Here is a 68,659-nt window from a genome sequence, read left to right on the forward strand (position 1 = left end):
CATCTCAGAGTCGGGAAGGCTACTCCCAGAATGGATGAGTCAGAATGAGTGGCAGGCATTTGTGGGAATTTCCAGCAGGAAGGGAAAGGAACTTGCAGTGGTGCACCTTTCTTCTTATTCATGATTTTACAGTTAGAGAATGATTTCTTCACTCAAACAAATCGGGGCTCTGTGTTGTGGTGTAAAGAACATAAGCTGTGAAGTCAGGTCAGCCTAGATCTGAATCCCACATCTTTCCCTTTCAGTTTGTAAGATCTCGGGCAAATGACTTAACCTTTCTGAGCCTCCGTTTTCTCACGTGTAAAGTGGGACAGAATTGTCTACCTCACAGGGTTTTATGAGGACCAAAGTGAGATAAAGTATGCATAATGCCAAGCACACGGTAGGTCCAGAATAAATAAATGGTAGCTGTTGTTAATTATTAACAAACCCTTTTCTGCCTCATGTCCTGCTTCCTTGTGCCGGGATCTCAGGACTCTCTCTCAACCAAAAATTTGGAGGTTTTGCTATGAAAGATTGAATGATTCCCCCTCAGCCCTTTTAGTCAGCAGAGGTAGTGACCTTCAGGGAGTTGGGGGCCCAGGATTTATAGCATCAGCAGGAGGCATCTGGAGCCATTGTCTGGTGCCAGGGTCCCAGGAGGGCACCACCAGCATCTTTGCCAGCTGCATCCAGACCTACCCTGGGGAGAGGTTGCCAGCTGTACCACCTCTGCCCAGTCACCCACCCCGATCTCTCTGCAGTTCCCGTGCAACGACCCCAAGGTGAAGACTCAAGGGAAATGCATGCCTTTCTTCCGGGCCGGGTTTGTCTGCCCCACTCCACCTTACCAGTCATTGGCCCGAGAGCAGATCAATGCTCTGACCTCCTTCCTGGACGCCAGTTTAGTGTACAGCCCTGAGCCGAGCCTGGCCAGCCGCCTCCGGGATCTCAGCAGCCCACTGGGCCTCATGGCCATCAACCAGGAGGCCCAGGACCACGGGCTGGCCTACCCGCCCTTTGACAACAAGAAGCCGAGCCCCTGTGAGTTCATCAACGCCACTGCCCGCGTGCCCTGCTTCCTGGCAGGTGAGTCTAGGCTGGCAACAGAGGGGCCAAAGGACAAGGGGATTATCCTGGGGCCTGAGAGCAGAGGAAGGCCAGAAGAGCTTCTCGAGGCCACTGGGCGGCTTCCAGGGAGGCTTTACCATTGCTTCTTCTCATTGTCTCCTGGAAAAACACACACCAAGACACCATTGCCGTGGGCAGTGGTCCAGGACTGGCAGAAGGGCGCAGATGAAGACAGAATCTAAGAACATGTGTTCACTGTATAAAAAAAAAAAAAAATTAAGGGAGTCCAGTAAAGCACAAAGAAAATAAGAAAATGCACAAAATCCCACCACTCACAGACAATCGTTAGCATTTTAGTGCCTATGTTTCCAGTTTTTTTCTGTCATACATCTAGTTCTACCTTGTTTTACACAATTGGGGTCATACTAGAAGTAATTCTCTGTCTTCTCATTGTCTGATGTCTTCTCTTAATGTATCACATCTTTAAATATTCTTCTACGTCATGATCTTTAATGGCTGCCTGGTATTCCATGACATATATGTATCATACGGTATTTTATCAGCCTTACTTGGAGACATTGGTGTCATTTCTAGTTTTTCTGTGATTTTTGTTTGTGCGTTTTTGTTAAGGTCCTGAGCATCCTTGTTGATGAATTATTGTGCTCATTTTTTTTTTTTTTTTTTTTTTTGCTGTACGCAGGCCTCTCACTGCTGTGGCCTCTCCCGTTGCGGAGCACAGGCTCCGGACGCGCAGGCTCAGCGGCCATGGCTCACGGGCCCAGCCGCTCCACATGTGGGATCCTCCCAGACCGGGGCACGAACCCATGTCCCCTGCATCGGCAGGTGGACTCTCAACCACTGCGCCACCAGGGAAGCCCTTGTGCTCATTTTTAATAAGTTACTAAGATAACTTCCTAGAGGAGGACGTTCTAGATTAAGAGGAATGTGTATTTTTAAGGCTTTCTATAAACCTCTATAAACACAAAGTCCCCACTCCATGTATCCTGTACGCAGACAAAGCCTTCCGGTTCTCTTCATTCCGGGGGCTTATGCCCTCCTGGTGTTCTCTGCCTGTGGCTTCTGGAGGCCTTCTCTCTTCCAAAAACCCACTCTCCCAGGACAAACCCCCAGCCCACCCAGACATGGCAGAAGACCCAGATCTCTTGGTAGAGCTCTTGGATTCTGTGTCCATACACAACTCGCATCAGTCCAGACACAAAACTAAGCCCTTCCTGTTTTCCATTAAAATATCTAGTAAGACCAAGCATTCATGAATTTAATAGACTTTCCTGAAGATTAGAGGACACAAGGAGAAGTCCCCTTATGAAACAGCTGGTCTGTTACCACCTATACGACCCTCTCTTCCCAATAGCCCCCATCTCTAGATTCTTCTCCCTTATTACACAGAGGAATTCAACCCTACCCAATCTCTTACCCTCAAACTTGCATTCCTAAAACCATCCAAATTGCTCCGCACAATAAAAAGCCCCTCGTTTATTTGTAGGTCCTGTCTTAGAAGGCAGTTGGGATTTAATTAGCAAAATTTTACTTTTTAATGTCACCTGTATGTAGTCTTTCTTTACCACAGTCTTGTGGGTTCGACCTTATTATCCCCATTTTCACAGACATGAAGACTGAGGCTTAGAAATGTTAAGTAACTTGTCCAAAGTCACAGAACTAAAGAGTGTGTGTGGAGAGCTGGGATTCAAATCTATGAATCGCAACCCCGATCTCTTTCCACCTTAAACTAACTGGAAGGAGGGGCTTAGGAGAGCTTCCCTCTGGGACACCACATTTATTCTTTGTGCAGGTTACTGGGTTCTGGGGCTACTCAGGGGGGACCCACCCTTCTGCCTTCTGGGCTTTCAGGAGATCCCCGAGCCTCGGAGCAGATCCTGCTGGCCGTTTCCCACACCCTCCTTCTCCGAGAGCACAACCGGCTGGCCAGAGAACTAAAGAGACTCAACCCTCACTGGGATGGAGAGAAGCTCTACCAGGAAGCCCGGAAAATCCTAGGAGCCTTCATACAGGTAAGAGGCTCAGGAGAACTGCCTCACGTGCCAGCCTCGCTTCTGCTCCTGGCTCTGCCCTCTGCCCGTGGCCACGCGTCCAGTGACCTCCTCGGCTTTCCCCCTTCCTCTCCTCTGCTGCTTCTTTCCCACTGTCTCATTCTTTTAAACCCTCCCTTTTGTTTCTTCAGCTTCTCGGCCCCAAAATGAATCCCTGGATTCAGGGTGTTGGAGAGTCATTCATATGTCAGTCACTCAGTATGCCTGCCCAGGGGCCATCACTGGGACCACAGGCTCCATCACTTCTGGGACTGTTACATCACAGTTATTTTGATTGTTTTGATTGGATTATCTTCTAAAATCTTCCACACCGAAGCCACATGTCACAGGCATAGTCAATTGCTATTGTTGATTGACTGATTGACTAACTAGAAGAGACTTAGAAAAATTGATATGTTGATATTAACCATACACATATTTTTTAAACATTTTATTTAAAAATAATTGTAGATGCTCAGGAAGTTGTATCAAAAAGAAAAAAAAGCACATGCACCTAGTCTCCCCCAGTGCTAACAGTTTGCATAACTATGGTACAATATCAAAAGCCAGAAGTTAACATAGATACGAACCATAAAGTTTATTCAGATTTCACCAGTTATAAGTGCAGTCAATTCATGTGGGAGGTGTGTGTGTGTGTGTGTGTGTGTGTGTGTGTGTGTAGCTCCACGTAAGTGTATCACATATGTAGTTTCATGTAACCACCACCACAATAATGACACTTACCTCTACCATCACCACAGACTCCCTTGTGCTACCTTTTTATAGCCACATCCACCCTCCCCCTTCCCACATCCCTAACCCCCGGCAACCACTAATCTGTTCTCCATCTGTACAGTTATGTTATTTCATGAGTATTATATAAATGAAATCATGCAGTATGTATTCTTTTGAGACTGGCTTTTTAGTTTCAGCATAATTTCCTTGAGGTTCATCCAACTTGTTACATACATCAATTGTTCATTTCTTTTTGTTGTTGAGTAGTATTCCATGTTTTGTTTAACCGTTCACCTACTGAATGACATTTGCATAGCTTCCAATTTAGGGCTATCATGAATAAAACTGCTATGAACATTCGTGGATAAGTTTCTGCATGAAAATAGGTTTTTATTTCTCTGGGATATATGCCCGAGAGTGCAATTGCTGGGTTATACGCTAAGTCCATTTTTAGTTTTAAAAGGAACTGCCAAAGTATTTTTCAGAGTGGCTGTACTGTTTTTTACATTCCCACCAACAATGTATGAATGATCCAGTTTCTCTGCATTCTGATCATTATTTGGTGTCATCACTCATTTTTTTTTTTACCCTTTCTGATAGGTATGTAGTGATATTGCATTGTGGTTTTACTTTGCATTTATCTGATGGCTGATCATACTGAACTTCTTTTCATGTGCTTTTTTGCCATCTGGACATCCTCTTCAATCAAACATCTGTTCATATATTTTGCCCATTTTCAAAATGGATTTTGTCTTTTTGTTGAGTTTTGAGAGTTCTTTATATATTCTAGATATGACTCCTTTGTCAGATATGTGACTGTAAATATTTTCTCCCAGTCTGTACTTTGTCTTTTCATTTTCTTAATAGGGTCTTTTGCAGAGTAAGAGTTTTTAATTTTGATGAGGCCAAATTTATCAGTTTTTTCCTTTCATAGATTGTGTTTTGGTGTCAAGTTTCAATTCTTTCCCTAGTCTTAGGTCCCAGAGATTTTTCTCCTGGTTTTATTTTTCTAGACATTTTATAGTTTTATCTTTTACATTTAAGCCCATGATCCATTTGAGGTTAATTTTTGTATAAAGCATAAGGTTTAGGTCAGGGTTCATTTGGGGTGGGGGGTATGGTTGTCTAATTGCTCCAGCACCACTTACTGAAAGGCTGTCTTTCTCCTTTTGAACTGCTTTTGCTCCATTGTCAAAAATTATTTGGGCATTATGTGGCAGCCTGGATGGGAGAGAAGTCTGGGGAAGAATGGATACATGTATATGTATGGCTGAGTCGCTTTGCTGTGCATCTGAAACTATCACAACATTGTTAATCGGCTATACTCCAATATAAAATAAAAAGTGTAAAAAAAACTTATTTGGGCATATTTATGTCAATCTATTTCTAGGTTGTCCATTATATTCCACTAATCTATGTGTCTATTCCTACACCAGTACCACAGTGTTTAATAACTGTAGCTATACAATAAGACAACATTAAGAAGAATGACTCCTCACTTTATTCTTTTTCAAAATTGTTTTGGCTATTGTAGGGTCTTTACCTTTCCATATATATTTTAAAACATGCTGATCTATGTCTACAAAGAAATCTTGCTGAGATTTTGATAAGAATTGTATTAAAACTATAAATCAATTTAGGGACAATTGACATCTTCACAATGTTGAGTTTTCCACTATATAAACATAGTATGTCTCTCCAAGTATTTAGATTTTCTTTGATTTATTTCATCAGCATTTTATAATTTTAATCAGACAGATCCTATACATGCTTATTACATTTATACCTGAGTATTTCATTTTCTTTGGAGGAATTGTAAGTGGTATTACATCTCTTATTTCAATTTCCACTTATTCATGATCAGTGTATAAAAATATAATTGATTTTTATGTGTTGATTCTGTATCCTATGACCTTGTTGAATGCAATTAGTTCCAGGAGTTCTGTAGATTCCTTGGGATTTTCTACATAGATAGTCATGTCACCTACAAATAATGACAGTTATATTCCTTCTTTTCTAATTTGTATGTTTTTCATTTCCTTTTCTTGCCTTGTTACAGTGGCTACAACTTCCAGTACTATAGTGAATAAGAGTGATGAGAGCAGACATTCTTGTCTTCCCAATAGTAAAAGAAAAGCATTCAAGGTTACACCATTAAGTATAGTTAGTTGTGATTTTTTTTGGTAAATGCTCTATATGAAGTTGAGGACGTTCTGCTCTATTCCTAGCGTACTGAGAGTTTTTATCATGAATAGATGTGGAATTTTGTCAAATGGTTTTTCTGCATTGTTTTAGATAATCATATGACTTTTCTTCTTTAGTTTATTCTGCTTGCTTTAGGTTTACTTTGCTCTTCCTGCTAGTTTATTGAGGTAGTAGCTTAGATTATTGATTTGAGAGCTTTCTTCTTTTCTAACATAAGTATTACAAGTGATATAAATTTCCCTCTTAGCACTGTTAGTTGTATCCCACAAATATTGATATGTTATATTTTCATTTTAATTCACTGTGTATGTTTTGTTGTTGTTGTTTCTTCGTTTCAGACTTTCTCTTTGACCTGTGGGTTATTGAGAAGTATATTGTTTTATTTCTAAGTGTTTAGAGATTTTTCTGCTGCCTTTCTGTTACTGATTTCTAATTTGATTCCATCATGGTCAGAGAATATACTCTTATGATCTCAATTCTTCCAAATTTGTTAAGGTTTATTTTATAACCCTGGTATGGTTATCTTGTTGAATGTTCCATAGGTCCTTAGAAAGTATTTGTATTCTGCTGTTGATGGGTGTAGCGTTACCCAGTACATCATTCTTCTTTCCTTTCTGGAGGTCACACATCTTACCCCTGTGCGTGTGTCTCTCTCATCTTATCAGGACACTAGTCTTTTTGGATTAGGGCTCCACCCTTATGACATCATTTAACCTTAATTACCTCTTTACAGGCCCTATCTTCAAATACAGTCAGATGAGAGGGTTAGAGCTTCAACATATGCATTTGCATCCATAATAAGGCTTCTTGGACTACAAGAAAAAGAAACCCATGCAAGCTAGTTCAGATGTTCAGTACAGGTTCACCCTATACATGTATCAACTGGAAGCTAGTAAGGGTTTCTCCTGGAACCCCCAGGCAGGGAGTGTAGTTGGGCCTCAACTAGGATGAGAGCCAGAGACTGAAAACCATCTGGAATTAGGGCAGCTACTCTCACTCTGTCTCTCCCTCCTCTCTGCTCCTCTCTTCACTTCTCCACTCGCCTTCTCTGCAGATGGGTTTTCTCTGCTTTTCTGCACATGATAGAAGATGACAACCCATATCACCCCATCTGTCCCCTCAGATAGAGCACCGCCAAAAATAGCTTGAATAGCTATTTCTATTCAAGCTATAATTTCTTGAAGAGCTGCATTTGAAATCTAAGTTCCTGAGAGAGAGAATCTGACTAACCAGCTTAGTCTGGTGCCACAGCTGGGCCCATCCACTGTGGCCAGAGGTAGGGCTTCTCACACTCTTTTCTCATGACTTGTTTCTCCTTCCAGATTATCACCTTTAGGGACTACCTACCTATTGTGCTAGGTGATGAGATGCAAAAGTGGATCCCTCCATACCAAGGCTATAACGAATCTGTGGATCCCCGAATTTCCAATGTCTTCACCTTCGCCTTCCGCTTTGGCCACTTAGAGGTCCCCTCCACTGTGTTCCGCCTGGATGAGAATTATCAGCCATGGGGTCTGGAAGCAGAGCTCCCCCTGCATACCCTCTTCTTCAACACCTGGAGGATAGTCAAAGATGGTATGTGCTTTCAGGGAAGCACTGTCACTAGGCTGTCTCACTCTGTAACCTGCTTCTAGGGAAACCTGGCTTGGAAGTCAGACTCCAGGCACTTCCTGTGTGACCCTAGGCAAGTGAATTCACCTCACAGAGCCTCAGTTTCTTCATTTGTAAAATGGGGACAGTAATAATACCTATCTCATAGGATATTAAAAAAATAGAAATATATGTATAAAGTGCCCTACAATGGTTCCTGACACACAGGATGTGGTTATTATTCTTTCTTTCTTCCGCTGGCCTTTAAGATGCCGAGTTTTCCCTGTTCCCTTTCCCTGCCTCAGGTTTCTCTGATCCCTGCAGAAATAATTCCTAGGTCTGGTTAAAAAAAAAAAAAAAATTGCTCTTTTCTGCTCTCCTCTACAGCTTTCCACCTACATTAAGTGCCAAAGGTTGAAGCCAGCTCCCCTTTATCCTGAGGTGGGCTGTGTTGAAACTGGCTTTACTTAAGGCCTGACAAGTCAGGGCATTTTCCAGAGATTTCTGACATCTCTTCCCAAGCTGCACAGTTCATTGGGGGAACATATGGAAGTGAAGGAGCCAGCTCTCTGAACTGGAACTTGAAAGAAACCCTAAGCTTATGCTCATGCCATCGCCCCAGGATGGCAGGTGGTCTGGACTGACCCCCAGCTCCCAGCATACCCTGCGGGCTGCACTGTGCTCTTCTCTCCTCCCCACTTCCAGCCTGAGAGGTGCAGTTGGCCCTTCTTTCACCTGAGAAAGAGAAAATGTCTGGTGGAGGGAGGAGCCAGCAGTGGAAGATGTCCCCAGCTGCCCCCATCCCCAACATGGCCTCTGGGTCTCCCTTGCAGGTGGAATTGACCCTCTGGTGCGGGGCCTGCTGGCCAAGAAGTCCAAATCGATGAATCAGAATAAAATGATGACGGGCGAGCTGCGCAACAAGCTTTTCCAGCCCACTCACGTGATCCACGGCTTTGACCTGGCTGCCATCAACATACAGCGTTGCCGGGACCATGGGATGCCTGGTGAGTGGGCCTAGGGTCCTGCCAGGCCTGGGGAACTTTTAGCTACTTTCTGGGGTTCCAAGGGACTCTTGTCTGTAGCCCTGAGGAGGTGATCACTTCTAAAACAGACGGCAGAGATGCCCTTTTTTTTTTTTTAACCGCGCCACGCAGCATGTGGGATCTTAGTTCCCTGACCAGGGATAGAACCCGTGCCCCCTGCAGTGGAAGCACAGAGTCTTAACCACTGGACCTCCATGGAAGTCCAGAGATGCCCGTTTTTAAAACTCACTTTGCTCATCTGTGAAATGGAATCTTCCATTCTCCTTAATGCAGAGACCAGAGAACACATCTGGTACTTTCTTTGAGCTCCTCAAATGAAAGAAATCAACAACTGACTTGTAAAACCAGTTTAAAAGTCCAGAAAATATTAAGAAAAGTGTAACAGAGGGAAAACAACGACTATCGGATCTTCCTAAATGTAGTACCTAAGAGCCAGACTGCCTGGGTTCAAATTCCAGCTATGCCCTTTCTACTCATGTGACCTCAGGCAAGTTGCTTGACATCTCTGTTCTTCAATTTACGTTTGTGTATGGTGCTTAGAATAGTTCCTGGACCCGTAGTAAGCACCATATAACCTTCTAGCCCCCTCGAAGCTTAAGTGCCACAGTATAAAACAATGGCTCACTGACTCCCCTATCCCAAGGGCTGCGAACACAGACTTTCTGGGGCTGATGGAGCTGGAGTGGGCACTTCTGCAAGGGGGATGAGACAGCTCCAGCCTCTCTGCCCTAGGGTACAACTCCTGGAGAGGCTTCTGTGGCCTCTCACAGCCCCAAACACTGAAGCAGCTGCACGCCGTGCTGAAGAACAAGTTGCTGGCTGAGAAGTTACTGGTTCTCTACGGGACCCCTGACAACATTGACATCTGGATAGGGGCCATCGCTGAGCCCCTGGTAGAGAGGGGCCAGGTGGGGCATCTCCTGGCCTGCCTCCTGGGAAGGCAGTTCCAGCAGATCCGTGATGGAGACAGGCAAGTGAGACCTCAGGGGGGAGGGCACGGAGGGCATCCCTTCTCGGAGGTGGGCCGTGGGCATTCTACAAGAGGACTGACGCCAGACCTTGGCATGTTCCGGTGACCCCCTTCCTTCCCCTCTGGCAGACGGGGGAGGGTCCAACAGCTGGGCTGTATGGAGAGACCCCGCTTCTGTCTCTGCAGGTTCTGGTGGGAGAACCCTGGGGTCTTCACTGAGGAGCAGCGGAACTCTCTACAGAAAATGTCCTTGTCACGCCTTGTCTGTGACAACACCCACGTCACCAAGGTCCCGCTGCACCCCTTCCAAGCCAACAGCTACCCCCAAGGCTTTGTGGATTGCTCAGCCATCGATAAGCTGGACCTCTCACCGTGGACCTCCGAGGAGAATTAGGGGCCTGGACTCCACGGCCTCACAAACTGTGCAGTAAAGCTCCCCTTGGTCCACGATGCCACCTCAAGCAAGCTCAGTGACCCGGTCCCTTAGAGCGCCATACCTAGTCCCAGCCCTTCCTCCCAGCCGGGTCTCTCTACGCTCCCTGGATGCACACCTCGCTCAAGCCCGAAGCCAGCCCCCTCGGGCTCTCCAGCTCTTCCTCTTGAATCCATCCTCTCTGCCTGTGGAAACCCACCTTTCTGTCAAGACTCCGAGATACTCTCTGAGATACCTTCCAGTCTAGCTTGCCAGACGTCAGCCATTCTCTCCCCTGAAGAAGTCAAGGCCTTTACACCCTTATCTCTCCTCCCCGTGATTATAAACTCCCCGTGATTATAAACTCCCCAAGATTGTAAACTCCTTGAGCCGGGGACTTCAGCCCACTTCCAAGTGTGTTCCGTGGCCCCCAGCATGTAGCTCAGCACACAGTAAGTGCCCAGTAAACATCTGGTGATTGACTACGGGTGCTGGCAATGACCTTGTTCCCCTCCCGAGGCAGGCCTTGGAATCACTGCCAAATGAGTAAGTGGATGTTTACAGCTCAGACATGTCTCACCACCAACAGGTCGTGTGCACGAGTCTATGGGGTGAGAGGGCACGGTCTGGTGGGATTTCAAAGTGCTCTCAAAGAAAAAGAGGAGGCAAGGGGTTCCTGGGGAAAGAAGCCATGGCTGTGGGGTGGCAAGAGAGCCCTCAGTGCCACGGGGTCAAAGAGGGAGGAAATCCAAGCCTGGATTCCCCCAGAGCTAAAGTTAATTTCCCTTCCTGGGGCCCTTCAGGGAAATACCCTCTTCTTCTAGGCCAGTCCTTGGAGGCTGCGGGGCCTTTGACGGGCAGCTCCAGAACATGGCTAGCGCTGCCGCCCAATACATATTCATGAGTTGTTTTAAAATGACCTTCCTGGGTAAGGTCAGCCCAGCCGGGGCCTCCAGATCCCCTGACTGGCGGGGCAGGGGTGGGAGGCACTTAGCCATCCTGTGGGAAAAGCCCAGGAGCCACAAGGCCTGGGCTGCAGCCCTGACTCTGGCACCCTCTTCTCTGAGGCCTCAGATGAGGCCCTTAACCTCACTGAACACCCCTCTTGTCATCAGTGAAACGGAGCTGAGTAGTATTTATCCTGCTAGGGTGACGTGCCGGGGGCTCCTATGGGCATGGGCCCCCAGCATCCTGCATGCTTTCAGGCTCCAGCTGTGGGTGCCCCTCCCCAAATGTGGGAAGAAGGGAGGGAACAGGGAGGGAATCTACCAATCAGAGGGATTAAGTTCCAGGCAAGTTTATTAGGGAAGCATGCGCCTTCCCCTCCCTCAGCCCAGCCTGCTGTCGCAGTCTGGGAACCTGGCCCCGTGAAGGCAAGAATGAGAAGGAGTCTGCTGTCCTAGGGCCTCCGAACCACTGTGCCAGCTGCAGGGATGCAGGATCCAGAGATGCCTTGTTATCTGGGGAGGGAACTACCTTCCCATCACCCCTCTGCTCTTCCTCTCCTGCAGTAAAAGTGTGTGTCCCCTCTATTTCCCGGCCTGACACAGAGTGAGCACATAGCAAATACTTCCCAGAGCAATGCACGAACAGAAGGGCTTGGGGACCACAATTCCTGTTCCCCGGGGAAGGTGAGCGAAGAGGGTCTGCTTGGTTTGGCCTGGCCCCTAGGCTTCTAAGAGCTGACTGCCTTCCACGTACAAATCGGCCAAAGGAGGACTCCTGGATGTCCTGACCCCCAGTTCAGAAAGGGCCCTGAAACACTGACCCCCCTGGTTCAAGTTCAGAGCCCAGAGCAAGCCTCATGCTGAGGGTCCAGCCCCACTGCAGACACAGCAAAGATCCCCATCAGTGATGTTTTATTCTCATAATCATCAGGTACAAACAAATGGTACAAAAGGGCCAGTGGGCCCCAGTCCCTCTCCAGGCAGGCTCCTGTGAAAAAGCAAGAGAAGAGAGTAAGGAAGACAAAGGGCAGCCAGGGACTGAGCCTGGCTCGCACGGGCCCATAACTCAACCACCACCCACAGCCCCACTGCTACTAGCCACTCCTCCGGGGTCGCTGGTTCACCTCTGCTACCCGGACCCTCTCAAGGTATAAGCTCCGTGAGGGCAGAAATGGTGTCTGACTTTTTCTGTATGTTTCCCATGCCTAGCACAGTGCCTGGCAGGTAGTAAGTGCTCAATAAACCGAGTACTAGAGAATGCAAATGGACCTTCTAAGGAGCCGTGATAGCTGTTATTTACAGAGAAGAAAATTCAGGCTTAGCAAAGGTTGAGGAACTTGTTCAAGGTCACATAGCTGGTGAGCTGCAGAGGCAGGATTTGAACCCAATGCACACAAAATACTACCCATGTTCACACACACACACAAAATGCAATTTATATTCATTGCGCACGTACACACACACACACACACACATGAATGAATGTATAGTCATTGGTTTTTCTGGCTGGCACCCAGAACAGGGATGGGCCCACCTAGGGAAGGGAGATCTCTGTAGTTCCAATTGGCCAGCCCAGGTATGCCCAACCTTCACCTCACCACTGCACCCCCTTACCCAGCCTCTAGTCCCTGTCCCTCCAGGAACCCAAGTCCAATGCAGGGAGTGCACTGCAGTTGACAAAGTCCCGAGGGAACGTGTTGGACTCGAAGATGTTGTTCTTGGACACGACGGTGATGCCTGTGTTGTCACAGATGATGCGGGGCAAGGAGATCTTGGCCAGGGCCTGCTGTTGCTGCGGGCTGAACACGCCCTTGTTCTGCCACCAAAACCTGCACGGGAACACCGCTGGCCATCATGCCTGAGGCCCTCCTGGGCCGGGAGGGCATCCACTGGCTGGAGATGCTCCCGGATGACAGAGGACCATGGCAGACACCGGCCCCACAGCACGGGGGAGCTCCAGGCCCTCAGGCAGCCCAGGGAGGTTCAAACAAATAGAGCCCCACTCACAGCTGCCCAGCTGCCTCCCCCACCCACACCCCAGCAGCCTCCGGGCACCGCTGATGACAGACCAGGAGCCAGGCCCCCACTCATTCACAATGTAGCCAGGGCTACATCCACGTGGGGAGAAAGGCCCTTGGGGGTGGTTTATAATTTGTCCACCTGGAGTGGGACACCTTTTAAAAATGATACCAAAGGCGCGATTCAGGCTAGGGTAGAACTGGGTGTGATAGACGTCAGGACCCCAGGAGCAGCCATGGGAAAGCGAGGATGGGACCTTTCAACAGAGATCGGCGGTGCCCGGGACCCGGAGAAGAAGTGACTACGAGTGGCATTTTCTCTCTTCCCTCCTTTACAACCAGGGGTCCAGGTGCCTCCTTGCTGCGCCCCCAACAGATTCAGGGCGCATTAGGGATGACCCTGAGGCTCCCCAGAACGCACTCCTTCTAGCAGGAGGAAGCTGGGGCCCCCGAGGGTAAGGGACAGGCCCACCGCCGCGCAGCGGGCCCGAGCCCCTCGGCCTCCGTCCTCACCGATCGCCATCGCGGAGCTTCCTGAACTGGGTCCCGATGAGGCAGGCGAGCAGCAGGCCCACGCGGCCTTTGCTGTTCAGGGGCTCGGCCACACCACCCATCCAGATGTCGATGTTGTTGGGCGTGCCGTACTGGTCCATCAGCTTCCTCGCCAGGTCCAGGTTCTTCAGGACCGTGCCCAGCTCGCCCACCGTGCTGGGCTGCGGAAGCCCGCAGAAGCGCCTCCAGGCATTGTAGCCTGTATGGGGGGAGGGGAGAGACGCCCGTGGGTGGGTCCCAGAAAGGCCACCTTCCCAACACAGCGAGGCCACGTACTGAGGTACCTGAGGGAGGGGAGGACACAGAGGGGCTGCCACCAGGCTATAAACCCCACAGGGAACCCTGCGGCCTCTCCAGGGGCCTGGGGACAGCTGGGTCTCTCCAGGAGCCTCTCTTTCTCCCCTGTCCTCCCACCCTACGGTAAATCCTCAATCGCCATAACTCCTGCTGGCATCTCCCGGCCCCCTGTGGAGATCTCAGACCCGTGATGGGTGCAGTGTGTCTAGAAGGATCGGCCACACCAGCTGTCCTATGACACAGGCACGGGCGTGGCGTGAGGCTGATCTGGGCTCCCATTCCAGCTCTGTCATGGACGTGGCTGGAGAACCTGGGCAGATTCTGAATTTCTCCAAGCCTCGGTTTCCTCATCAGTAAAATGGAGGTGATAATAATCTCTTCCCCTCAGAATTCATGTAAAATGAAGCAAAGTGAAATGAGATGGAGACAGATTTTGAGACTGTGGGCAGGGGCTTGTGGTTATTACGATGATGCTCTAAGTTGGAGGGTTACAGCAACACAAAGGAGGTGGGAGGTGCTGGAAATGGGGCAGATGGGCCCAGGGAGAGGTAGGGGCCTGACCTCAGACCGCATCCTAAGAGCAACGTTCTGGGGGTTCGGGGGAGCCCTGGGCAGCTGGGGGCACTGGAGAGGGCAGGCCCTGGAGTGGGAGGTGGGGAGGGGCGGGGCCCTCACCTGGGAGGCCGTGGTCCCGGCTGCGCTGCATGTTTAGAGCGGGCAGGTCCAGCCCGATCCTCATGACCTGCTCAAACAGCCGCTCCCGGATCTCATCCACCGCGATTTGGTTCTGCAGATTCAGCTTCGCAGGGGTGGCCATGAGGCCCCGGAGGATGGGGTCGATGCCACCTGGGGCGAGAGGAGCAAGGTTGGGGGAAGGATCTGGCTCGGTATCAGAGCTCAGACCAGAGTCAGGCAGAACCGGGGGATTGCAGAACAGGGCTGGGCATGTGCGGCTCTGGTGCCAAGGTGTCCCCAGCGGGCAGGTCCTCACTGAGGCTTTGAGGTCTCGGGGGGTAATGCCATTCAGACTGGCAAGGCTCAGGTGCTCCCAGCCCCTGGCCTCCTGGGTCACTGAGGATTATTCAGTACAACACACAGGAAGGAGCCAGCTCCTACAAGCCATCTCCACCAGAGTTCACCAGAGTCAGGTGAGCTCTGCTTGAAAGTCAGAGGCTGGAGAGTCAGATCAGATCCCCAAAGATGGAAGGAAAGAGGATCTGGTCCACCCTAGTTCCCTGTGACGAAGCCCACCCCCATCCCACCCTCGGCTGCCAGCTAACTCACTCCTGGCTTAGGTCCCGCTCACCTTCCAGCACAACCCTCCAGCTGGCAAAAAAGACCTTGCTGAGCGGAACACGAGGGTTGGGCTGCATAGGCTGGTACTGATCGTTCAGGCGGAACATGAAGGGCTGGATGAGGGTGTGGCCATAGCGGAAGGCGTTGGTGAAGACGTTGGCGATGCGCGGGTCCACCGAGTCATTGTAGGAGCGGTACTCGGGCAGGTACTTCCTCATGGCCTCCGGCCCCAGCACCAGGGGCAAGTAATCTCGGTAAGTGATGATCTAAAGAAAAGTCACGCAGAGCAGCCTCTCCACTCATCCCGCCCAGCAGATTCTTCACCTGCTCCTGACTCAGGGGATCCCTCCCTCGTATAAGGCCAGAGATTTGCCTCCCACAGCACTAGAGCTGAGTCTCACAGAGTGGCACCGCATGGCATAAACAGAGCTCTAGTGCTTGCCTGCTGTGTGCCCTTGGGCCAGTTATTAACCTCTCTGAGCCCCAGTTCCTCAAATGTAAATTACAGGTAATTATGCTGCTCTCTGCCCTAAAGTATTACATAAAAAAAGGGCTTTGTTACTCCTTGCAGTAGCTCCCTTGCCCTTGTTACCCATGGTCCCATTTCTCCTACAAACTTATTAGCTCCTTGAGGGCAAGGGTGGTGTCTCATTTCTCTTGAAATTACTCAGTGCCCAGCAAGTTCCTGGCTCACAGTAGGGTTCAATATATTGCCTGTAGGAGGAGGGGAAGCAAAATGGAAAAGGGCCACCCTAGATGCTTTCTCCCAGTGAAAAGAAAAGAGATGGAACAGTCCCACTCTAGATTCTAGACTCTGGAATTTCCTCTGAGGTTTAAATGAATCTCACTTTCTTAGTACAAATTGAAAACTCATCCTCAGCTCCAGCAACTCTCTCTCCTCCAGGGTCAAGGAGTATTAACAAGGGGTGTGCATGTGCGTGTGTGTGTGTGTGTGTGTGTGTGTGTGTGTGTGTTTATGTCTTGGGGAGACAATGGGGATGCTGGAGCATCAAAAGTTGGGAGAAGGGAAATCCCCTGGAGGTCCAGTGGTTAGGACCCTCTGCTTCCACTGCAGGGGGCACGAGTTCAATCCCTGGTCGGGGAACTAAGATTCCGCAAGCCATGTAGTGCGGCCAATAAATAAATAAATAAAGCATTTAAACATTTCAAAAAAAGTTCAGAGAACACCCCCCCATGGATAAGCGAGGATAAGGAGAGCAGGTGACCTGTGATAGAGCTCTAAAGAAGAGAAGGTGTGCAAAGGAGCCAAGGGTGATGATGAGATGAAGGAAAGGAGAAGCATTTACTGAACAGCTACTGTGCGCCAGGCACTTTAGAACCACCTGTTTAAACCTCCCAGTACCATTCCTGGGGGACAGGAAAGTATCAGTAGAAAGGTCAGCAAGCCTGGGAAAGAGGCGTTGGAAGGCAAGTGACCCTTGTCAGGTGCTTAGTATCTGCCAGGTGTTTTCATATGTGTCCTTTAATCCTTACAGTATCATGGATGAAGAAACTGAAGCTCATGAGGGTTAATTTGCACTGATAAGATGTGGCAAAGGCATGTCTGGATCCCAAGTCTGCCGACCCCTGGCATCACTGACGCGCAGGACCGCCTACCTGGACCATGGCTCCCACGATCTTTCGGGCTTCCTGATAGAGCTTCTCTCCATTCCAGCAGGGGTTCAGGCGCTTGAGCTCTGTGGCCAGCCGGTTGTGCTCCCGCAGAAAGAGTGTGTGCATGGAGGTGAGCTCAGGCATCTCACTTGAGCGGCTGTCCCCTTGGGGAAGCAAGAGCTACTGTCATTCCTAAGACCTCCCTCCCAGAAAGGACTTGCTCCACTGAAACTCTCTCCCAAGCCAAGGCCTCAAATGCCCCCTACCCAGCCCTCCTCTGCACCCATCTTTCCACGCCATGCTCAGTTTACACCTCCTCTAGGAAGCCTGCCTTGATGCCCTGGTCCACCATAATAGCTCTTCCTCTCTTTAGTGGCACTGCTGGTCAGAGATGCTCATTCACTAAGCACCAGATCTGACACAAGACTTGCCACCTTCCCACACCTGAGACTGGTAGCACCTTGAGGACAAGGACCATGGCTTATGCCTTTTTGTATCTGACCCTCCCACCCAATGTATACCTAGACACATGGGGTTTAACACAGTGCCTGGTACAAAATAGGAGATCCATGAATACAGCTTGATTGACTTATTCTCTTGATTCAGGGAAGGCCAGAAAGTAGCATGCACGTTGGCTCTCCCTATTTTCCTGTCCATGTGAGACACAGTGAATGATCACAGCCCTCTCTCCTGCTAAAATTGGATGCAACCTCAGAATCCTTCTTAACACAGGACTCTAGAAAGCCAGTACCATCTGTTCAGAACTGCCATCCGCACCTTACTGCATGCTAATTGTGCAGCCTACTCAGGGCAGGGAGCCAGGGCACAGGATGTTTGAAGTCCACCCCTGAGACTGTGCAAAAGAATGAAGTGTGACCCTCTGATCCCTCAAGTCCTCCCCTAAACCTGCTCTGGAAGTACCAGAGGGTTAGGGCCAAGCCCATTTCTGCAGGACCCTGGGTTCAGTCCTCCACAGCTCTAAAGTTTGTCGAGAAGGATATTCTCTGAGAGCAGCTTTTCTTCCCACAACCTGACAGAGGTCACGACCATCCAGGCTGGGAACATGTGGCTCAACCCCATGAGGAGGCCAAGGAGTGCTGCTCTTCCCCCATTAGCCCAGAAAAGCCCACACTGGTGCTGACCTTGATTCTCCTCCCCAGGGCCCACCCATCAGGAGCCACCAGGAGGTGGAGAAAGAAAGGCCTCAGACCCACTGTTGGGTTTAAACGTAAAAGTGTAAAATTTCTGGGCACTACCACCATCATTGCCCCAACCACATCCCCAGGAATGCCAGCTGTTTAAATCGAAAATCCCACCCTCTCTCATTACAGGGAATCAAGGTGGATAGGCGGTGATGTGCTGGAGCAGCTCTGTCCAATAGAACATGAAGATGGAAATGTTCTACATTTGAGCTGTCCTATATGGAAGCCACTAGCCTACGAGGCTGTTGAGCATTTGAAATGTAGCTAGTGCAGTGGAGGAATCTTGTTTTTAATTTAAGTTCATTTAAATTAACTTACACGTAAATGAAAATAGCCATGTGTGGCTAGTGGCTACCATATTGGATACTGTGATTCTAGAGGGTGAGGGTGCCATGTTGCTCTCTGTCCCTTCAGTTCCCTGTTCCTGGAGGACTCAACTTTCCTCTCTCCCAGAGTCCAGAGGGAAAGAGAGCGACCGAGAAAGGGCTGAACAGATGGACAGAGGCTCGCTCCTTGGCCAGCCCTGAGTCTCCTTCTTAGGTCTGGGGTTATTGTTTTTGTTGGTTTGGGGTTTTGTTTCTGTTTCGCCTCTCTGGCTCCATCCAACTTGTTACCAAGGCAACTGGATTAATATCATGAAGCTGATGAGGACAGTCTCTCTAAATGCAAACCCACAAGGGGCTCTCAAACGGGCCCGCTGTGGCTCCGGTAGGGGGCGCCCCTGCGTCAGCCCAGGTCCCTGCCCAAGACTGACCTGCCAGGAAGCAGGGGATGTTCGCGGTGCGGTTGGTGAGCAGGCACGGGTCATCGTGCAGGTTGTCAAAGGGCAGCAGGGCCCGACCGTTGTCATGGAAGCGGGTGTTGACGGCCAGCAGCCCCAGCTGGTTGGTCAGGTTGCGCAGCTTCATGGCCAAGGGGTCCTCGCTGCCGTACACCATGCTGGCGTCCACGAAGGAGGTGAGCGCATTGATCTGGTTGCGGACGGTGATGTTGCTCCCTTTGCAGGCCGGGCTGGAGCGGAAGAAAGGGATGCAGTCGCGTTGGTTCTTGATGCGGGGGTCATCGGGCGGGATCTGCGGCACAGAGAGAGGCCCGGCGGGCGCGCCGAGGACAGGGACAGAGATCAGGAGTGGCTTTCCCCCGCCCACCCTCCTGAAGGCCTTAATTCCCACCTCGGAAGCAGCCTAGAGCCCAGGACCAGAGGGGGCAACCCAGATACTAAAATGGAGCTCCTCGGCCCCCTCGGCCGGCAGGAAGGCGTCTCAAGGCCCCCAGGGGATCAGCCTGAGTTTCCACCAGCAGAGCGCCTCCACGCTGGAGGGGTGACGAGTAGGATGCTGGCGTGGGGGATGTGGGGCCCGCTGAAGGGGGTGTGGCCAGTCCTCTGACCCCTCCCCCCAAACCTCCTTTCTCTCCTCTTTTCTGTCTCTGCTCCTCCCTCCTCTGTTCTCTAGATCTGGTCTCTACACTCTCCGGGGGCCTCCTCTCCCTTTCCCCTTCCTCTCTCTCACTCTGGCCCCTGTGTCTCTCTCCCTTTGGCCCCTGTGTCTCTCTCCCTCTCTCTCGGATCCTCCTTCCTTCTTTCTCCCCTCGTCTACCTACTCTGCACGTGCCTCGACCAACCAGCCCACTCTCAGCCCTGCTCCAACCCCAAAACCCAGCCTCTGTGTGATGTGGGCTTGGGGAGAGGGAGCCCGTGAGTGGGGAGGGAGGAGGACTGAGCCCCCGGCACCTGCACACAGAGGTTTGAGGGACGGTGGGAAGGTCCCTAGCCCAGAGTGGCGGGGGATGGGGGCTCAGGGCCAGCCTTGCTGGGAGCCAGGGAAGGAAGGCTGGGCAGGGAGGGAGGTGTTCCCTTCCGGGAACGCTGCCCCTCCCGCGACCCGGCAGGCTGGCCGGTGGGGCAGGGAGGGAGTACCTTGAGCGGGAAGCAGGGAGGCTGCTGCAGGCAGCTGGTCTCGCAGTTGATGCCAGTGAGGAAGGAGACACGGGCGGCTGGCTCGGGGGTGAAGTCGAGGTCGTGGTCGAGCAGCTGGCCCCACTGCATGAACATGAGCGAGCGCTCCTGGTCCGGGGTCAGGTTCTCCGTGGGGAAGCGCACGATGTCGTTCGAGACGGCGCGAGCCTGCGGGACACGGGGAGTCAGGGGCCCTGGCCTCGGCCGGGCCTCTCCCACTCCGCGGGCCAGGGCTCACCAGGGGCACCGGGAAGCCGTTGCGCTTGACCCCGGGCGTCCAGCCGAAGGGCAGGGAGAAGCCATCCTCGTACTCCGCCGGCAGCCAGCGCGCAAAGGCGCGGTTGGAGGCCCCTAGCGTGGGGCTGCGCCTGCAGGGGTGGGGGAACAGGGCGCTGACGCCATGTGGCCGGGACCACCCCCCTCTAGCCACCACCCGCCCGCCGAGGGGAGGTCCCCAGCGGCCGCACCTGTTGTTGCACTGCCCGGTGATGGTTCGGTACTGGTCCTCCTCTGGGCACCTCACCCCCAGGTCCTGGTAGGCGCAGCCGCTAGTCTTGGACAGCAGATTCAGCTGGGCAGGTGTCAGCACGTCTGCGGGGCCGGGAAAGTAGGGGGCGAGTGGGAGCTGAGACCCTATTTTCTATCCTCTGCTGGGGAGCCTCGGTTAGGGGGTGTGATGTGAGGACATGGAGGGGACGCTAGGATGCCTGCTGAGACCCCCTGGAAAGAGGGGTTGGGGGAGCCACTGGGATTGAGCGAGGGTCTGGGGATGTAGAGGGAATGGTACCCGTGACATTGAAGCGGCCTGGCCACAGGGGCCGCAGCTTCCTCTCCAGCAGGCCTAGGGCCACGTGCAGGTAGTCAGCTGCCCTCACAGCTGTCCTGGTGGCTGCCACTGGCTGCTTGAAGTAGGACAGGAGGTCCATGGGGCTGGCCGAGCCACTGTGAAGCCGCCGCTTGATGCTGCTTGGGGGAGGGAGGAGGGAGGGCCAGAGAAGGGAGGCAGAGACACTCAGCACAGCCCCAGCCCAGGGTTCTGGACACAGAGGACAGTGTAGACAGACCCACAGTTAGGAAGCAGGTTTCTCTTTTTAAACGGGGTTTGGACCTGGGTGCCCAGAGGCCAGGCCACGGGAGGCATGGTTTGGAAAATGTTCTCGCACCCAGAGATAAAAAGACTGACAGGGCTTCCCTGGTGGCGCAGTGATTGAGAGTCCGCCTGCCGATGCAGGGGACACGGGTTCGTGCCCCAGTCCGGGAGGATCCCACATGCCGCGGAGCGGCTGGGCCCATGAGCCATGGCCGCTGAGCCTGCGCGTCCGGAGCCTGTGCTCCGCAACGGGAGAGGCCACAACAGTGAGAGGCCCGCGTACCGCAAAAAAAAAAAAAAAGACTGACAGACAGAGGGCCCCACGCCCAGCCACAAATTCCCCACTGTCTGTTCCTTCTCTGAAAGGCCTGAGACAGCCTTGCCCAGAGCCACGCCGTACCCCGGCGCCCCACCTTTCCCGCCGCTCCTTGTAGGCTTTGTCCACTAGCCGCTTGGCCTCCTCCATGCAGGTCAGCACCACTGAGGTCTCCACTTCCCCCAGGACAGCTGCCCAGAACAGGGGTCACGAGGTCAGGAATGGGCCCAAAGCCCCCATCAGGCCCTAGAGCCCGGGTGGCTTACACTGAGGAAAGGCATCCCGGGGACTCAAAACCTCCCCCAACACACCAGCTTTTCCCTTCCTTCTGAACTGTTACCTGGGGCGGCACCCTCAGAAGGCTGGGGCATGGCTAGAATGACCAGGAGTCCTGCTAGGCCCAGGGGCAGCTTCATCTCTGCAGCAAGACCCCAAGCCCAGTAAGTGTCCAAAGCCCACAGGGCATTTAGGGAGAAGAGAGCCCCATGTCCCTCTCCTCCCAGGCCCCTCACTCCCACCGTCACCCCCCAGTGCCCCCTCAGTGGGTTCTGCCAACAGACGGAGTCCAGGACCCTACCTCCAAAGTTCCCGTGCTCCAGCGGCAGTGACATCACCTCTTAGCTAAATCTGGGCTTTTATGTCCTCCAAGCTGGGGGAGGGGCAGGGCAGATGAGGCCCGCCCCTGGAGACTGAACTCTCTCTCCTCCCCGCCTGGGCCCGGGGTGCTTAGAAAGAGTTCTCTGATATGGGTGATACGGGCAGGAGAGGAGGGACCAGAGCTGTCTTCAACCTTTGAACTTAGCACCCCCAGAGTTTCTCAGCTCCCCACTGTGTGCCTAGACCAGTGCTGTCCCCAGGGGGCGCAGACAACTAACCGCACCCCCTCCAAAATTCTGGTTCAACTGAGTCTCCAAGGTTCCTTTGAAAGGGACAAAAGTTAGGAACTGACAACCTAAGGAATTATGGGAAACAGAAGGTGAAGGAGAGACCTGGAGTGATGATGGCCCGATCCGCCTCAGGGCACCTTGCCCCACCCCCAACAGTAACCTGACCCCGTGGCCAACCTTGATGGGCAGCCCTCCATTCTTGGAGAAGGCTAAAGGGACAGGAAATCTGGCTGGGGACCGTTGGGCTTCACAGGAAAGAAGACCCTGGGGGCCGTGGGCTGAGGACCAAGGTTAACTTCCTCTATCCCTCTCTTCATCCCCTTTCCTCTTGGCTTTTGGTAGGGGGCTGTCTCCAACATCCCCACCATCTGCCCCCAGATTTCAGGAACGAGGAGAGAAGCGAGCTGGTTGTGGTTAGTGGTCAGTTGGGTGACACAGCCCAGTGCCTCCCAGGGACAAGATCAGTGTCGTTAGGATTTGCATTAAACTTTTGAAATAGAAGAGGGAGAAGCCCTGGGGAAGACTGGCCAAGGGACTGCCATTCCGCAGCAGGAAAAGGTACCCTACGACTAATGACTGTGTCTGTCCACCTCCCTGTGCCCTCGTCAGGCTGGGCACGTGCCAGCCGTGGCCCCCATGTCCTGTTTGGTCTACCCACACCTCCTACCTTCAGATACCCTCCTGCACTCACTCTCGCCTTCTATGCCCAGACCACATCTTGGCCAAGGAACAGGGGACAGAGACATCTTCCCAATGTGCCCAGTGATCCTGTCATCTGCCAGGAAGCAGAGTCCAGGGGCCCATGAGAGGGGAGGCCATTCTTCCAGCCTTGTTCTGCCAGGTACTTGCTATGGGTGAACTTGGACGAATGGCTCTTTGTGAATCAGGTTCTAGAATTTTATAGGCTTTTGAAAATACTTCTTTTTTCATCCTGTAAGTAACATCTATTTCCATACATGAAATGTTATAGAATAAGTAAATAAAATATTTACAATCAGGTGAGGTTATGTGTAATTTTTTTTCTTTCCAGGTTTGCCATCTTTCACATAAATAAGAAGCAGGAAGGAAAATAATTTCCCATAATCCCACCATTCACCAATAACCCCATTTCATAATTTTATATCCTATATGTAGATATAATATGTATTTTAAGCAGTGATAAGAACATACTTTAGGGGAATTCCCTGGCAGTCCAATGGTTAGGACTTGGCGCTTTCATGCCATGGCCCGGGTTCAATCCCTGGTCAGGGAACTAAGATCCCACAAGCCACGTGGTGAGGCCAAAAATATATATTATTTTTAATATTTACTATTACTTTAAATATTATTTTACAATCTACTTTTTTTTAAATTTTATTTATTTATTTTTGGCTGTGTTGGGTCTTCGTTGCTGTGCGCAGGCTTTCTCTAGTTGCGGCAAGCGGGGGCTACTCTCCGTTGCGGAGCACGGGCTTTAGGCGTGCGGGCTTCGGTAGTTGTGGCTCGCGAGCCCTAGAGCGCAGCCTCAGTAGTTGTGACACAAGGACTTAGTTGCTCTGCAGCACGTGGGATCTTCCCAGACCAGGGCTCGAACCCGTGTCCCCTGCATTGGCAGCCGGATTCTTAACCACTGTGCCACCAGGGAAGCCCCTACAATCTACTTTTAATACGTAATTTAGCCTGGACATCTCTCTGTCAATAAAAAGATTTATTTCGTTTCTATGTCTGCGTAATATTTGGTATGAAATACTATGTTTTATTCACTAATCCTCTCTCGTTAGATACTCGGGTCATTTCCTATTTTCACTGTTATAAGCAGTACTAGGGTCGTTATCCATGGAGTTAAATCTCTAGTCGCATCTTCAGTTATTTCCTTAGGTGAAAAGTCCTAGAGGTAAAATTGCTGCATATTTGGGTATCCACGTTTATAAGGCTTTCACCCTCCCATCAGCCATGCGTGGGAGCACCTGTTCCCCATCGCCCTCATCAACTCTGACGATTAGTGTTCCTTTACTCTTTTAAGGGAATTGTCAGAGCCCAAGAGGTAAGAGACATTTAATACAAGTTCCTCATAGCACAGATGAGAAAGATGGAGGTCTGGGAAGGAAATAACTTTGCCTAGGGCAGCAGTGTGGCACAGCTCAGAAAACTCTAGTTGTCAGGTCTCTTGACTTACAAATGAGTGCTGTTTACCCAGTGGCCTCTGCAGGTTTATTGCTGACCTTTCACTCAGGCATTTGCTCAATGAGTAGGTACCGAGCCCCCGCACATGACAGGTACTGTGCTGGCCGTTGGGTGCCCTCCGTTGAGCAAAGGCCCTTTCCTCCGTGAGCACAGGGGGATGCAGACCGATGGCAGCCCAACAACCTTGTGCAGGGCTCTTTGGGAGCATCAGAGAAGGCTTTTTTGAGGAATTGGTGCTTGAGACTGTCTTGAAGAATGTTTATAAGTTGGACACAGGGAGGAAGAGCATTCTGGACCCAGAGGATGACACAGCAAAAGCCTTGACACAAGTGGGCTTCGTCCAGACAGTTCCACCATGGGGGACAGGGTGGGGCAGGATGAGGCTGATACGGCAGGCAGAGGCCCAGGACACAATGCTCTTGCTGACCTCCTGAGAAGTTCTTGTCCTGAAGGCTCCAGGGAGCCACGAAGGCCCTGAAGTGCATGGTCAGAGTTCATTTTAGGAAGCTCACTGGCTGCCAAGTGGAATGTGCACTGAGGGGACAGGCCCAGAGGCCATGTGCCAGGCAGGAGGCGTTGCAGTGATTCATGGGCGTCAAGAGACCTGCCCTGATTTCTCACGGGTGGTGTTGAGGCAATGAATGAAAAACTAAAGGCTTTTCAAAGGATGACGTTAAAATGCCCTTCACTCTCTATGCATGTGGAGGGGGTAGAATTCTCAAGATTTATAATCCCCAAGCCACCTGCCTTTGGCTCAGGGCAGGGGCTGTGGGTCTCCGTTTGTGTGCAGAGGTTTGAGATGCTCTGTGATGATGTGAGATGCTCTTTATGATGTTTCCAACCAATTAGTAATGGCCCAGGTGGGACCACTGTAAGGCTGCCCAGTCTGTATCTCTGTTGATCCCTCATCGAGGCCCTATTTGTCTGGCTCAGGTGTAACTGAGGCTCAGAGGGCTTCTCAGCACGCAGAATAACCAGAAGGAGAATGTCTGCCCGAGGAGATATTTCAGACAAGCCTTGTCCCACAACTTACCCCCTAGCTCCCTATCCTGGGGGTGGCCTCTGGAGGGCACTGATGAGACTGCTACACCTCATGACTATAGCCCTTTGAGGGAGCCCCTCCACCCACCCACACCTACTGCCCTCCTTCTCTCCATTTGCCTTCCCAAACATCCCCACTCCTAGGGTGAAATCCAACTGTCTATGGGGTAACGGGCTCTCTCTGCTACTGCTTGCAAAACAGCTTGTTCTTTCTTAATGCTGTTTAGGAAACAGTTCAGTTGGGATTACAGCCAGATTTCCTGTGTGTGTGTGTGTGTGTGTGTGTGTGGTTGGAGTGAAGGGGGCTTATGGAAGCTGGGGAGAGGATGGGGGCAGTGACTCCTCAAACACCCCAATTGCACCCAGTCCAAAGTCTTTGTTTTCTCTCTCTTTAAAGTTTTAAAAGTTAATTTAGAATTAGGCAGGTAATTAATACCTGGATATCTTTTGAATAAAATTAAAATATTACAGGTCAGTTTCAAGCTCCCTCTAGATTAGGTTATTACACCATTTCCAATTACAGTCCCTTTCCCCCAGTCCTGAGACATAAACACTTTTGTCATTTTTGTATTTGTCCTTCCAAACCTTTTTACTTTACATTCATTTATACATATGGATCTGTGGGAAATATTCTTCTAGATTTTTCCATAAATGATGTCACATTATACACATTGCTCAGCAGCATGCTTCTCTCACTCAATAATACCTCTCGCAGATCTGTTATCATGTGCTCCTTGGAGAACTATCTCACTTTTTTGACTGTTACCCGGTATTCTTCAGATGAGGTATACCTCCACTATGCCACCCTTCCTCTATTGATGGAAGCCGACATTTTTCCATTTTTCACTATTAAAAACAATGCAGCAAGAGCCTCCTTGTTCACACACACGTGTTCTCCTGGGTAAAGATTGCGAAGTCGGTCATGGGTTTTGTGCATTTTAAATTTTTAACGGATATCACCAAACTGTCCTCCAAATGGTAAAATTCTCATAGGCAAAGATTAGAATCACATTATTGGTTCAATTTTTATTTACTTGATTACGAGTGAGATTGTGCATCATTGTACGCATATTATCTCCTCTGTAAATTTCCTGGGCTTGGTCTTGTCCAGTTTCCTATTGATTATCACTCTTTTTACTGAAGTGCAAAAGTTATTGTGTGTTCTGGATGAACAGTCGTCTGTCATGTATGTTGCTAATATTTTTTTCCAGTCTTGTCACTTTTCATTTATGTTTTTTACAGGGTCTTAATTTTGAGGCGGTCAAATTAATCAATCTTTTCCTCTTGGATCTTCCTTTTCAGACTTGTTTAAGAGGATCTTCCCTTTTTCAAAAATCACATGTATATTCTTCTAAAACCTGAATACTTCGATTTTTCACATTTAGATCACCATTTGGAATTTGTGTGTGTGAACAGTGTAAGAAACCAAGCTACCTTCATTTCTTTCCAAATGGAAAACCAGTTGTCCCAGTGCCTTTAACTGAATAATCTGTCATTTCTCCACTGAGCTGAGATGCTACTTTTATCACTCACCATAAATGTGTGTGTGTGTTTCTAGATTATTCTATTCTACTGATCTACTAGTCTAGCTGTCAATTCCGATGTCGATACCTAAACGTTGCAGTTGCCACAACTTTATAATATGTTTTGATTTCTCGAGAGATAAATTCTCCTTCCTCATTCTTCTTTTTCAAAAGAATCTTCAACATTCTAACATATTTTCTCTCTTGTGAATTTTTGAGTGTCTAGTTCCATGAGAAATCCAGTTGAGATTTTTATTGATATTGTATTCAATTTATACACAAATTTGGTGACATTTGGCATCTTATGATATTAAATCTTCCTATCCATGCACATTCATCCATTCAACATGTATTTCCTGAGCACCTCTGTGCCAGCACTGTTCTTGGCACTGGGGATATAGCAATTAACAAATTACTTGGTCTCACGGAGCTTACATTCTTGAGTAATACAATGTACCATTTTATTTGTCTACTTTTATAGTCTTCATTGAAGTGTTATTGTTTTACCCTCTTGTTAGGTTTATTCCTAAGTACTCTCTTTTTGGAAAATGTATATACATTTAGCCTTTAAGTTTCTCCACAGAACTTGTAAAATCTTATAAACATTCTCTTTCCCTTAAAAGCTTTCAAGGTAAGGATTCTTTTAAAAAATTAATTATTTACTTGTTTTTGGCTGCGTTGGGTCTTTGTTGCTCCGTGCAGCTTTCTCTAGTTGTGGTGAGCGGGGGCTACTCTTCGTTGAGATGCACAGGCTTCTCACTGTGGTGGCTTCTCTTGTTGCGGAGCACGGGCTCTAGGCACGCAGGCTTCAGTAGTTGTGGCACTCAGGCTCAGTAGCTGTGGCTCGCGGGCTCTAGAGTGCAGGCTCAGTAGTTATGGGGCATGGGCTTAGTTGCTCCGCGGCATGTGGGATCTTCCCGGACCAGGGCTTGAACACGTGTCCCTTGCATTGGCAGGCAGATTCTTAACCAGTGCGCCACCAGGGAAGCCCCAAGGTAAGTATTTTTAAAGAAAAAAATTTAGTCTGCTTCTTTCGGTTCTCTTTAGAAGGTAAATTCATAGAGCAGAAAAGCGTTGGGCATTTTTAACCCTCTGTTCTAGAGAGGTTGCACTTCCTATTTACTGAACAAGATTAAAACATTTTAAAGAGTGAACATTCAAGCTTTTGTTAGTTTCAAATAATGGTTCCCAAATTTGTTTAGGGTAGTATTGTAAAGGTAAAGACAGTTAAGTTACATGACTATGCAAATGTTTAATGGTTATTCAGTTAACCCCCTTTATACTTGTGGTTATTGGTGGTGGGGGTGGGATGGGTGGTAAGCTTCCATGAGTCAAAGTTCTACAAAATAACACTAAAATTAAGAAGCAGTGAAACTCAAAGTAAAAGAATTCAACAGCATCTTTATCCATCGGACAGACTAGTTAAAATTTAAAAGGGCTGATAAAGCCAGTGCCAGTCAGCATGTGAAAAGATACGTGTAGATTGGCTCCATGCCATGGAATGGCAGTTTGGCAATGTCAGTTAAAATCCAAAATGTACACTTGCTCTGACTCAGCAATTCTACTTCCAGGAAGGAATTTATCCTTCAGATGCATTCTTAGGAGAACAGAAAGCACAAGGGTCTTCATTTCAGCCTCATTTGCAACAACCAAAAGAGTAGAAACAAGCCAAATGTCCATCAAAAAATTTTTGCCCTACTGTGGTACATCCACGTAATGGTGTTTTATGCAGGTGCTTTAAGACTAAGGAGGGAGGTCTATATGTAGCAATAAAGAAAAATACGCAGCTGAAGGAAAAGGGCTAGTTACAAAACACTATATACAGCATAATGCAATTCGCGCAAAGCACACATACACACACACGCCACGCACACGCACACGTGTATTTTAAATATACATAGAACATTCTAGAAGCAGACGCAGAAGCCTATTAACAGTGGTTACCTTTGGGGAATGGAACGGAAAAGGCTGAGGAGGTGGAGGCTTTACTGTAAAATCAATGCCCCTCTGTTTGAGAGTTTTACCAGGAAAATATAATAATTTTTTCACAAAAGAATTAATAATCTCTCCCTCCACTTCAACCCCCCCCGCAAAGTAGTAAACTTTGATTTGACTTATCTAATCTGAGGTTTTGGATTAGTTTTATTTCGATTTCTAAATATGAGGTCAAACATTACCAAAGATTGAAATGATGACCTTGAAACACCTGGCGTTCAGGATTAAGTGCTTCCCCTGTGGGAGACTTCAGTAGTGTGACCGTTAATTTGGCTAAATATAGAACTCAAGTCCAAATTTCTTTCTTTTTGGCACTTGGAAGATATTGCTCTATTATTTTTGTGCATCTAGTATTACAGTTAAATTCTCTGTTACAAGTAGACTTCCAGTTCTTGCAATATGACGTTAATCCTGGTTTCAGGCAAAGCAGAATTAACATGGGCTATAGGATCTCATCGGCCAAACCTGACGGTGAAGATGTCACAGAAGTGAGACATAGAAGTGAAATTGTTGGAGAGCAGAAAATAACAAGAGTTGTGGGAAACCCCCAGGGAGACAGAAGGAGCCTGGGACCTGGTAACAGAAAGACAGACTAAGAGGGGATGAGGGCCAGGCATCTCCAGCAGGGCGTGGGGCTAGGGAGAACTTTCCAGTTATGCCGTCCTCTCTGCAGGGACTGCAGGCAGGAAAACAGCCCCTCAAGGCCAACAGAAGTTTTCGAGAGTGGTGCTGGACCCTGGCCAGGTTCGGGAGTGGAAACAACAGGTTCTTTCCTCTGCCCTGAGGACCAGAGTACTATGACCTAAGGGGAAGTCCTTGCCTTGACAGAGGAACATGGAGACTCCTTAATGGGTAAGGACCCACGGTTGAGGGTGGGTAGGAAACAGAGAATGGATGAGTCCAGATTTTAACACTGGAGTCTCTCTACGCTAAGGTATGAGTCTCCCACCATCCCCACGCCCCCTTATCTTTGCCCTGTGCACACTCCTTAACTCAACAAAAGGGGCACGTCCTGGGGAATAGGCTTTCATCCTCCTCCCAGGTCATGACCAAGTAGAATTTACCCCAGGAAAGTAAAGTTGGTTTAATACTCCAAAATCAATCAATGAAATTTGCCATAACTAAGAAAAATGGTATGATCTCTCATTACATGCAGAAAGATCATCTGACAAAATCCAACCTCCATTACTGATTGATTATTTAAAAAAAAAATATGGAGGAAAGGGAACCCTCCAACACTGTTGGTGGGGGGGATGTAAACTGGTGCAGCCACTACGGAAAACAGTATGGAGGGTCCTTAAAAAACGAAAAATAGGGGCTTCCCTGGTGGTGCAGTGGTTGAGAGTCCGCCTGCCAATGCAGGGGACACGGGTTCGTGCCCCGGTTCGGGAAGATCCCACATGCCGCGGAGCGGCTGCGCCCGTGAGCCATGGCCGCGGAGCCTGCGCGTCCGGAGCCTCTGCTCCTCAACGGGAGAGGCCACAACAGTGAGAGGCCCGCGTACCACAAAAAAAAAAAAAATGAAAAATAGGGAATTCCCTGGCAGTCCAGTGGTTAGGACTTGGCGCTTTCACTGCCAGAGCCCAGTTCAATCCTGGGTCAGGGAACTAAGATCCCACAAGCCTCGAAGTGCAGCCAAAAGCAACAACAACAGCAACTAAAAATAGAGTTACCATATGATCCGGCAATCCCACTCCTGGGCATACAGCCAGAGAAAACCATAATTCAAAAAGATACATGCAGGGTTTCCCTGGTGGTGCAGTGGTTAAGAATCCGCCTGTCAATACAGGGGACATGGGTTCGAGTCCTGGTCCGGGAAGATCCCACATGCCGCGGAGCAACTAAGCCTGTGCACCACAACTACTGAGCCTGTGCTCTAGAGCCCATGAGCCACAACTACTGAGCCCATGTGCCACAACTACTGAGACTGCGCTGTGGACCCCATGCTCCGCAACAAGAGAAGCCACCGCAATGAGAAGCCTGCGCACCGCAAAAAAGAGTAGCCCCCCGCTCTGAGAAAGCCCGTGCACAGCAACGAAGACTCAATGCAACCAAAAATAAATTAATTAATTAAAAAAAAAATACATGCACCCCAATGTTCATTGCAGCACTATTTACAATAGACAAGACATGGAAGCAACCTAAATGTCCATCGACAGATGAATGGATAAAGAGGATGTGGTATATATACACCATGGAATATTAGTCATAAAAAAGAATGAAATAATGCCATTTGCAGCAACATGGATACACCTAGGGGTTATCATACTAAGCCTGAAGTAAGTCAGACAGAGAAAGATACACATCATATGATATCACGTATATGCCGAATCTAAAATCTGATACAAGTGAATTTATTTGCAAAACGGAAACAGACCCACAGACATAGAAAACAAACTTATGGTTACCAAAGGGGAAAGGGAAGAGAGGGATAAACTAGGAGTTTGGGATTAACCTATACACACTACTATACATAAAATAGATAACCAACAAGGTCTTACTGTATAGCACAGGGAACTATATTCAATATCTTGTAATAAACCATAATGGAAAAGAATCCAAAAAAGAATATATATATGTGTGTATATATATGTGTGTATATATATATGTAACTGAATCACTTTGCTGTACACCAGAAACTATTACAACATTGTAAATCAACTATACTTCAATTAAAAATAAATTAATGCTGATTCTTTTTCAAAATTTATTTATTTTTATTGAAGTATAGTTGATTTACAATGTTGTATTAGTTTCAGGTGTACAGCAAAGTGATTCAGTTATACATACATATATATCTATTTTTTTCAGATTCTTTTCCCTTATAGGTTATTACAAAATATTGAGTAGAGTTCCCTGTGCTATACAGTAGGTCGTAGTTGGTTATCTATTTTACGTATAGTAGTGTGTATAAGTTAATCCCAAACTCCTAATTTATCTCTCCCTCCCCTTTCCCCTTTGGTAACCATAAGTATGTTTTCTTTCTTTCTTTTTTAAATAAATTTATTTATTTATTTTTGGCTGCGTTTGGTCTTTGTTGCTGCTTGCGGGCTTTCTCTAGCTTCGAGGAGCGGGGGCTACTCTTCATTGCGGTGCGCAGTCTTCTCATTGCAGTGGTTTCTCTTGCTGCGGAGCGCAGGCTCTAGGCATGCGGGCTTCAGTAGTTGTAGCTCGTGGGCTCTAGAGCGCAGGCTCAGTAGTTGTGGCACGTGGGCTTCGTTGCTCCACGGCATGTGGGATCTTCCCAGACCAGGGCTCGAACCCGTGTCCCCTGCATTGGCAGGCGGATTCTTAACCACTGAGCCACCAGGGAAGTCCCCGTAAGTTTGTTTTCTACGTCTGTGAGTCTATTTCTGTTTTGCAAATAAAGTCATTTGTATCAGATTTTAGATTCGGCATATAAGTGATACCATATGATATTTGTCTTTGTCTGACTTACTTCAGGCTTAGTATAATAATCTCTAGGTCTATCCATGTTGCTGCAAATGGCATTATTTCATTCTTTTTTATGACTAATATTCCATTGTGTATGTATACCACATCTTCATTCATCTGTCGACGGACATTTAGGTTGCTTCCATGTCTTGGCTACCGTAAATAGTGCTGCTATGAACATTGGGGTGCATGTATCTTTTTGAATTATGGTTTTCTCTGGATGTATGCCCAGGAGTGGGATTGCTGGATCATAGGGTAACTCTGTTTTCGTTTTTTAAGGAACCTCCATACTGTTCTCCATAGTAGCTGCACCAATTTACATTCCCACCAACAGTGTAGGAAGGTTCCCTTTTCTCCACACCCTCTGCAGCGTTTATTATTTGCAGACTTTTTGATACTTCTTTGTAGTTTTGATTTAATGCTGATTCTCTTTAAAACAACAACAAAAAACCTCTCTGCAAACGAGGGATAGAGAAGAGAACTTCCTTAAACACAGCAAAGGGCATCTACAAAAAAAGCCCTATCACTGACATCATAAGAGTGAAAGACCGAACGATTTCTCCCTAAGACCAGGAACAAAGCAAGTGTGTCCTTTTCTATTATTTCTATTAAGCATTGTACTGGAAGTTCTATCGGTGCAGTGAGGCAAGAAAAAGAAATTAAAGGCATCAAAATTTGAAAGGAAGAAGTAAAACTGTCTTTGTTCTATACAATATGATCACATACGTAGAGAATTCTAAGGAATCCATTAAAAAGCTACTAGAACTAATAAGTGAGTTTAGTAAGGTTGCAGCATACAAGGCCAAAATACAAAAAAGTTGTGTTTCTGGGACTTCCCTGATGGCGCAGTGGTTTAGAATCCGCCTGCCAGCGCAGGGGACATGGGTTCGAGCCCTGGCCCGGGAAGATCCCACATGCTCTGATCCAAGCTGCCACTCCCACTGTCCTCATCTAAGGGCAGCCATCCTCACCTTTGCCCCTTGGCCCATGGAGAAAAGGAGAATGTGCAACCATCGGCCTGGCGGTTCCCCACATAGAACCCCAACTAATCACACTGTCACGGCCCCTGTGGTCCTTCTGCTGTTTCTGCCGCCTCTAGGCATAGAGCTCTGTGCAGAATTCTCCCACAGGTGCCCTGCTTTGAGGTCTCTGAGCGTGATCTCCCACCTGTTTTCGGTCCTTTCTGAAATCCTGCTGTTTCTAGTCTATTGGGTGTCCCCCTTCTTCAAATGGAACTCTGTATGTTGTTCATTTGCATGTTTGGCTGGGGTTTTTTTTACCTCTATTATTCCTATGAATTTGGTCCAGGAGAATCAAGATTGCAGTATGTAATCAGTTCAGTCCACCACCTTGAAACAGGTGCCTTCTCTCTTCCTATCTCCCCACCCTCTTCCCAGGTCACGTTCTTCCTCCAGGACCCTGACCCAACTCCGAACACCTGGCCCTGCAACCAGGAACTCAGGAAGCTGCCAAACCTTCCTAGGAAGAGAATTCCAGAGCCGCTTGGTCTTCTTGGTGTGCATTAGTTTTACCCCAGTCACCGTCAGATGTTAACTTCTGGGCTCTAAAGTGGAGTCCGAAGCCCACCATGACCCGCCCCTCAGGAGTCCTTCATCCCAGGTAGAGCCCAGCATGGGATTTGTGAAAATAGACTTTATTATAATAAAATGTCTCTTTAAATAAATGCCCCCACCATTCCACACCCCTGGAGACCAAGGTGGTGGGGGGGTGGGGGGGCATTCAGTCCAACAATCAATCTCCCACCACAGCAAAGGAAACATGCAGAGACGCTCACCCAGCTGGAGGGGGAGGGGGAGGGAGGTGGCTAGGGTAAGGGGGGAGAGCCCCCACCCCAATCTGAACAGGGAATGTATGAAAATAGCTGCATAAATCTGTCCTCTTCCCCAGGCCCCCCACTCCAACAGGGGCCAGAGGAAAACGATGCAAAAGAGAAGTTGAATCTGATGAGCAAAATAAGGCAAACCCAGCTCCTGCTTTCTGCCCGCTGGCCCGGGGCTCAGGCCAGGAGGGCGGCTGGCAGGAGGGCAGCGCTATGACCAGGGTCCTTCCCGGGCCTGTGCAGCGGAAGGGAGACGGAGGAAGCTGGGCTGAGGCACTGGGTATGTACATATATACACGGCTCCACCCCCCTGCCCGCCCGGGGGTGGGGGGCTGGGCAGAATCCAGTGCAAACTCTCCTTCAGGGAGGGAAGACTTGATGAGGTTGGCCAGCGCTGTCAGAGGGAGCAGGGTTCCCGGGCCAGGCGTGTGGAGGCCAAGAAGGGGCTCGCATGGCATGCTGGACACCAGGCGGGGGTGGGAGAAGCAGGAGTCACGAGTCCACATCCAGGCCTGGCTCTGTGACCCAGGTGCTCGGCCCCGGTGGCCGACTCGCTTCCGCACGCTGCGGCTCAGGCAGCCGTCCTGTCAGAGGAAGATGCCCACCCAGAGGACGCATCCGCAAGGGCTCATCTAGCTCTGACCTTCACCGAGTAGAATTCTCATCCGAGTGCCAAAGCACTGGCTCGGGAGAACGAGAGTCCAGGGCCTTCCCCAAGCAGCCGGGACAGTGCGCCGGGGCCTCGGGCCTGCAGGACGGGCCGCAGCATCACTCCTTCTTCCCAGAGCCCAGTTTCCTGAGGAGCTGCTTCCCCTTGGAGAGGAGACCCCACACCTTCTTGCTCGGGCCCTGTGGTGCCCCCCATTCAATCCCGGAGAAGCGGCCAGGGCCGGGAGCACAGGGCCAGCCGGGCGGCGCTGGGGGCCCTTGGGTTGAGCTGGCCCAGGGCTAGAATGGGAGAGAAAAGGGGCAACGTCAGGGCCTGACGGCCAACCCACCCACCTCCGTTCTGCCGCAACCTCAGGGGCCTGCAGACCCCAGGTCACGGAACCACGGTCGTGAACCAAAACCCACCGCCTGGCTACTGCCCCCCACAGAGCACGGAGAGGCAAACGGGCGCGATGATGCTGAGGGAGCACTGAGCTGGGAGTCGGAAGGGACGGACGTGGAGTCTCATTTCTGCTCTGTTCACTTGGACCTGGGCAAGCCCCTCCCCTTCTCTGGGTTTCTCTGGAGGATGCTGGGCTCAAGAGTCCTTGGACCTGACCCTCGGCTTGGGTGCTCCAAATACCCCACGTCATCCCCTCCCAACCGAAGGTAGAGCGGGGACAGGGACGCTGGAGGGGGCCATACACTCCAGGAACGATGGTTCCCGCACCAGCGCACAGACGGAAGGAGCAGGCCCGCACAGGCCAGCAGACGCGGTGTCCGAGGGCCTTCAGGGAGTGGAGGAGTGCCCACCCCTTGGGGAGGAGACGGAGCCTCTTCCTTGAATGGCCCCTGAGAGGGCTGCAGGGAGCCCGGGGCCAGAGGGGACTCACGGTCGGGCGGCATTCTGTGCCCACCACAGCTCTGGAGGCTGCTGCCCCTCCCTTAGCACGTCTCCCTTGCAGAATCTCCTCCTCGCTCCGTTTGCCACTGTGAGTGGCTCCCTCTGCCACAGGGCCACCCAGACTGTGCTGTTAGTGGCCTAAGAACAGCGGCTGGGCAAGCAGGAGAGCCACGCGCAGGCCTCCCGCTACCCGCCAAATTCCCACATCCACTCTGCGACCTCCTGTGCCTGGTACAGCCCCATCCGCTCCTGTCAGCCTGTGTGCTCTCCATCCCCTGCCCCCCACTCCCTTCCTCAAACCCCCGCTTCCACCAGCACCTGGCAGTCTGCTGGCAGGTGCTGGGTGCCCAGCCTGGGGCCCGCCCTCACCTAAGACCCTGGTGATGTGGCAGGGCCGCCCACAAAGAGCTCTGCTGGCACCCAGAGGTCGAAGAGTGTCTTGCCAACTAGCCAGGGCTGATGGCTGGCCGGGGTGGGGCGGAGGGGAGTAGGCCCTTCCCACCCCCTCCCAGGGCTCCCAGGAGGGAGGGGTTGCTGGGGAAACAAATGGAGGGAGTCTCTGAGCCCCAGAGATGAATGGTCTGGGGTTACCTACGGACTCCAACTGTTTAAGCCTCCCCTTTTATGCCCCCCAGCGGAGAAAATGGAGAGTTGGACATAAAATCATGCATCTGATTCCCTAATAGGTCACGATACAGGGGAGACCGTGGTGGGGGAGACTGTTATTACTGGCGGCGTTAGTGTCATCCCTCTGTCACCAATAATAATCACAATATTATAATACCATAGTCTTATAGTATCATAATATACTGATGAGCCATATGAATGTCACGTACTATTCTATAAGCCACACGTGCTATAGAATATGAGGACTCAGCTAATATGGGACATTATATCCTAGGGTGACACGTATTCCCGTGGCAGCTGGCATTGCCCAGAGGAAGGCAAGGGGAGGGGCTGATCCTAGGCCCAAATCTGGCTCACGGCAAGAGCTCCGTCCCCTGTTCCCTGGAAGAAGGTGGAAAAGCCAGCTCAGCTCCGGTGTCTGAGACGAAGGAGCGCCGTCTGATTATGGTGACACGAGGAGTAGGGTGACATGGACATAGGGGGTCAGTCCCCACTTACATGTCGCTTTCTCTACATATATCTATCTCCATCTAGCACTGGACTCTTCTCCTCCTCGTTCTCTGAAGAACAGGGAACAAAGAGAGGAGATGGGTTACGGCCAGACCATACGCTCTCCACCCGGTCACCAGGTCGCCCAGGTCACCAGGCCTTAGCAGCAGGTGCTGCTCTGCATAGCCCCTGCCTTTGGAACGATTGCACGTGGAGACCCAGGGCTTTCTGGTTGGCGCCTGGCCTCCTCACCCTCTCCCTGCCCCATGAACCTGGAGCTTAATTGTACTCCACCCACCCAGGAAGCTGGGCCTTGCTGGGCATCTGGCTTTAAGAGGCACCTGGGAGACAGAGAGACGCAGCAGTGGGGTGGGGAGGGTCCCTGTACCAGGGGCTGTGACAGCTAGAGGTGTGGGAGGCTTGAAGGTCCTTTTCCATAGGGCCCCTCACCTGCACTGGCCGGGGGTGTGGACAGGTGGGGATCAAGGTCTCGGCCTCACCCCACTGCACAGAGGGCCACACACTGGGAGGGAGCCACCCCGGCTGGGCTCCCTCTGGCGGTAGCTCGCAGCCCCGCCCTGGGCGCAGTGCGCACCTGGACCACTGCCCGGCTGCACTCCTCGCACGACGCCATCCTGCCCACCCCTGCCCCCCTCCAACCACACCAGCAGCATAGAGACCCAACTGCTGAGCCAGGAACCCAGGTCCTCACTGACCTGCCCCTCGGCCTGGGGTGTCCCGGGCTCCCTGTCTGAGCCGCCTGCCTCAGGCCCAGGGCCCTCCAAGAAGTTGGATGGAACCAGGCCCCGCTGTCCATTCAGTTCCCCCTGGGGAGGAGATGCTGAGACTAAGACCAGGAGAGGCCTCACCCCCAACCCCTTGACCCTGAAGCCCCCGGGGGACGGGCTGGGGTCAATGTCACTATCATGGGAGGCTACCTGGTCCACTCCTCCGGGCTTCCATCAGGAACCCTTGCTCATCCCCCTCCCTGGCTCTGGGAGAGCCCTCTTGGGCACATCCCCCCACCCCCATGTTCTCACATAGTAGAAACCATCATCGTCCATGCCCCCAAACACAGTGATGACGTCCCCTGCCCGGAAGGGCAGCTCTGCCTGTGGAGAGACCAAGAGGCACGTGTCAAGCCCGGGGAGGCCCTGCCACCACCCAGCTTGGCCGGGCTCTATCTGAGGGTCCTCACCTCCACATCCATGTTGGGGGAACTCTCCCGAGGGTTGTAGTCAAATGCAGCCACCATGGAGCGGGGAGCTTTCAGGCCAGTAGAGGAGACCGGCTGGGAGGCGCCTGGAGGGGGAGGAGGAGAAGACTCAGGACTCTCTCTAGACCCTCCCCCACCCCCCTACCATCCTTGGCACTGGAGGCCTGCTGACCCCTATTCACCACCTGCCCGCTAGTTGTAGCCCCTGGGGAGAGGTCGGAGGGGCTGCCCCACCCCGTCTGTCTCCCCAGTCTCCACTGCACAGGGCTGGCCCCTCACCTGCACAGGGCTGGGCAGGGCCTTCGGACTCAGCTGCGGAGAGAATATGACTGTGAGCCCCGCCCCTCGCATCCCTCTTCTTTGGGGGCGGGGGGGGGGGTGCAGCCTCACACAAGGGATGCAGGAGAAGGACGCCCGGAGAGCACATCGGCCCGGCCCTTCGGTTTTCGTGGCGAACTAAGGCCCAGAAAGGGTAAGGGACTCGCTCCAGCTGGCAGAGAGTTTATAGTCGGGTGCTTTCTGGAACAGAGGTCCCAGCAAACCACTCCCCATCTCCATTAGAATGAAGCTGCCCACTGGAGGGGTGGCTGGGGATGAAGGTCTGGCCCGATTCCCTGAACCTGCTCAAGGCCTCCCACGCGTCTCCCCAGGGAGAGACACGCAGTGTCCCCACCCTCCCGTCCTCACAGGCCCCCGAGGGAGAAGGGGGTTTCACCCACCTTTCTTGGAGCGGCGGGGCTTGGGGGGAGGCCCAGCTGTGCGAGCTGTGGAGTAGACAAAGGGACCGTTCCCTAGTCCAGAAAGGCAAGCAGACGTCAGAGAGAAGCCGAGGCGAGGGAGGGCGATGGGCAGTGACTTCAATCTTCTCTCGGGGCTGTACTAGGGCTCCTGCACCAGAGCGTCTACGCGCATTCCTCTCTCATCCCCCACCTCCCGGATCCAAAATACAGGGCCCGTCCCCTCGGCAGTGAACCCCCACTCCAGGTGGCAAGTCTCTGAGGGGGACAGTGGCTCTGCCAGACCCTGGACCAAGCAGGCACCTCGGCCACTCCAGACACACGAACTGCTCTGGGCGGGGGCGGTGTTGGAGTTGGCACCGTGGTGGCAGGAAGTGGGTGGGGGACAGGAGCAGGTCATACCTGAACCCTCAACGAGAACATCTGGGGACAAATAGCCCCGCTGGAGCAGCTGCTGTCTCCCTGCAGGACTGTCCGCAGTCACCTCGGACACCATGTTGCACGGGATGTAGCCCATCCGGCCCCCGCCTTCACCCCGATAGAAGCCATCGGCATCCTTGTCCCCAAACACCTGGACGCGAAGAAGACCCGTTGTGTCAGGAGGCCAGTTCAGCTTGCTCCCTGCACCCGAGGCCCCGAGCTCACAGCGCCACACTTGGGACTGCAGAGGAGTGCGCTACCTTTTGTGGAACAGGAGATGGGGGAGATAGCCAAGAACCGGATCAGAGGGATGACAGAAAATAGCCCTTTCCGTGTGGTCGTCACCCACTATCTGCCCATGCATCCCCCCAGTCCAGCCCAGACTAGATCCCCCTGACCTCAGAGCGACAGCCGAAAGCCTTCAATAAACACTTGGAGGCACAATAAAAGTTACGATGCTAACGGCAGCAGTTATCACATCGTGTTATGCGCCAGGCAGTGTCAGGGCTCTATGGGTACTGAATCATCTCATCCTCAAACAACCCTGTGAGGTGGACACTTAACATTATCCCCATTTCACCAACGAGGCCCAGAGGAGTTAGCTAATCTCCTCAACGTTTCACAGCTAGATGTGGCAGAATCAGGACCCAACCCCACATCACCTGGCTCTAGGAGCTGTGTTCTCACCCACGCGTGGCTATCGTACCCCCAGCGCAGGAAAGGAGGCAGGAAGGAGGACCAGACGGTGAGTCAGTCACCTTCAGGATCTGGCCCTCCTGGAAGGGGAGCTCCTCTTCCCCGGCATCAGGGTTGGGAGACATCGACACGGGGTCATAGTCAAACAGAGCCACAAAGACCCTGACAGGTAGGTCCTGGTAAGCCAGTGCTTCTTCTGGAGGGCTCCTCAGAGGGGCTGTTGGGGAGAGCGGTGGCAATAAGCTCTGGCCAGGGGGGCAGGAAAGCCCCCTCAGCCTGGCCCAGCCCCCCACAGGTGCTCACCCAGCTCCGCGGAGCCTGGCCTGGGGGCCCGGCCCCCTCTCCGCTGGGGGCCCCTCCGCCCAGAGCCGTTCTGCCCTCTGGGCTCCCCAGTCTCTGTTGCCTGCAAAGAGAGGGCAACAGACGGCAGAAGTGACACACCACCCCTCTGGCGGGCACCTCAGCAGGGGCGGGACCCCGCAAGCGCTCCCCCAGCTCTGCCCCGTCAGCGAAAGCGGCACAGCAGAGCAGGGACACACGTTCCTCTCCTGGAGCCGTGGCCCAACCTCACTGGAGGCATCAGACACCCCCACGTGGGGAGGAAGGGCAGGAGGGGAGGCCCAGCTCCGGCCACCTTAGTAGATGAGTGCAGTTGAGGGACTAAGGTTAGATCTGAGAGTTGGCCGAGGAGCGTGGGAGAGGAGTGCCTCTTCTCGGTGTCAGGGTTGGGTGATGCCGGACATCACAGTCAGTGTCCTGAAGATGTAACTAGCTAAGCAGAGGAAAGGGCCCCCCGGCCCAAAGGCAGGGGGCCGGCGGGCGGCAATTGGCGACTTATGGCCACAGAACATTGTGCATCCCAGTTCCGACCGGCAGAAGCAGCAAAGCAGTGGAATGCGGGTGGGAAGAGGCAGGTGAGGGAGCCCGGAGGCCCAGCCCCACCTCTGCTGATGGAGACGGCAGCGTGGAATGGGAGCGGCCGGTGGGCAGCAGGCAGGGCCACCAGGCGGCAGCAGGCAGGGGGCTGCCCAGGGAGGGGGGAGGGCACGGACCCGGGAGGGTGACTCCTTGGCTCTGCCAGCGGCACTGCGGCCTCTCCGCTCTGGCTCCCCTTTCTCCCAGGCCGGGAGGCGTGGGTAGGGGTTGGGGCCTGAATTGGCCTTCGGAGGCCCCCTGGGCCTTCCCGTGGGTGCTGCACCCCACGCCTCCCCGTCTCCGAGGCAGCAGGAGCTGGTGCCGCTGACGCCCCCGCCGCCCGTCTCTTGCTCATCCTCAGAATCATATTCGATGCTGATTTCCAAGCACTTGGGGGAGAGGCAGCTGGCCAGGCCCGATTCCGGGGCTGGGCCACGGGGACACCTCCTCGAAGGGGCCGGCCGCCCTCTCCCACCAGCCTCCGGTCCAGCCCTGGTGCCCTCGCCCACGGGGGGGCCGCCCCTCTCCCGGGCGGGGCCCGGTCGTCCAGAGGCCTGGGACCCGCCGTTGCTGAGAAGTCGGCTGCAGTGTTCACGGGGATCTGGGGACCGCCTGCGGCTGGGGGGCTTCTCGGGAGAGCCACTTCCTTTTCTCCAGCTGCTTCCACCAACGAGTCCAGGCAGGTCCTCCAGGCGGTCCCCAGCCCTGGAGGGCTCGGGAGACAAAGGACATAGGCCAGGTCCTCGGGGCCGACCGCTGTCACAGCCCAGCCCCAGGAATGCAGGCTCAGGCGGGTCAGGGTCCCGGGAAGAAGAGCCTGCCCCCCGCCTCTTCTCGTCCTCTTCGTCCTCTTCTTCCTCCTCCTCAGGGATGCTAAAGAGCTTCTTGCTGCAGAACTGCTGGAGAGGCAGCTCCAGGATCTGCTCCAAGATCTCCTCGTCGCTGTCAGTCTCACAGAAGGGGTCGGGCTGGGGCTGGGGGGAGGGGGGGAGGGCGGCAGGGGAGAGAGGTCCGTGGGAAAAGGACAGAGTTGTGACCTTTGCCCTCAGATGAGGGCAGGGGTTTCAGGTAACCCATAGCCCTCTCTCAGCTTCCTCCAAGAGGAAAGACCAGAGAGAGAGGCCGGCCCCAAATCACAGAGCATGTCCGGGGCAGAGCCAGAGGAAGAATTAAGGAGCACACCCAAGAACGGGCTGCCCAGATGCTGGGATCCCGAGGGGAGAAGCGTCAGGGAACAGGCCATGCCTGTCACAGCAGGGAGGCCTCCCGTCCCCTCCTTGGAAGCTCCCAGCACGAGCTCTCAGATGGCCAGGGCGCTTGCGTCTGGTGGGTTTAGTGGGGAGAAGTTACAGAAAAGAGTGCCTCGTTCTCCCCTTTCTTTCCAGGAGGGCAGAAGCCAAGCCTGAGCCGCTTCCTATCTGCTGCTCAGGACAGGGCCCAGGCCACACACCTAGAATGTTGCTGGCACTCGGTGGCATTGGAGCCGCTGCTGACACGTGGGGCAGAGGCCCCCAGAACCCGAGGTCTAGGGCCCACCAGTCCCTCCTCACCCCGTTACCTGGGCCCCATTGTCCCTGAGGCTGTTGCCAGCACCCTGCGTCGGGGAGGAGCAAGTCCTGACACCCAGCTCCTCTGCCTCGGCCTCCTCCTCCTCTTGGATGTCTGACAGATCTGAGTTGCGGCCATGGTCCACAAGGGCGCTCCCCAGACGGACCCCAAGCTCGGCCGTGTCCTCTCTCTGCAAGAGGCCAGCCAAAGGAGGAGAACAGGGAGGTGAGGGAGGGCGCTTTGGCAGGGTCAGCCCCAGCCAGAATGAAAGGGGTCCCTTGGCAGAGGGAGACAGGGGCATGCCCCAAACGGGGGGTACGCAGAGCAGGGGGTGGGGAAGAAGAAGGATGGCAGCCAAAATGGAAAGAAACCTGGAAGACAAAGTGACAAAGAGCTGGCCAGACATACAGCACAGACCAGAGCCAGAGCAGTGCAGAGAACAAGCAGAGAGGACAGCCGGCTCTGGGCTGGCAGAGGGCAGGGAGGGGGGCCTCGATTCCTTGAGGTGGCCCAGTGTCCCCAACCCCGTACCTCAGCCCTGGGCCTCAGCCCAGGCCCTGTGTCTCCTGCACGGCAGGCCTCAGCACAGGGCAGCCTCTGGGCCAGCGCTCCCTGGGTGGAGCCAGGGGCCGGGCGGGCCTCTCCCACAGTCCACTCAGCCTTCTCCTCGGCCAGGGAGGAAGCTGCAGGGCCAGGAACTCGCTCTCCCGAGGTTGGCTCACTGGCCTTCCTGTCTCCTGGGGCCCCCAGCTCGGCTGCCCCAGCCTCCTCCTGGAATGGCAGGCACTGAGGAAGGGCCCAAGCGCCAGACCCTTCTCCCAGGCTCTACCTGCTCCCCTTCTCCCCAGCAGCGTACCTGAGAGCCAGGCACCGGGGGCTCCTCTGAGGATCCTTTTGGTGTCTCTCCGGGACAGCTTGCTGGGGAGCCCCCGGGGGGCTCTCGAGCTCCACGGGGGTTGGGGCACCGGAGGGGAGAGCTGGGGTCTCCAGGCCCCGGGGAGGCTGGAGCAAGGGGCGGTCTGGCCTCCGAGCCCAGTCGTGGGGAGGGGCAGGAGACCCTGGCTGGTGAGGAGGCCTCAGCCAGGGCGGGGGCGACGGGAGCCGGGATGGAGTCGGCCGACTCGCCGTGGGGCGACATGGTGCGCACGGCCACCGCGCGGCACGCCTGCAGCAGCTGCAATTGCGACAACTCCACCAGCACGCTGCCTGCCGTGGGGGAGGCCACCTCCATGATCTGCAGGGCGGAAGGAGCACAGGAAAGGGAGGCTGAGGTGGCCAGGTGTGCGGACTCCGCGACCACCACCGCGACTAGCATCATGCCAGGCACGGCGCCTTTGGTGTGCCACGTCTCATCTAAGCCTCCCGGCCACGTGGTTTCAGTGGTGGAATCCCAGTCACCTGCTACCAGAGCCCACGCTCTTAACCAATCTGCTACTTAGTGCCCAAATGCCAGGGCCAGGCAGCCCCTGTGCCAGGCTGGGGAGACTAGGCCTCTGAGCGTGGCGAGGAGAGACCCACATCTCGATCCCAGGGTACAGGTGGGCAGTCCCCAGGCCATACCTTCTGCCCATCGGCATAAATGGCGTAGCCTGTGACGCGGACGCCGTTGGAGGTACCGGCAGCATCGATTGTTACCGGGAGCCAGCTGATGAGCAAGATTCCAGGGGAGGGGCCTGGCTCAACCTGCACATCCAGGGGGGCATCAGGTGGGCCTAGGGGGAGGGGGGCACAAGACCCAGTAATGCGGCACACTCACTGCCAGACGTAACAGCCCGCTTTGCCATTTCTCTAAAAACGCAAGTAGCAACAGTCTCCCCTTCGGACCCATCCGTGGCCTGACCTCCCAGGTGTTAAAGACACCAGGTGCCCAAGCCCACCTACCTGCTGGGAGTGTGGTGAACTGCAGGGTGGCAGCCCGTTGCTCTGGCCTCTCCAAGCCCGGTTCCCAGGACCCTCGAGGTGGGAGCTGAGCCTCCACTCGGGCCTGATAGAGTGTACCAGGCCGCAGGTGGCAGAAGGTGGCCCAGTAGGTGCTAGGGCAGGCAGAGGGGCACTCTTCCCCATTGAGGTAGATGGCATGGGCCAAGTTGCTATTGCCGGGCGCCCAGGTGATCTCAGCGGACGTGGCTGTCAGTCGATGGACCCGCAGCTGGCTAGGTGCCACCCCGGCCCCGGCCCCTAGCACCAAGCAACAGCGCAGAGGGTCAGAGCCGCCCCAGCTGGTCAGGGCCTGAACAGAGATGCGGAGGGGCCCAGTCTGCAGGTCCAGATTCTCAAGCACGGCCGTGGGGGGCGCCCCGGGCCCCAGGGCCTGCCGCAGCTCCCCATTCACACAGACGTGGTAGCCACGCAGCTCCACGCGTTCAGGAGGCGGCTCCCAGGCCAGCACCACGCTGTGGGCCAGCTGCTTGAGGACAGCCAGACGGCGGGGGTGAGGCGCGGCAGGGGGCTCGCCCAGGCCCTCGGGCGAGGGGCTCAGCCTGAGCTCGTCCCCTGCAGCCTCTTCCTCTGTTCTGGGCTGGCTGCGTCCCCCGCTGCTCTGGCCTCCGCTACTGCTGCCGCCCGCGCCGCCACTCAGGAAACTGAGTTCAGGGCCTGAACTGTGGGACAGATCAGCCAGCTCTGGAGGCAGGGAGGTCAGGAGGTCGTCGTCGGACACACGCTCTACAAAATTGGAAGGGACCAGGCCCCTTCGGCCGTCCATGAGCTCCCCTGGTGGCGGGAGGGCAGGGTAGGGGAAGACAGAGAGGAGGTAGAGAAAAAGCAGTCCAATAAATGCATTTTAGCAATGGTTAGTGGCTGGTCTTAAGCATCTGATTCAGAGCAACATTTACCTGTCACCGCTTTTTAAAAGACAGGAGCAGTCAAGATCTGGGTTAGGGAGTTACTGGTAATTCTCAGTGGTGTGATAACAGTATTGTAGTTATATAGGACAGACATCTTACATTTTAATGTGCGTATGAATCACGTTAAAATACAGATTCTAACTCAGCTGGGTCTGGGTGGGGCTGAGATTCTGCATTTCTAACGAGCTCCCAGGTGACGCTGCAAGGATGCAGAAGGATGTCCTTAGAAGGAGATGCGTGTTGAAGTGTGTCTGGGTAAAATGCCATCTGTCTACAGCTTGCTTTTCAATCATCTTTTTAACCTATATACAGAAAAGGCAATTATGGCAAAATGTTACCAAGTTGAATCTAGGGGATGGGTACACAGGTATCCACTGTACTATTTAATTTTTCCATATGTTTGAAAACTGTCGTTTTACACAGGCCTGAGGAGTGAGGGAGGGGGTGCCCCTCAACTTCCCTGTGTGGGAAACAGACATCCTCGAAGGGAGAGGGACGCCCACCTGGTCAGAGTAAGGGAAGGAACCTTTAGACACAAAAGACATACCTGCCAGAGAAAAGAATCCCCTGTGGGTTCTAGAAGGGGTTGAGACCCACAGCAGACCTGGGTGCAGGAGTATGACTGGCAGTCAGTTCAGACAGTGAAGGAAGGTAAGCTCTGTTACCCTGTGCCAGTTGCCCTGAACACTCGGCAATAGAGTATTATAAAGCATTTGTTTTTTGTTTGTGGGACATCAGAAAAACAAGAAATTGGACATCCAGTCTGTCACGTCACAGCTAGTTTGGGAAAAGGAGAAAGATTCCTGGAAAACAGATGAGCTGGTGGCTGGTGTGCCTTACTGGGAGAAAGGAGGAGCGAGGGCCAGGGTTTGGGGGGTGTAGGCAGGCCTGAGCTGCAGGAAGGCGCGTAAGTTCCCCAACACCCTCTCTCTCTACTTATGCTAGGAGGGAAAAACAAAAAGTAAGAAACTTGAAGAAGAAACAAAAGGGACTTTCAATAAATTAGATAACATGAGCACTGTAGTGGGTTGAAAGGTGGTCTCCCCAAAATATGTCCACATCCTAAACCCTGGATCCTATGAATATGACCATATTTGGGAAAAGTGTCTTTGCAAATGCAATTAAGTTAAGGAGCTTGAGATGAGATCATCCCGGACTATCTGGGTGGGTCCTAAATCCAATGACAAGTGTCCTTATAAGAGACACATAGGGAGAGACACTGAGAGAAGAGGAGGAAATGTGACCACAGATGCAGAGACTGGAGCGATGTGGCCACAAGCAAGGAGCACCTGGACCCACCAGAAACTGAAAGAGACAAGGAACAGACTCTCCCCTAGAGCCTCCAGGGGGGAGTGTGGCCCTGCCAACAACTTGATTTCACACTTCTGGCCTCCAGACCTGTGAGAGAACACATTTCTGTTGTTTTAAGCCACCCAGTTGGTGGAAATTTGTTACAGAAGCCCTAGGAAATTAATATAAGCACTAACACTATGGGGCGTGAGGTTAACGGTAGGAACCAACTAAGCAGATCCACAGCCCTGAAAGGCTGGTGCTGGAGCCTGGGCCAGAGTCAGTCTTGTGCTCCTGAAGCTTGAGCCACTGAGAGCAGCCCAGGTGGGACCAGACACAGATGAAGCAGTCACTTAGCCGAAGTATGAGGAGGAATAGGGCATCCTACACCCAGTTGTCTACAGGCCTTTCAATCTATCCCAAATTGCATAGTTCAAATTCTAGTAATTAGTTAATATTTATGTTTTAGCTGCCCCCCTCCGAACAACGGTGTTGGTGTTTTTATTTATTTTTTAATTAAAAAAAAGCGTTTTCCCGGGAGCTATTTAATCCTGCTCTCCGTTATCCATCCTTACAGAGAATTTAGCGGTGTACCACCATTCCCAGCACCTACTCAAACAGCAGGCGTGGGGCCCAAGGAGGAGAGGCTTGCAGGCTCTGAAAGCTTCGCGTGTTACAGGCCCAGACCTAACTGCTTTCCTAAATCCCCACACGCGGCTGCAGCTCTCACCCTGCCCTGTGCAGCCCGCATCCCAGTCTCCGTACGGTGCCATCCTCCCTACTGCGGAAGGATGCAGCCTGGTGCCTGGCCAGGGCCACCGTGCGGAGTCTCCCAGGCCATTTCTTCTGCAGGCCCCGCCCTGTTGCCCAGTCTCAGTAATGGGGCATCCGCCGTGGTTGCCCCATCCCATGGGCACTGTAGAACTGCCCTGAAGCTCACGCCCTGCCTGGGCCCTGACAACTGCTAACCGCTTGTTAGCACCCTTTCCTGGGCTCTGGACCCTGATTCTTCCTCCCCACACTGATTGGGGCACAGCATCAGATCTATGCCCCATGCCTGACCTCAAGGTCACTAGTGCTAAGCACTGCCATGCCCTGTCTGCCAGCACAAGAATGAACTTAGCCGAAATTCCCTGTGGCATTCTGTCCGCCACCTGGACCGTCGTAGGCCCTGTCTTGCTCTGGGCAGGTCTGGAGTCAGACCAGCTGCTCCCACGACCCTTCCTTTCCCTTTCCCTTTCCCTTTCCTTTCCCTTTCCCCGCGAGCTGCCGGGTCTCTGGAGGCCTTTCAGCTGAGCCTGAGAAGTTACAGTGGACTGAGAGGATACAGATGGGTGGAGGTCTTCGGGAAGAGGAGCTTAAAAGCAGGCGAATGGACAGAATGACCCCACTACCTTCCTACCTTCAAAGAAGCCATCTTCGTCCATGTTGCCATAGATGTAGATGTACTCGCCAGCGGTAAGCGGAAGCTCTGCCTCTGGGTTCTCATTGGGGCCCTCGAAGGGGTTGTAGCTGTTGGAGCAGGTGCAGAGAAGGAGGCGGAGGACAGCGACTGACGTTCTGTCTCCGTGTCCTGTGTCCTCTCCCCCAGTGCACTCGGCCTCTACGGAGACTTGGTTGTCCCCCTTTAACCACGTGGAGCACCCACTGTGCCCAACGAGGCTAAGAGGACATGTCCCGCTGGGGTCCCTGCCCCACTCCCGCTGTCTCCAGAGGCCTCGCTCTTCACCGCCCCCCCCTTACAGCCCAAGTGCTGGGGAAATGGGGAGCAGGGGTGAGGGCCCACCTGTAGCGAGCGAGGAAGACCTGGATCCTGGCTCCTCCCCGGCTGCCCTCCGGGGCTGCTGGCGGCAGGGAGACGCTGTCTGCCTCCAGCTCCTCCACCTCGCTGGCTGTGTCCACCTGCGGACACGCAGAAAGGGCCAGTCCCCTCCAGGAGCCAGGGGCCAAAGGCACAGCAGGCAGAGGAGGACCCACCGTTTTGAGAAGAGAAACTGAGCAGATGCTGGGCAAGGCCAGCAGCGATGGGCCCCGATGTTTTCTAACTCAGCACCTGAGCCGGCAGGGCCTGGCGGAGCCCAGATGCCCTGGCTCAAGGGACGAGGGCGGGGGAGGTAAACCGGATCCCTCCCTGAGCCCTGGCCTCTTTTCTGCACCAGCCCAGTAAATAAGATCACTTTCCCCATCGGAGAGGGGGCCAGCCACACCGGTGGGGGAGGGGCTGGGGAGGGTGTCCCACGACAGTCTGTCTCCTTAAGGTAAAAACGCCGCCAAGCACTCCGATGGTGAAGAGCTGGAGGCCAGGAGGCAGAAGGGGCTGAGAAGGCCCCGTGACGAGGGTACTGGGAGCGGAAACCGGGGCACCCAAAGCCAGCACCACCGCTCCATCCCACAAGGGGGCAGTAGAGGCCGCGGCCGGGTTCTAGCCCCTGAAACCACCCGGGGCTGCAGGGCTGCTCCTGACCGCCCTCCCGGCCCACACACCTTCTGGGGTTTGGAAGGTAGAGAGAGGGATGAGGTGATCAGAGGGGTTGTGAGTGATACCAAAGAATGTGGTAGTGGTACAGCTGCCACACGTTAAGCGTCCACGGTGTGCCCGGCACTGAGGGAGGTACCACCCTTGTATTTTTTCACATAATCCTCACAGCAGCCTCACGAGGCAGGGTTATTAGTTCCAAATCCAGACAAGGAAACCGAAGCCCAGAAAGAGGCAGCGACTTGCCTAAGACAAAGCTGGGACCTGAATCCCGGAACCTGCGCTCCTGCACGAAGGACCGCCTGCTTCTGCCGCAGACACGCAGGACCAGCCTCATTGGGTGGATCCTGGCGCCGACGTGTCTGCCTCCATCCAGCCCAGGACTCTAGGGCCTCTCTGGGCCCCAGAAGGGTGGGGCTGGGCGGCCCCAAGGGAGGGCTTGCAGGAGGGTGGGATGGGCCCCACCTGAGCTCCCCGCGCACCAGGAGGAATCCACGGACCCCTCCCTCCCGGGTCCCAGCTCCACTTGGGACCCCACACGGGCCAGCGGCCACCCAACTCCTGGGTCACCCCCCACCCCCTTTCCCCACGGCAGAGCCAGACCCCAGGCCCCGCCCCAGCACTGACCTCGGGCGTAGGGCATGACTTGGGGCTGTTGTGGATGGACTCGGAGCGAGAGGAGTTGGACAGAGACTCTGCCTTCTTGGCCGTCCTTCGGGGGCCCCCAGCAAGGGTGGCAGGGGCAGGCTCGGAAGACTTTGGGGTGCAGCGCCCTGGGGAGCCTGGCGGGAGGTCAAGGTCTAAAGAAAAGATGACATGTAGCCTTGGGGTCTGTGGCCTAAGGAGCGACCAGGGACCAAGGGTCCTCTTGGATCTAGGGCTCAGGCCCTCCACGGCCAAGCTTCCTTACAAGAAGGGAAATACTGGGTGCGGGGGGGACTTGCTAAGTGGAGGTGGAGGTGATTTACGTGTATTATCTCAGAGGCTCCTCAGAGCAGCCTGATGAGGTGCACTGGGTGCTCCTGTTTTACAACTCAGAACACACGGGCCACAGAGCGTCAGCAGCATCGTGAACCGTTAAGTGAGTGGGGCTGGGACCACGAGATCCGACTGAAGCCCAGCTGGCTCCTCACCAGCCCATACTGCCTCCTACTGCCTGCTATTGCCCACCTCCCAGCCATGGCCACAGAGAGCTTGTTGAAGCAGGAGGAGCAGCAGGCCAAGAGGCTCCCCGCGGGCTTGTTTTTTCCCCATTGGAGCCTGGTTCAAGCCAGACCTGGCTCTAACTTGCTGTGTGATTTTGGGTGAGTTGCTAGCCTTCTCTGACGCTGAGTTCTGCTCTATACAAAAAACCCCAGACCTGGGGATTCCAGGCTAATGTCACTGGGGTCTACCTTACCTTTGGGGCCAGACCCCCGGCAGGGCTGGGGGGTGGAGCAGCAGGGGGGTGGTGGGCGGTCCCCAAGGGTACTGTAGCCCAGGGCGGAGGTGAGCAGATCCAAGGGGCCCGGGTGCAGGCGGAAGGCCTGGAGCTCCTGCGCCAGGAGGCTGAAGCGCTCAGTCTGGCTGCGGCACTGCTCCTCCAGCTCTCGAACCCGGACCTGGGCCAAGACCCACCGAAGCTGGCAGACCCCAGCTGTGCCGTCTCCACACAGCCCCACACTAGGCTTCACACCACATCTGCCCAGCCCCTAGGCCTGGGCACCAGCCCTCAGCCCGGCTGCCCCACTGCCCCGAATAGTGTGCGGCTGAGGGTAAGACCGGGAGCTGTGGGCCAGCCTCGCTCCCGGCCCCGCCTCTGGAAGCGAGGCCTCGTGCCCCAGGCGGCGGCACTTCCCGCTTGCGGCCGCTTTCTAGGCCAAAAGGGGTCGCCCTACCCCCATCACCACCACAGTATCACTTCAGCAGCTTTCTCAGCTCCGTGGCTTGTCACCCTGCCACAGTCAGTGACCCAAATCCCTGCCCTCAGAGGAGTCCCCGGAGAGATCCCACACGGGATCCAGGGCATCTTTGTGACAGCAATGAGCCAATTCCCAGGAATTTTTCTCAGAGACCAGGAGAGTCCCCGTCAAGGAGATCATGGGTTACACTGGCAAGGAACTTCCTCAAGGTCTCAGCGGCTAGGTTTTAGAGGAGGGCAGGGCCTGTGTCTGCCAAGCACAGTGGCAGATCTGGGACGAGGGGGTGGCCCACATGTCCTGTGAGAATCCCAGCCCACCTACGGAGTCTCAGGTCTGCTACCAGTCGCACCCCCGTCGTTGGACATGAGGGTTGGAACCACTTAGACCTAAGAGAGGAAACGCAGTTCGGCCAGCCTGGAGAGGTGTTGGGGAGGCCCCCCGCAGGGAGGTGGGGAATCAGGAGGACGTACCTGCATGGAATCCAGGGTAGACTGTGGCAGGAGAGGAAAGCACAGAGGAAAGGTTAGAACCCTTACCCTGTAGGTCATTGCCCAGAGAGGGAGGGAAGGAAAGAGGGACCCGAGCGGACCCCGCCCAGTCAGCTCCCTAGACTGACCAAGCAATTGCTGAATGGAAGGACATTGCAGGGCCAAAGGCGGAGGGGATCCCCCCAGGCCCCAGAGCACTTAGCGGCCCTTCCTGGGAGCCCACTCCCCACACACTCACGCCACCCATTCCAGCGCTCTCTGAACCTCTCCAGCCTCCCCAAAGCGGGCAGAGCTAATGGCCACCCCCAGGGACCCACCTCCAGCAGCTGCACGGCCCCTTCGTGTTCCCTCTGGGCTTCTGCCTGGGCCTACAGGTGGGAGGAGGCAAAACGATAGAGGAGAAGGATAAGGAATGGGGGTGGCATAGAGTGTGATGGAAGGGAGGAGGGTAGGGAGGGTGAAGGGAGAGAAGAAAGGGGAGGAGGCGAGAGGATGGGGGAGGGAGAGGGAAGCAGGCTGGGAAGGGGCTGAGGGTTCCTCCCTCTGACTCCCACCCGGAATGGAGTCAGAAGGCAACAGGGTCGGGAGGGGCCTCAGACTGCTTCTCTCTTCCCAGGGCCTCCTGCCTCAGGGTTTCCCTCCTGTCTCTCTTGAAGCTCTTCCTCAGCCTCTCCTGCCGGCTCATCTTCTATCCCTCCGGAGTGTTAGGGCGCCGCAGGGCACAGTGCTGGGCCTGCTTTCACTCTCTCCCAAAGGGTCCCCTCTGGGCACCCGACTAGACACACTGAACACTCCAAAACCTGTCTCCAAGACCCGCGTCCCCAGGACTCGAGACTCATAAACCCGGCTGTCTACAGACATCTCCACTCGAGTGTTTAACACACAACCCAAAGTTGGCCGAAACAGAACTCAGGTTCCCTGCCTCTCAAATCTGAGGCCCTTCGTCCCTCACTCCTGGAGAGGGACAAGCCTCACCCTCCATTTCGTCAGCAAATGGGTGAAAGGATGGGCACTCAACTGGAATCCCATGGTGAGTCCTGTCAGTTCTATGCCCCAATAATATTTCAAATCTCTCCACTTCTTTCCATCTGTGTTGCCTACACCCTAATCCACACAGCCATCATCTCCCGCCTGGACCCCTGCAGCCACCCGACACCTGACTGCCCTGCTTCCGTGCCCACTCCCCCGTCCATCCTCCACAGTGCTGCCAGCGCGATCTTCTAGAATGATGAATCAGATCATGCCACTCCCCTGCTCAGGACCTTTCAGCAGCTTCTAACTACTCAGAGAGCAGAATATCCAAACCCTTCCCGTGACCTTTGAGGCCTGATGTGATCTGGCTCTTGCCCGCTCCGGCTGTTCTGTCCATCCTACTACGTTCTAGCCGCACTGGTCTGCACCCCCGAGCTCCTTCCTGCCGCAGGGCTTTGGCACTTCTAGTCCCCTTCAGCTGGCTCCTTCCGGCCCCTGACGTATTAGAGGCCTTCCCTGCAGAGCTCTCTAAGGAGGCCGCTCCCCCCATCCCAGCCACTCTGTGTCACATCACCCTGGTCACTTCCCCCACAGCGTTTGTCCATGACCGGGGTCATCTCACTCCTGGATCTGTTTACTCGCTGATCGGTCAGGGACCTGACCTTTGCCCCCTCCCGGTCCCTCCAGCGCCCGGCACGGTGCCTGGCACACAATGGGTTCTCAGTAAATACCCACTGGATGAGTGACGGTAAAGCTGGGGGTCCGGCAACCTACCACCCTTCCCCCACTCCGACCCCCCCAACCCTGCGCCCACCTGCTGCAGCCTCCGGACCTCCTCCTGCTTCTCCTGCAGGCGAAGCCGCGCCTGCTCATGCTCCACCTCCAGCTGCTGCCTCCGCTGGGCCACCTCCCGCATGTGCTAAAACACAAGAGCCCGCGTCAGGGCCCAAGCCCTGCTCTGCTGTTCCTACAGAAGATGCAAGACGAGGGTGCCTCAGACACCGTGTGTTCCAGATACTCTGTCGAAAAGGAAACTGAGGATAGAGAAGGGAAGGGCCAGCAGCACCAGGACTCGGTCTACGCCCCAGTGCCCCACAGAGTGCCACGGTCCCACTTTCTCCCTGTGCCAGGGACCGATCCCCCCCCCCCCACCCGCACAGGCCCCTCACCTTCAGCACCTGCTCCAGGCTCTCCAGCTTGCTCTGCAGGCCCCGGCTCTTGAGAAGGGCCGAGTCCCTCTCCTGCGTCACTCCCAGGAGCTGGCCCCTCAGCTCCACGTTCTCCCATTCCACCTGGAGAGCGGGCAGCGCCAGGGAGTGCAGGGTGTGAGCCTCAACCCCCAGCATCCTCACCAGGGGTAAGAGTATGCTTCCTACTCTAGCCCAGTCCGGGGCGGTGGGTGGAGGAGACAGCCCTTTGCCTGGAGGCCAGGGGCCTAGCAGGACCTGGGCAGAGCTGCTACCTGCTCCTTCTCCGTGGCTCTCCCACTGAGCCGAGAGTTCTCCTCCACGAGGCGGGCATTCTCACTCTGGGCTTCCCTCAGCTGCAGTTCCTGCGAGACCAGAGGACCTCTGGGGAGGGTCCCAGCGCCCACCTTCCTCCTCTCCCCACACAGAGGACACTGCTCTCCCCCACCTGGAACCTGCATCAGCCAGGAAAGGGGAGCCCCGCAGATGGGGGGAAAAAGCACATTCTCTGGGCAGGAGGGAAGGAAGCAGAGCTGAGGGGAGCCCACCACCTGGCTGGCCAGAGGGAAGGGCGGAGCTGGCCCCCCCCGGGAGGCCCTCCCAGCTGGGCGCTCACCAGCTCCTCACATCGCCTCTGCTTTTTCCGGGCTTCCTGCTCCAGGCTCTCGCATTTCTTCCGCTTCTTGTTGAGCTCTGATTCCTGTGAGGTCAGAGTGGAGCTCCTCATGTGGGAAGGCAGATCCACCCAGAATGGGTCTCCTCCAGCCCTCGACCTGGGACTTACCAGCTGCTGCACCCTCTGCTGTTTCTCTGGCTCCCCTAGGACCACGGGTGGGTTTTCCACATCCTCCTGGGGCGTGGCCTGGAAATGGCCAGGGGCAGAGGGCTGGCACCTGAGAAGAGGGCCTCGGGGCAGCCTACCCCCAGCCCCGCCTGTCTGAGGGAGGTTCCCGCCCCATCTCACGGTCAGCAAAGAGATCCCTGCCCGGGAAGTAGGGGTGCTGTCTGCCCCCCCACCACATCCCCTCATCTCCAGCTGATGTGGAAGAGCAGAAGCTGCACCCCTGTGTCCTCCAGACACAGTGCTTTGAGATCCTGAGCCCCATGCGTGCCCTGGGAGATGGGTCCCTTATCCAGGCCAAAGCTTTCCCTTTTTAGCTTCCGGCCCTACTCTGCACTCAATAACTGTCCTGGGTGTCCTTCAGCGACTGGCAGAGAACTAGGAGGCTGCCTGGGCCCCCAGGGATGTGGTGTCCCCAGAGCTAAGGGTTATGGATCCACAGAATCTGGGCTTGGCCCAGAGCCTGCAGACCTGGCCAGACCCTCCTCGCAGCTTCCACCAAGCCCACCCTATTGCACGTCCCAGTTATCCGTGCAAACTCCGGAGGACAGGTCTTTACGGGCGATGCATCTCCCTCTCTGGGCCAGGCAGAGGGGCAAAATCTGAGCAAGAAGCATCCCACGCCCTGAGGCCTTGGTCGCCAGGAGGTCCCTTCTCCCTCCCCTCTTCCCGGAAGGAGGCGGACCTAAGTGCAGCCCAGTACAGAGGATGGAGAGGAGCCAGACCTCTAAGCCCTGGGGGTCCGGAGCGGGGCCCCTAGCCCTCGGACCAGGGGCCACCTCAGCCCGGCGCCCAGTGAGGGTCGCCCGTACCTGGAGCTGGGGACGGGCACACTGCCGCCCCCGAGTAGCCGGGCCGGGCCTGACGGACCAGGCGGGCGCTGAAGGGGGCGTCCCCGCGCTGCGGCGGCTGCGGCGGGAGGCGGCGGCGCGGGCTGGGCCCCGGGTGGCTGCCAGGGCAACCGGGGATTTGCAGCCGGGCCGTACCACTGGCGGCGCGGCAGGGGCGGCGGGGCGGGCCGCGGGCCTCAGGCCTGCGGAGGGCGGACCCCGAGCCCCCGGGGGCGGGCGCGGCGCAGGTACGAGCCCCGGGAGGCCGGGCAGAGGACCCTGCTCCCAGCTGGGGACAGTCCCCCAAGCCCTTGCAGTGCGCACGCCACCACCGCGTCGTCGGGGCCCTGAGCGCGGTGCAGGGGGAGATCCCCCGAGCCGCTCCCACCCCCATCTCCGCACACCCACACACCTGCCCATGCGCCGACGCTCACCTCTCCCGGGGCCCCGGGGGCGGGCGCCCCTGCTCTGGCCGCGGCGGCCAGGCCTGGGGGCCGAGGCGGCGGGGGCGGCTCCCTCTGGTTGCGCAAGGCGATCTGCCTCTGCAGCCGCAGCACCTCCCGCTGGGACTCCCGCAGCAGCCGGTCGAAGTCCCGCACGTGGAGCCACTGGGGGCCCTCCTGGAGTCGCAGGAAGGGAGTCGGGCCTAACCCCTGCCCGCCCCACGCCATGCCCAGCAGAGCCCGGCCTCCGCCTGACTGGAGGGGCTCCGGGGCGGGGGAAGGTACATATCCTCCCATGCATACATGCCTGGTCATAGCTGCATGCTTAGAGAGCCACATGCTTCCGCTAGCCCGTGTGCAAATATTCCCGGGAACTCGTTTACTGGGCACTCCCGGCGTACCCGGCACTGTGCTAAATGCCTTGAGAACATCTCTTCACACCCGTGTGAGGTATGTGTGGATTCATACAGTCAGACCCACTGGCATGCAGCCTGAAGCCCGGAGCACAGAAATTCCCAGGTCTGGGACTCATGGCTCCACCCCCTTCGGTTCAGGCTCCTTCTCTCCCCGCTGCCACCTGGGCCGTTGCCAGGGGAACCTACTCCCCAGCAGCCTCCACCTTCTCGCTTTATTTGCATCTCATTAACATCTCAGTCCACATCCCACACTGCCGAGCAGGCGGCCCTGTGTAGGGCTGAGCTGGAAGGGGTGACCAGGGCCTCCTCGCACCTTGCCAGCCAGGGTGAGCCTGGCCTGCAGCTCCCTGCACTCCCGCTGCAAGGCAGCAATCTGCTTGTCCTTGGCCAGCAGGGCACTGGCTGTCTCACTGAGGTCCCGGGCTCGCTGGCGGGCCAGGGCCTTCCGGCACAACTCCAAGCTGGCCCCTGGACTGGGCATGGGAGCGCTCACCTGGCCAGAGGAGGGGCAAGGCCAACGGTCATCTGCGGGCTGGGGCAGTCCCCCAGTCCTCAGCTCCTCTCACAGGAGGGGTTATGATGAGAACCTAGAAGTGTGGCCTCCTGCTTCTAGCCTGGGTCTGGATCTACCCTGGGTCTACCCTCAGGAGACCAACAGCCTCCCTTTGACCCAATCCCTGCAATCCTCAAGCAGGAGTGAAAGTGTTAACTGCACATCCTAGTTTGGGCCCAAAGGATGCTGCTAACTGAGGGCTGCCACTGTGATGGGTTCTCATCCCTGCCCCCAGCAGATCTGCACCCAGAGATGAGCTCAGCGGGAGGCTGCAGCCAGCAGCAGCACGTGGTAATCCAGAATCCTGCTCCCTGCCTGCTCAGGAACTCCCCGCCCAGCCCTTCCCTCCCTCCTGGAGCTCCAGAAACCCTCAGCCTCCTAGCCTGGCTGGCATTTGCCCTTCCTACACCTCAGCCCCTGGGTTCCTGCTTTCCGAGGCGCTGAGAGTCCGTGACTCCCAAGCCTCACGCCCTCCGGCCCAGCCCTGGCGCCCCTCTTCCCTGGTCGCCCAGCCTCCATCCAGTGGCTTCCCAGCCTCACCACCCGCAGGTTGGTCTCCTGCAGCTTCCGGGCTCTCTCCTCCAGGCGCTTGGCAATGACCGCCAGCTCTGCATTCTTCCGCTTCAGTCTCCGCACCTTCTCCTCCGTCTCGGGGAAGCTGCTCTTCCTCTGACGAGGGGTCAGCCAGAATTGGGGCATGTGGGGAGCACCCCCCAGACCCAATCCTAGACAGCCTGGGCCTCGGGCTAGAGTCCTGGGCTCACAGTGGGGTCCTTGGCAACTCTAGGTAGGGGTTCACCCTCTCCGGGTCTTGGGGTCATGTCAGCTCCGTGGAGCTCCCACTTGGAGCGACGCTCATGGGATGAGAAGGCCGCCGAGGCAGAGGCCCTGGGTGTCTGAGTCTGCCTCCCCCCCGGCACCAACCAGGACCCAGGACTCGCTTCCAAGCCTCACCAGCATCTGGTTCTCCTCCTTCAGGATGGCACAGCGCTGCTGCAGCTCCCCCACGGCCCTCAGCAGCTCCAGATTGGGCCTGTCCCCAAAGCCCATTTTCAGCTTGCCCTGGCATGGGAGAGGACAGGGCACAGCGACTCAGGAACCCACCCTACCTGTGGAAACCAGAGCCCTCCACAGGGAAGCATTCCCCCTCCACAGTCCAAGGAGACATGGAGACGAGAAGGTTCTCCCACACAGTTCAGGCCTTCGGGGGGAGCACAGGAGACCCAGGAGAAGGGGTTGTTTAGTCCTGCCTGCCGACACTAGCGTCCCCCAACCCTGGGACCCTGTCTGCTAGTCCTCAATTCTTCCCATCCCTGCCCATCTTCCCCTCTTGGGAAATGCCAGCTTGCGCTCCCATCCCCACTCCTCCAGGCTCCTCAGGGCCCCTGAGTCCCCCAAAGTCCTGGTCCCTCCATATTCTACAGGAGACTGCTCGTACCAACCCCAAAACTTGTCCTCCCTGGCTCAGCCCAGCACTGAGCCCCCTCCCCTGAACCTGCTTCCTCTGGACTCTGATTCCATCACACACCTCCACACGCCCCCAGTATCCTCCAGCCCCCAAGGACAGAGACTTGCAGAGGAGATGGACAGACATAGACAGACAGACAGTCAGAGAGAGACTCACAGATGGAGGGGGAAGGGGGAGGGCCAGAGGCAGACAGAGAAGGCAGAGTCAGAAGGACAGACAGATGGCAAAAAATGGAGCCAGTGAGATTCCTGACCAAAGAAGGGAGGACAGACAGTCACAGAGACGAACCCACAGACAGAGATGGGCCCGGAGAAGAGAGGTGGGCAGTGAAGTTACGTGTCATGCCCAGGCTGGAGGGCATGGTGAGATCCCCGACCTCACAGACCCCAACCGTCCACAGCGCCCTTACCTTAGAGAAAGCCTCCACCTCCTTGCCCTCCAGCCTCTGGCAGCTGAGTCCAGAGCTCAGTGCTCCCGGCCCGGGGCTGGGCAGCCCAGTTGTTGTTCTTTCAGGCTGGATGCCCCCCACAGACCCGGGGCTGCGGGCTCCCTCGGGCTCGGAGCTCTCCTCAGGCCTCAGTTCTCCAACACGCAGAGCTGCCGGAGTATCGGCAATGCTTGGGGATGTACCTCCAGGTTCGCCCCCCTGGCCTGGAGTCCAGCTCTGCCAGGCGGGCAGTGCCCACAGCTCCATGTTTCCGGGGTCCCCCGGCCGGGGAAGGGGTGTCGGTTGCTCCATGGTTCTGCCAAGGGTCCCCAGGACCCGGGCGGGGGGACATCACCCAGCCAGGTGGAGGGGCTGGTGAGAGTCACGCCAGGCCAGACCCTTTCCTCTCTGAGCTCCTGGCTTCACCGAAGCTCCATCCGAGGTTGACTGAGTTCTTCCTCACCCACAAAGGAGGCTGCAGGAGCCGGGGCTGCCAGAGCTGAGCTGGGGGTATGCGAGGTGTGTCTGTTCGTGGCTGTGTGTGCGCGCAAGTGTGTGGAGGAGCAAGGGTGTCCCCGTGGGGGTGGGGAGGATGTGCAGAGGCCACCGACAGCAGTGCCCGGGTGAGGGTGTGCGTGTGTCTCCAGGTCTGCCTGTGCCGGTCAGCGCTGCTGTGTGTGTTTGGAGGATGGGTTCCCCGACTTGTGCGTGCCAGGGGGTAGTGGTTCTGTGTGACACTGTCTGCGCCTGTTTCAGAGTTACCAGTTGTTTCTGTGTGTGCGGCTGTGTGTATCGCAGGGCTGTGGCAGTGTGTGATGCTGTCACCGGTTGTGTCTGAGTGTGTCAGTGCTGTGCTGCCGTGTGCATCGCTGTCATGGGGTGTCCGTCAGCGGCTGTGAGTCTGACCATCCAGCACGATCCCTCAGTCTGGCTGGGGTCCACAGGAGCTGCTGGGCTGATCCCCAAAGGTCTGCTGTGGTCCTTTATCTCCTTCTCTCTCCGCTGCTGCCCGCCAGCTTGCTAGGCGGCTGGGCTGGTCTTAAGGAGGCCTGGGTCGGTGGGCTGCTTGCCTCATAGTCTCTGTCCCTGCTGGCCTCGGCTCTGGGGACTGGAAGGGTCCCCTACAGTCCCGGAGCCCCGAAATGGTGGGCGCCGAGGAGGGCTGAGCCTCAGAATAAGGGGGTGAGCAAGGGAGAGCCAGCTCTCCCCTCCCCCCTCCCCTCCTGCCCACCAATAGGAAGTCGGCTGCTGGTTTCCATGGTGATGGCGCTGGACTGGTGGGCTGGACCGGCAGGCAGTGTCAGGACAGAGGGAAGAGCAGGTTCCTTACAGGATCTCGGCCCAGTGCCCCCAACATGTGACCTCCCACCCCTCCCACACACACACCCACATTTTCCAGGGTACAGAGACAGGGGGGGCTGCAGACAGTTCTCCCCACATCAGTCCCAGCCCAAGCCAGGTAGAGACAGAGACAGGAGTTGGTATGACAGATAGACAAGGGATCCAGCCATGGAGAATGACAGGAATAGAAAAGATGGGATTTGAGATGAAACAAAGAGAGAGACAGGGAAATCAAGGTAATGACAACAAGAAGATAGAAGCAAAGAGACAGAGGTGGAAATAGGCTGAGGGAATTGCTTTCGCTTGCTCCTGGCAGGTTGCATTTTGGGGGCAACCTGGCCGTCTCGGGCCAGCAGGGAAGGGCACGTGGCCTGTTGGGCTGGCTTAGCCCCAGACTGTCAGGAAGCTCATCTTCTGTCTAGCCTTGGACCTTTTTGCTATGGGAAAATGGCATTTGGGGACAAGGATGTGGAACTCCCAGACCCGTAAGCCAGCCTCTATATGGGGGAAGAGGCCTAGGTGGAGTCTCAGGAGACACGGATGTCGGCAAGGGCCTCAGAGAGGCCTCTGAACCTGAGACTCAAGCCAGTCTGGCCTAAGGTCGGGGGCCCCCGTGTGGTGCCCCTGTGGAATAGCACCAGCCGCACTGAGCCACAGAGCCGCTGACGGTGGGCTCCACCCAGGCCAGAGCTGATGGAACTGTTGCGGGGCAGGGGGGCGGGGCATGAGAAAGAGGTGACCTCCTCACTTCCCTAAATCAGTGCGCAGATCAATATGTGCACCACTGCACGATGCGTGTCGCTGATGTTTATGTCAGGGTGCATGTGTGTCTACAGTCCACATACACAGGATAGACATAAATGTGTCTCTATGTATGTGGGGGGACACTTATTTTATATACATACACAGATATATGTGTGTATGCATGTATGCTATTATATGTCTATGGTCTCACTGGGTATATAGGTATGCATGTTTCTGTGTATGTGCCACTGTGTATATATCTCCTTGCCACAGTGTCATGCGCTGGGATGTATATGTGAGGCTATGATTGTGTGAGTGTATAAATTACAACACGTATGTCATGATAAATGTATATGGAGGACATTACACAGTATATAATGGCACACTCTCATACAGGCATGAGAATATGTAATGACATAAATGACATGGTTTTATTGATATCTGTATATCCAGATATATATATAACCATCCTCTATTGTATATTTATCATGTATGAACATGTCACTATATGCGTATGTGTACGGAACCAATGTGTTTATTATGTGAATGTCACCATGTGTGTATTCGTATGCTATTTTATCTGTGACACACATCATATGTGTTTATATCACTGCATGTGTGTGTACTACTGAAGATGTATGTGTCCTGAGTGTGGGTATATCCTGGGTGTCGCTGTGTGACATGCCGGCCATGTCACGTGTATATATACCACTGTAAATGTGCGTGTTTGTGTGTGTGTGTGTGTGTGTGTGTGTGTGTGTGTTTTCTCTTGGCCGCACCACGCAGCCTGTGGGATCTTAGTTCTCTGACTGGGGATCAAACCCGGGCCCCCGGCAGTGGAAGCGCAGAGTCCTAACCAACGGGCCGCCAGGGAATTCCCTATACATGTGTTGATAGCTTATGTGTAGGGGCCCTCTGTGTAAATGCACTCGTGTGCTGGTGTATGCTTTGCGTATTAGCATCTGTGCCCTTGTCTACATATACGATGCTTTTTGTGCGAGCCACGGTGAGTTTGTGCCCAATTCTTATACTAACAGGACCCCCTAGGGATAGGGAGGGTGGGCGGGAGACACAGGAGGGAGGAGATGTGGGGATGTATGTATATGTATAGCTGATACACTTTGTTATACAGCAGAAACTAACACACCATTGTAAAGCAATTACACTCCAATAAAGATGTTTAAAAAAAAAAACAGGACTTCCCTGGTGGCACAGTGGTTGGGAGTCTGCCTGCCAATGCAGGGGACACGGGTTCGAACCCTGGTCCGGAAGGGTCCCGCATGCCTTGGAGCAACTGGGCCCGTGCGCCATAACTACTGAGCCTGCGCTCTAGAGCCCGCTAGCCACAACTACTGAATCCATGTGCCACAACTACTGAAGGCCCTGTGCCTGGAGACCGTGCTCTGCAACAAGAGAAGCCATCGCAATGCGAAGCCAGAGCACCGCAGCGAAGAGTGGCCCCCACTTGCGGCAGCTAGAGAGACTCCGCATGCCGCAATGGAGACCCAATGCAGCCATAAATAAATGAATTTTAAAAAAAAAACAAAACAGGACCCCCCCCCCCCAGACTTTCTAAGATTAGAACTTAGAGGTAGGCAGCCTTCAGTTTCAGGGTGTGAAAAGCAGGGGGAGGGCAGGGCAGGGCCAGAGCTAGGGTAAAAGGCGGGAGGGCCCCTCACAGCCCTGCCCCTCAAAGTCCTGCCCACTTTCCTCGGTTTGCAGGGAGGTCCTCGGCCCAGGCATGCCCTTCCTCCTCAGGATGAGGCCCGACCGGGCCCAGAGCCCCCTTCTGGTCTCATAGGCAGAGGCAAACCCATTTCTCTCAGGAGAGAGAGTGGTTTCCACAACCCCCAGCCCTTCTGTGTGCCCACCGCATCCATGTGCCTGCTAAGCCCATTCATCCCACCCCCAACTCCAGCAACAGAGTCTCAGACAAAGCAGCAGCAGAGTCCATTCTTTATTAGTGTTGGGGTCCCAGGCACGCCCCGCCTCCCCTCCATCTCCCCTCCCTTCCCGCCTCTTCCTCATCCTGGCATCTGTCCTCTGGTGGCTGGGCCTGCACGTCCGTTCTTTATTAGTGTTGGGGTCCCAGGCACGCCCCCCCCCTCCCTTCCATCTCCCCTCCCTTCCCGCCTCTTCCTCATCCTGGCATCTGTCCTCTGGTGGCTGGGCCTGCACTGGGGCCTCGCCCCAGCTGCAGCAGGTCCAGGTGTCCACCCTGCCAGCCCTCGGGGCAGCCGAGGAGCTGACGCGGCATTTCCCGGGTTGGCTGGACCCAGGAGGGGCAGGCCACGGGGGGCAGCGGAGACCTTCCAGGGGTCTGGGCGGGGTGGGGAGGGCGGCTGAGGGACTCACCTGTCACACGCGGTCCCGAACGCGGAGGAAGTCGGTGGCGGGCGGCGGCGGCGCGGTCTCTGAAGCCCACAGTACACTCATCCATAAAGTAGGAAACACTACACCCTCCAGCGCTGTTAGTAGTGCTTTCTACTTTATGGGTGGCTGCACTGTCTGTCTGTCCGTCGGCAGGTACTCTTCGGGCCGCCCGCTCCTCCTCCTGACGCCTGCTTCGAGGGCCCCCAGCCCTCCCCGTGGCTCCCCGAGACCCCGGCGCCCTGCCCGTGGCCCCGAGGGCCCGCCCTGGGCCCCGTGGGCGGTGACTCAGCATGGCGCCAGACCCGGCCTCCTCTCCCTCCCTCCCCCCACTTCCTCTTTGGTTCCCTCCTCCCTCCCCCACCCCACCCCCGGGCTCCACCCCATCCCCCCACTTTCGGGGACGATCAGGTAGAGACCACGGCTATTCTGGAGGCCTCACCCTAGTGCCCAGGTCTGACCCCCTGGGTGACCCCTTCCAGCTATACCCACCCTGCCCTCCAGAGTCAGACCCCAGGCCTGGGGGCCCAGCCTCCTCCGCAGCCCAGGGCCCGACTCCCTCACCCCCCACCCCGGGGGCTCCCCAGCCAGGAGCCCAAGGCTCTCCTGACAGAGATGGAGACCACGTTGAGTGGAGGGAGGCGCTTAGCACCTCTCACTGACAGCGAGTCCCACTGTTCAGCCTCTGCCCGCCCTCTGCCATGCCCACCCTACTCTCCGGCCCTTGTGCCTTGAAACCTTGGACCCCTCTTTCTTCACTGGGGGCCAGGAGCCCTTTGACCCTCCTTGTCCAGAGGGAAGTCAAGGCCCGGCATCCTGAAGGACTGGCCCACCACAGAAGCCGTCGAGGCGAGGGTTCCTGCACCTCTTTGCCTAGAGCTCTGCTAGCAAGCCTTGGCGCGCAAGCTTCCGGAGCCCCTCGCGAGCACGTCTCCACCCAGGGCCTGCGGCCCCAGCCCCTCAGCGGCCCTTGAGGCCCAGAGTCAAGGAGCCCCGGCTGGGGCCGAAGTGAAGGTTCGGATCCTTACCTGATGCTGCCGGGCTGAAGGGAGCAAGCCCTGTGCCGCAGGCTCCCAAGTGGGGTTCCCTTCAGGGCGGGCAGGGCTTATAACCCCGAGGCCACGTGGGTCAGATCTCAGGGCGCCCAACGGTCCTGGAGCCCGCCTCCACACCGCGGTGCCGATTAGCCGCCCCTCCCCTCCCTGGGGAGGACAGACCGACAGGAAACCAGAGACAGGCTGGGAATTGGCGGGAGGGGGGCTGAAGAGATGTCGCACACACCCTGAGCAGGTGGCTTCCGGGACCCCAGGCCTGCCCTTCCCCCACGGCACCAGCCCCAGGGATAGTTTAGGAGTCTGGGACTGCCACAGGGGTGACCCCAGGAGGTAAGGGCTCCCTGCCAGGCCCCTCGGTGAGGACCCAAGACAGAGGCCCGAATTCCAGCACAAGAAAAGAACCCTCTCTTGGAGCCCTACCCCGCTGACCCCAGCCCAGAAGACTCCCTTCCCTTCGGGACAGCAGTGGCATGCAGAGCGGGCCGCGGCTCCTCTCGATGTGCTGCCCAGAAAGGCCACAGAGGCGCAGATGTTTGCCGGGGCTCCGGGCCAGCACATCACAGTACCCTCCAGGCACTCAGTTGTCCTCAGCACCCTGCAAAGCCAGCCCTCCGCCCAGCACCACCGCAGGAGGCCAGGCCTGAGCTCTCAGCACAGTCAGGGGGTCACACTTGGGCCCGGTGGGCCTGCTGGCGTTAGACTCGGTGTTCATGCTTCCCTCGGGGCCTGTAGGGCTAAGGGGGCAGGGCAGAGCAGTGGTGAGATCTAGGGTCTCGGGCAGGGCCTGGGAGCCATGGGGCTTGGAGGACTGGAGAGAAGGAGGCTCCGAGGAGGGGTTCTAAGCAGCTACCGGATGTGGGCACGGGGCCCGCCCACCTGCATGCCGCCCCCGCTTTCCCCATGGGGAAGGCAGGAAGCTGCCCATCCCGGGGCCCCTGGCTGGGGGGGCGGGAAACAGGGTGTGGGGCTGGGTGGGGGGCTGGGGTGAACTGGGTCCGGGTCACACATTTTCCCCAAGGCTCTCCAAGCCCCTCAGTGGGCTTGGCTCTGGAATCAAGAAGAATGGATTGAGCCGGGGTAAGGAGGTGGGGAAGCAGCGAGGAGTGGACGAGAATCACCCAGTGACTCCTTCCCAGAAGGCCACGGGCATCTCCTCTGGGTCCCCCATTCCGGGTCGGGCCCACAGACACTGTGGGACCGCTCAGATTCAGAGGCCCAGAAGAGGATTGGCATCCGGGGGGAAGCAGCAGGGAGGAAAATTGCTCGGCATCCTTTCCTCCACGACCAGCAACCCTCAACCTGGAAAATTGTTACCCATCTCCCGGCCCCTAAATGGGACAGAGAACGGGGAACAGGGTCCTCCGCCTGCAGGGTCTGAAGAGACAGTGGTGAGGCAGGCGAGCTGGCCAGAAATGGGACAGTGCTCCTTTAACAGACCACTGCTCCAGACCCTGGGTGCAGGGGAAGTGGCTGCCCTAGGCGATAAGAGGATAAGGATATCAAAGTTGTGCAGTAACCTGGGTTCCTGGACCCTCACCCTTCAGGGCCCCTCCTCCATGAGCATCTCCCGCCCTCCCCACCCCGACCTTCTGTCTAAAGCACCCTTAGAGTCATCACCACAGACGTGTTTTGTCCCGGGAAACTAGAGTCACAGGCTGGGAGCCAGGGGGCCTGGCTTTGGGGCCCAGCTCTGCCACAGGCTCCCTCAGCTTGTGACCTGCGGCAAGTCAGACCTGAGCTTCCTTCCGAGAGACACACTTGTCCCTCAGCAGTCCCCAGCCCCAACCGGGCCTCTCTCCCGTCCTGAGCAGGGTGGGGCCGTCCACGAGGCCTGCTCCTCTGTGACATCAGAGGCTGCTTTTCCTCTGTTTGTCCTCAATGCCCTGGGCCAAGACCGACGCTGATTTTTTTTCCCCCCCTAGGAGAGAGATTGAGGCCCAGCCTCCCCATCCACAGAGCTTCCAGGGTCAGGTGGTTTCTGGAAGGGCTGGGGCTTTCACTCGTTCCACCCTGACGCTGGGGTTGAGGAAGGGTGGAACTGGGGAGGGGACCAGGGGCCGGGGGGAGGGGGGAAGGGGAGCGGGTCAGGGCCTCCGTAGCCTGGAGTTCTCCCCCAGCCCTGGTGGGCCTCAAACCAAGAGAACAGGGACACCAGAAACAAAATCAAGGACAAGGAAGGGGCAGGGTCTGAGATAAGGACACAGAGACAGTAAGAACCACCAGGTGAGTGGGACAGGAGCACTGGACTCGAAGCCCTGCTCGGGGCTGCGTGACCCATAGGTGTGGCCTCAAGGACTGAGCAACAGGGACCTGAGGGACGAACAGTGGATGCCTGTGCGCGGGCGTGCCCACACACACACACGTGCATACACACAGACACACATACACAGAGACACACACGCACACAGGTGCATACACACATGCATATACACATGTGCACACACACGCACACACGTGCACACACATACATATACACAGGCACACGTGCACAGACAGACACACGCACTTACATACACGCATGCACGCACGTGCATACACACATGCACACAGAGAGATGCACACACACGCACGCACGTGCATACACACAGATACACAGACACAGACACACGCGCACACACGTGCATACACACAGACCCACACATACATATACACAGACACACATACACACATGCACACACACGCACACACACACGCAGCTTGAGGAGCCCAGAGGACTCACAGTCCCCATTCTAGAGAGGCACAGCAGGCCCAGAACCCCACACACACACACTGGGGGTGACGCCCCAGCTCAGGCCTACAGATGCGCTTTGAGGGAGGCCCACTGCACACTGCTGGACACCCCTGCCTCTCCCCCGGAAATGCCCAGGAAGGCTCACTTGGGAATCTGAGGCCCGAGCTTGGGAGGTGACTGGGGGAGGTGGGCGTGGCTTCAGAACACGGGCACCTCTGGGAGAGACACGGCTCCCACTCCTGCTTCCAGAGGTGCCCAGGATGAGAGAAACTAAACCTTGACGATGGCCGGTCACTGAGCGAGGAGGTGCCTGAGACAGGAGGCCTCTCTTTGTGGAGGAGAGAGGAGTTCAAGTCTATTCTTCAATAGACAGGTCTTGGTGGTAGGTCTGGGCTCAGCCAGGCACTCACTGGGCAGCCTGGGCTCACCTGGACTCTGCTAGAACGTGTCCTCTGTGGTCCTTTCCAGTTCTGACACTCCTCGTACCTGCTCAGAGATAGCCAAAGGGGAGAAGGGGTAGGGGCCATGCTAAGAAGGAGTAGCCGTGGGGCAGCTGGCATCAGAAACAAAGTGGGACCAGAGCAGGGGACTGAGGCTGCTGGGCCTGGGCTTGGCCTCTGGGAGGGCTCCGGGCTCCTAATCCCCAGCCCCACCCCACCTCACTGACCTTGGGGACAGCCACCTTTGTGTGCCAAGCTGGGGCTGTGGGCAGGTAAAGGTGAACCTGAGGCGAAAAGGACACAGCCCTGTCTTCAGGGCCCCCCAGTCTGATAGGCAAGACACAGATACACGTGCAGGGCATGGGAGCTTCATTGGTTGGTGTGAGTGAACAGCGCGTACCTAAAGCAGGTGCAAGGCTTCAGGCCTAATGGGGACGGGGCTTCTTACTTGAGCGAGCCCCGAATCAGACAGGTGATGCAGAACACCCTACGCCTCCACGCATACTGACAGCTCACAAAACCGTAGCAATAAGGGCACAGTATTCCTGGGTGGGGTTGAGGGGCCTATGGGGCTAGACTAACAGATGCTGCAGTGGCGGCCTCAGAGTCACAGGGGCCCATCAGAGGGGGCTTCCTGGAGTACGGATGGAAGAGGGTTTGGAAGGAGAGGAAATAACGAGGGCAGGAGCTGACCGGGCAAGGAGGAGAAACGGGGAGCAAACGGTCTTTTGACGGCCTAACACCTGCAAGGGAGAGCAGGCCCAGAGGGGGGAGAAAGGCGAGGGTCTTGTCTCCACAGGAAGGTGGAGAAGAAAACGAAGCCTCCCCTCCAGCTGCACAGGCCTGGGGCCCGTACTCGGCAGGCAGGCGAAGATGGCAGCCCAGATAACCTGCGGGGTGTGGAGACAACAAGAGAGAAGCCGCAGGGCCCACGGCGCGCACAAACAGGAAGTCAGAGGCAGAGCGGCCCGCCCTGCAGCGAGCAAGGCTGGGGGACGGGCCTGGTCACAAAGGAGGGAAATTGAGCCCCCAGCACTGCACATCGGGGCTAAGGACAATGCGAGTCGATAGCCCCAAACGTCAGGACCTTTGGCCTCCCTCCCTGGGGGGGGGGGGGGGGGGCACCGAGGGAAGCAGGTGCTGGGAAATGGAAGCACCTCAAGAACCTAAGACAGCCCGTGTCCCTGGCAGAGGTCATGTTGGCACCAAGAAGGCCCCTGCCTCATCCCAGGGCCTGGGGCTGGTGGTGGGGTGGGCCCCAGGAGTGCCGAGAGGCCTCCAGACAAGGAGGGTGGGTACGCTCTGCCCTCAGTCCTGCCTGCACTGCCCAGACATGCTCCAAGTTGAACCTCATGCTCTCCTGTGCTACCCCGGCAAGAGGCAGCTGCAGCGCACCCTGGGAGGCCAGCTC

The 68,659-nt window shown here is 55.1% G+C and overlaps 3 protein-coding genes across 4 annotated transcripts in view; 1 reads left to right on the forward strand and 2 right to left on the reverse strand.

Annotated features, from left to right (window-relative positions):
- LPO (lactoperoxidase) overlaps positions 1-10,212 on the forward strand; it is a 19,701-nt gene extending 9,489 nt beyond the window's left edge. For both annotated transcript variants that reach the window (XM_033847130.2, XM_004324425.4), the window contains 6 exons: positions 744-1,068; positions 2,920-3,080; positions 7,361-7,613; positions 8,462-8,635; positions 9,407-9,644; positions 9,831-10,212. In XM_033847130.2, the coding sequence (XP_033703021.1) occupies positions 744-1,068; positions 2,920-3,080; positions 7,361-7,613; positions 8,462-8,635; positions 9,407-9,644; positions 9,831-10,038 (1,359 nt within the window). In that variant the 3' untranslated portion in view covers positions 10,039-10,212. The remainder of the gene's footprint in view (positions 1-743; positions 1,069-2,919; positions 3,081-7,360; positions 7,614-8,461; positions 8,636-9,406; positions 9,645-9,830) is intronic.
- Positions 10,213-11,898: 1,686 nt separating this feature from the next.
- On the reverse strand, positions 11,899-21,779 carry MPO (myeloperoxidase). The gene is made up of 13 exons (XM_033847246.2): positions 21,686-21,779; positions 21,443-21,536; positions 20,727-20,902; positions 20,407-20,530; positions 20,178-20,307; positions 19,901-20,107; positions 18,737-19,055; positions 16,784-16,944; positions 15,177-15,432; positions 14,546-14,716; positions 13,535-13,772; positions 12,618-12,832; positions 11,899-11,991 (listed from the first exon to the last, which is right to left on the reverse strand). The coding sequence occupies exons 1-12, from the start codon at positions 21,759-21,761 to the stop codon at positions 12,625-12,627; spliced, it is 2,160 nt and encodes a 719-aa protein (XP_033703137.1). The 5' UTR covers positions 21,762-21,779; the 3' UTR covers positions 11,899-11,991; positions 12,618-12,624.
- Positions 21,780-34,024: 12,245 nt separating this feature from the next.
- Positions 34,025-58,834, reverse strand: TSPOAP1 (TSPO associated protein 1). The gene is made up of 32 exons (XM_033846585.2): positions 58,550-58,834; positions 57,627-57,734; positions 57,213-57,341; positions 56,433-56,612; positions 55,673-55,958; positions 55,243-55,379; positions 54,374-54,451; positions 54,206-54,289; positions 53,865-53,954; positions 53,572-53,694; positions 53,217-53,321; positions 51,748-51,798; positions 51,413-51,433; positions 50,441-50,642; positions 49,669-49,841; positions 48,352-48,467; positions 47,968-48,077; positions 44,311-45,141; positions 43,990-44,141; positions 43,286-43,663; positions 42,961-43,200; positions 42,440-42,619; positions 41,019-41,855; positions 40,270-40,369; positions 40,029-40,183; positions 39,253-39,421; positions 38,833-38,904; positions 38,393-38,425; positions 38,096-38,199; positions 37,938-38,009; positions 37,614-37,724; positions 34,025-35,177 (listed from the first exon to the last, which is right to left on the reverse strand). Exons 1-32 carry the CDS (start codon positions 58,832-58,834, stop codon positions 34,998-35,000), a joined length of 5,892 nt encoding a protein of 1,963 aa, XP_033702476.2. The 3' UTR covers positions 34,025-34,997.
- Positions 58,835-68,659: the final 9,825 nt, after the last annotated feature.

The sequence above is a fragment of the Tursiops truncatus genome, chromosome 20 (genome assembly GCF_011762595.2).
Source record: "Tursiops truncatus isolate mTurTru1 chromosome 20, mTurTru1.mat.Y, whole genome shotgun sequence".
Taxonomy (NCBI): Eukaryota; Metazoa; Chordata; class Mammalia; order Artiodactyla; family Delphinidae; genus Tursiops; species Tursiops truncatus.

Excerpts from the sequence above, each read along its gene's own strand:
- MPO (XM_033847246.2), bottom strand. The coding sequence starts at position 21,761 with ATGAAGCTGCCCCTGGGCCTAGCAGGACTCCTGGTCATTCTAGCCATG. Across the intron at positions 20,308-20,406 it reads ACCGGGCAGTGCAACAACAG|GCGCAGCCCCACGCTAGGGG; the intron begins GTGCGGCCGCTG and ends CCACCCCTGCAG. Across the intron at positions 15,433-16,783 it reads TCGTGGGAGCCATGGTCCAG|ATCATCACTTACCGAGATTA; the intron begins GTAGGCGGTCCT and ends ACTTTTCTTTAG.
- TSPOAP1 (XM_033846585.2), bottom strand. The coding sequence starts at position 58,834 with ATGGAGCTGTGGGCACTGCCCGCCTGGCAGAGCTGGACTCCAGGCCAG. Across the intron at positions 55,380-55,672 it reads GAGCGTCGGCGCATGGGCAG|CCACCCGGGGCCCAGCCCGC; the intron begins GTGTGTGGGTGT and ends TTGCCCTGGCAG. Across the intron at positions 48,078-48,351 it reads GTCTTCCTCGCTCGCTACAG|CTACAACCCCTTCGAGGGCC; the intron begins GTGGGCCCTCAC and ends CTGCTCCAACAG.